Below are 72,089 nucleotides of genomic sequence, written 5' to 3'. Positions count from 1 at the left end.
TCTATGGCGGTGCTAAACAAACGACCCTAGACAATATCCCGCTACCAAAGGGGGGAGGAGATCGTGTTAAAGCCCCGCGCGCGGTGTGACCCCTGAGCACGACGGTACAATCCTTGTGCACGATGGTACGACCCTTGAGCACGACGGTACAATCCTTGTGCACGACGGTACAATCCTTGTGCACTAGGGTATGACCCTTGAGCACGACGGGTACGACCCCTGAGCACGACGGTATGACCCTTGAGCACGACGGGTTCGACCCTTGAGCACGACGGGTACGACCCTTGACCACGACGGTACGACCCTTGAGCACTACGGTGCGACCCTGGCTTTTGACCTGACCTAGAGTGTACTATTTGTTCTTAAGGGAACAAGGATCGTACCGTCGTGCACAAGGGTCATACGTAATGTCGTTCACAAGGATCGTACCGTCGTGCACAAGGGTCATACGTAATGTCGTGCACAAGCAGTTACAAATGTATGATCATTATTGACCTTCGACATTCTTGATTAGTCAGCATCAATGTTAGACTATCTGTCAACAGTTTACTGTTGTGGTTACTACACACACACACACACACACACACACACACACACACACACACACACATACACACACACACACACACACACACACAGAGTCTCGAACACCAAGCGTGCTCAAGAACTCCCATATAATGTGTTAAAAGTATTTGTCATATAATCTGAATATACACATGAGGATAATTACATTTAAATGAGGTGTTAAAAATGATTATCATCTCATCTGAATATACATATTAGTATAATTACACTTAAATGGGATTCCTTAGAAATTCCTTAAAAATTCAACATGCCAAAAATTACCTTTAATCACCTTCTTGAAAAAATACACAGTATCAGTATTTCAGATACTGAGATTAAAACTGAATATATTATACTGTAATGATATAACATAAGACATTATGAAATCGCCAGAGGAAAAAAATGAATTCCTATCAATTTCAAATCTTATTCACTGAAGAATTTAACGAGAAAATCGTCACATGATGATGAATAACTTATGATTTCATATTGCTATGGACACTGCCCGAAATGAATGACTTCTTCCCCCATCTCGTTAAGGAGTTTATGTACTCACAAGTTTAATGGCTAAAAAAAGGAAAAAAAGGAAATCCAGAGCGGCCCCCCCCCCCCTTCCCACCCCCTTTTTTTTTTTTTTTAAATCAAGCTTTTACTTTCCCTCGTTTACAACCAGATGTTTCCATCAAAATTTACAGCCGTTACCAATTATGGCATTTACGAACTCCAACTTCCTGTAAATATACATATATATATATATATATATATATATATATATATATATATATATATATATATATATATATATATATATATTTTCTTTTTTTTTTTTTTTCATACTATTCGCTATTTCCCGCGATAGCGAGGTAGCGTTAAGAACAGAGGACTGGGCCTTTGAGGGAATATCCTCACCTGGACCTCTTCTCTGTTCCTTCTTTTGGAAAATTAAAAAAAGAAAAAAAGTATATATATTACACTTCTCTCATGTAAATCAAAAGCCTTTCATGTAAATCTCCTCAAGCCCCTTACATAAATCACAAGCAACTATTACAAATCATAAACCACTAATATATATTCTAAAACATTCATATAAATTCTGGTGACTTACAAATATATATCCCAAAGCCCTCATACAGTTTCATGATCTCTCATAGAAATCACGAAGCACTCATGTATATATATATATATATATATATATATATATATATATATATATATATACATATATATACATTCCCAGTCTCTCATATAAATCGCAGGTCAGACAGACAGCCATTCAGAGCATCAGGGGTTTAATTAGACAAAGAGGCAGCACCGCCCTGATTGGTCCAATTGATTGTGACGTATATCGCGCTCAATCGCACGTTAAATTGCGTGTGATGAACAGGCATTTAGAAGGCAAACAATGTGTCGTTTTTATGCATTGTGGATGAAAGCAGTGCATTCACTGATTTCAGATCCAATCACTGTTTCACAATGGTTTTCAATAAACGCGAATGACAAAGGAAAAAAAAAAGAAGAAAAAAAAATATGAGGACCAAATCTATTTTTTTGTGTGTGTGTCTATCGTTTTTTTTTTTTGGGGTTAATCTATTCATTTGTTGAGAGGCGTTCATGTGAGGGATGAATAGATAGATACCTCTTGATCGGGTTATAATCCTTATTGATCGTCCAGTCTCCCATGATCCAGACACACAACAGACTTTTTGGTTGATCCATCTCCATCCACCAAATCACAGCTGGTGTGTGTCGTGTGTTACGATATTCACAATTTCCATACCACGATGTGTGAAAATAAAGACATAGTGATGATAGGGGGAATAATCTCTTTATCGTTCTAGTCAATTAAGGGACATCTTGGTTGTGGAGATTTGCCTAATTAAGGGACATCTTGGTTGTGGAGATTTGCTTAATTAAGGGACATCTTGGTCGTGGAGATTTGCTTAATTAAGAGACATCTTGGTTGTGGAGATTTGCTTAATTAAGAGACATCTTGGTTGTGGAGATTTGCTTAATTAAGGGACATCTTGGTCGTGGAGATTTGCCTAATTAAGGGACATCTTGGTTGTGGAGATTTGCTTAATTAAGGGACATCTTGGTTGTGGAGATTTGCTTAATTAAGGGACATCTTGGTTGTAGAGATTTGCCTAATTAAGGGACATCTTGGTCGTGGAGATTTGCCTAATTAAGGGACATCTTGGTTGTGGAGATTTGCCTAATTAAGGGACTTCTTGGTCGTGGAGATTTGCCTAATTAAGGGACATCTTGGTTGTGGAGATTTGCCTAATTAAGGGACATCTTGGTTGTGGAGATTTGCCTAATTAAGGGACATCTTGGTCGTGGAGATTTGCCTAATGAAGGGACATCTTTGTTGTGGAGATTTGCCTAATTAAGAGACATCTTGGTTGTAGAGATTTGCTTAATTAAGGGACATCTTGGTCGTGGAGATTTGCCTAATTAAGGGACATCTTGGTTGTGGAGATTTGCCTAATTAAGGGACATCTTGGTTGTGGAGATTTGCCTAATTAAGAGACATCTTGGTCGTGGAGATTTGCCTAATTAAGGGACATCTTGGTCGTGGAGATTTGCCTAATTAAGAGACATCTTGGTTGTGGAGATTTGCCTAATTAAGGGACATCTTGGTTGTGGAGATTTGCCTAATTAAGAGACATCTTGGTCGTGGAGATTTGCCTAATTAAGAGACATCTTGGTTGTGGAGATTTGCCTAATTAAGGGACATCTTGGTCGTGGAGATTTGCCTAATTAAGGGACATCTTGGTTGTGGAGATTTGCTTAATTAAGGGACATCTTGGTTGTGGAGATTTGCTTAATTAAGGGACATCTTGGTCGTGGAGATTTGCTTAATTAAGGGACATCTTGGTTGTAGAGATTTGCCTATACTTTTACTCTCTGATAACTTGTATCTCGAAGAATTCTTGTCTTCGTGAGGGTACACACATTCCCTTTCCCTCCCACCCAAGACAGTCTATGCATAATTGCAATCCTCCTCTCCTTGATTATAAGGACTTTACCATCTTTGAGAAGCGTGTGTGTGTGTGTGTGTGTGTGTGTGTGTGTGTGTGTGTGTGTGTGTGCGTGTGTGTGCGTGTGTGTGTGTGTGTGTGTGTGTGTGTGTGTGTGTGTGTGTGCTTGTGTGTGATAAAAGAAAGAGATCATATCCTCATACAAAACAATTTGCATTACGTAAATAAGGAAGTGTCAGATGAGGGAAATACGACAAAAAAGGAAAAAATAATTTGAATTTAAGGAAAGAAAATTATATTTGGTTGAGGAAAAATTATATTTAGTTGAGGAAATGCATCTTAAATTGCCGTATCTAATGTGTCGAAGGAGAGATGATGATGATGATGCCAAGGAACTACAGTAATGAGGCGTTAAGAAATTAATATGATCTCGGATTTGTACAGTAGAACACACACACACACACACACACACACACACACACACACACAAGGATCGAAATAGGGAAATAAGGGAAACCATTCTAATCACTCCACCCAACCCAATCTATGTCAAAGATTAACATCATAAGAAGGAAATAAAAAAAAGAAAGAGATTAATCACAAAATTCCTGAATATTAAACGAACTTCGTCTACGCTGTAGAGAGGGGAAAAGTCTGCTCCATTTTTTATCTAAACGTTTCCAAAATGAAGCTGAAATTAAATTGCAATAGATAATTTGCATACGTCCAGTATCCACCAAACACCTGATCCTAATATCATTATGATGAAGAGTGATGCTACCTGATCACTGTATATGTTCATCTTTTTTTTTCCCCCGATATACAGAGGTATAAGTTTGTTGAGTATTCCTGGTAAATTATATGGGAGGGTATTGATTGAGAGGGTGAAGGCATGTACAGAGCATCAGATTGGGGAAGAGCAGTGTGGTTTCAGAAGTGGGAGAGGATGTGTGGATCAGGTGTTTGCTTTGAAGAATGTATGTGAGAAATACTTAGAAAAGCAAATGGATTTGTATGTAGCATTTATGGATCTGGAGAAGGCATATGATAGAGTTGATAGAGATGCTCTGTGGAAGGTATTAAGAATATATGGTGTGGGAGGCAAGTTGTTAGAAGCAGTGAAAAGTTTTTATCGAGGATGTAAGGCATGTGTACGTGTAGGAAGAGAGGAAAGTGATTGGTTCTCAGTGAATGTAGGTTTGCGGCAGGGGTGTGTGATGTCTCCATGGTTGTTTAATTTGTTTATGGATGGGGTTGTTAGGGAGGTAAATGCAAGAGTCTTGGAAAGAGGGGCAAGTATGAAGTCTGTTGGGGATGAGAGAGCTTGGGAAGTGAGTCAGTTGTTGTTCGCTGATGATACAGCGCTGGTGGCGGATTCATGTGAGAAACTGCAGAAGCTGGTGACGGAGTTTGGTAAAGTGTGTGGAAGAAGAAAGTTAAGAGTAAATGTGAATAAGAGCAAGGTTATTAGGTACAGTAGGGTTGAGGGTCAAGTCAATTGGGAGGTGAGTTTGAATGGAGAAAAACTGGAGGAAGTGAAGTGTTTTAGATATCTGGGAGTGGATCTGGCAGCGGATGGAACCATGGAAGCGGAAGTGGATCATAGGGTGGGGGAGGGGGCGAAAATTTTGGGAGCCTTGAAAAATGTGTGGAAGTCGAGAACATTATCCCGGAAAGCAAAAATGGGTATGTTTGAAGGAATAGTAGTTCCAACAATGTTGTATGGTTGCGAGGCGTGGGCTATGGATAGAGTTGTGCGCAGGAGGATGGATGTGCTGGAAATGAGATGTTTGAGGACAATGTGTGGTGTGAGGTGGTTTGATCGAGTAAGTAACGTAAGGGTGAGAGAGATGTGTGGAAATAAAAAGAGCGTGGTTGAGAGAGCAGAAGAGGGTGTTTTGAAATGGTTTGGGCACATGGAGAGAATGAGTGAGGAAAGATTGACCAAGAGGATATATGTGTCGGAGGTGGAGGGAACGAGGAGAAGAGGGAGACCAAATTGGAGGTGGAAAGATGGAGTGAAGAGGATTTTGTGTGATCGGGGCCTGAACATGCAGGAGGGTGAAAGGAGGGCAAGGAATAGAGTGAATTGGAGCGATGTGGTATACAGGGGTTGACGTGCTGTCAGTGGATTGAATCAAGGCATGTGAAGCGTCCGGGGTAAACCATGGAAAGCTGTGTAGGTATGTATATTTGCGTGTGTGGACGTGTGTATGTACATGTGTATGGGGAGGGTTGGGCCATTTCTTTCGTCTGTTTCCTTGCGCTACCTCGCAAACGCGGGAGACAGCGACAAAGTATAAAAAAAAAAAAAAAAAAAAAAAAAAAATAAGATTTTTTTGTGTCTATATACCAACACTAGTGACTGAGGGACGAATGGTTACTCTTAGGCTTCTGTCAACACACACACACACACACACACACACACACACACACACACACACACACACACACACATATACACATACATGTATGATTACATAATGGCCTCCAATAGCAAGGACTCGAACCCCGCACCATTTGTGTGGTTGCTGGATACTATATTTGTGTTCACACACACACACACACACACACACACACACACACACACATATATATATATATATATCTTTTTCTTTCTTTCAAACTATTCGCCATTTCCCGCATTAGCGAGGTAGCGTTAAGAACAGAGGACCGGGCCTTTGAGGGAATACCCTCACCTGGCCCAATTCTCTGTTCCTTCTTTTGGAAAAAAAAAAAAAAAAAAAAATATATATATATATATATATATATATATATATATAAATATATATATATATATATATATATATATATATATATATATATATATATATATATATATATATATATGTATATATATATATATATATATACATATAAATATCCTTGGGAGAGGAATTCACGTACATTTCCATCATCAACTTCCATTTGTTCTCGTCACTGATCGAAAAACCAGAGTGAATGTCTGGGGCAAGCTCTTGTGAGCTGATAGATCGCTTCAAGATCCTGTAAAGAGGATTAGATACGACTTGAGGAGCTGAAGTGGTGGCCAATAGATCAAGAGGAAAGAAAAAGGCACTTGTGTGGGGGGGGGGGGGGGAAGGGAAGGGATTTTTCCAGAAGGAAGAGGAGGAGGAGGAGGAGGAGGTGGAGGAGGTGGGTGGAAACTTTGACTTTAATACTGATTCGTCAATGAGTTTTATGTTGTAGTTTGTTATGAAAGTTATTTTTTTCACATGGTTTGTGGAGATTGGTTTGTTTTGGTTTGTGTGTGTGTGTGTGTGTGTGTGTGTCTGCCCGTTTCTCCTGCTTCTTATCTGTCTATCCGTCTGTCTGTATACATATACATTTGTCTCTATACACACGAGTGTTTTTCTATGTACGTGAAGTGGATACCACCCAACTCATCGTTCCTTTAGGGAAAAACATACACATTTCTTTCTAAATCTACCACGACTGTAATCCAGTCATAAACATCCTTCATCAAAACCCTGTTCTTTTTTTTGTATTACTTGAATCCTTTTTGACAGTCCTTGTATGAGACATAAACACACCAAAATTGGTTACAGTCATGGAGACAGACGAACTTTACATAACCCCATAATACAGCAACACCCTACATACCAACCCACTATAACTCAACGTTCGTTTAACCTTATGGTATTCTTAACCTCCATATATTCTATAGAAATGTTGGACGTGGTAAAGTAAATATATATATACAGGTTACAAATAAACCTCTGGGTTTCATTTAGCGAAAGAGTTTAGATACAGGGTTTAAACTACGTGATGTTACTGAATCCCCTTCGTGGTTTAACTTGCATTCTACAGCGTGTATTTGAAGGCAAAGGAATACTTTCGCCCCTAAGTCGAGGGCGTGTGTTAGTCAAAAGCGAAATACATAATGAAAACACGAATTTAGGAGCGAGGCACGTACAGCCACGATTGTCCCGGAGTGGTATTCGGCTCCACCAATGTTATCTCTGCCGGAGGGACGCCTCTCGTCGAGTAGGGAGAGAGAGAGAGAGGGAGAGAGAGAGAGAGAGAGAGAGAGAGAGAGAGAGAGAGAGAGAGAGAGAGGGAGTGAGAGAGAGAGAGAGAGAGTCTGTGTGTCTGTGTATGTATGTGTCTGTGTGCCTCTGTGTGTCTGTGTATGTGTGTGGTTTGAGAGAGAGAGAGAGAGAGAGAGAGAGAGAGAGAGAGAGAGAGAGAGAGAGAGAGAGAGAGAGAGAGTCTGTGTGTCTGTTTATGTATGTGTCTGTGTGTCTCTTTGTGTCTGTGTATGTGTGTGGTTTGAGAGAGAGAGAGAGAGAGAGAGAGAGAGAGAGAGAGAGAGAGAGAGAGAGAGAGAGAGAGAGAGTACCTACCTAACTACCTACTTACAAGTCTCTACGACCAATGTGTCAGGCGCTGCATGAAACACTCACCTCACGTCTTGCTTGTTGAATGACTTTGTTTATCTCAGCCGCCATCAGACACTCGATAATTATCAATTCTCAGAGAAACAGGGAGACAGCCAGAGAGACAGAGAGACAGCCAGAGAGACAGAGAGACAGCGAGAGAGACAGGGAGACAGCCAGAGAGACAGGGAGACAGCGAGAGAGACAGGGAGACAGCCAGAGAGACAGGGAGACAGAGCCACACCACAGTCTAAATACATACTCTCTGTCCAATCCAGTCTGGTAGCAGCGGACTGAACAGCGTTGCTTCAGTGTTTCAGGGTTCGTTGCTTCGAGACGACGAATCACTCGACGTAATCCATTACGCGTGCCTAGCTCGGCTCCGAGGCTTCACTATCCCGGAGTGGCGAAGCCTCACACGATGAAGTACCCCCAACTGACGAGAGAAGGGGGCGTGCGTGTGTGTCGGTGTACACTTGTACTATGACGATCATGATCAAAACGAATTTGACATTGAAACGAACGGACTCGAACATTTGAACAAACGAACCTCGAACATCTAAACAATCGAACTTGACATTTAAACGAGACTAAAGTGTTTCAACCACAATATAAACACCCATTCGCATTATACATGATGATTTCAATACTTTGATTTGGCATTTTTGGCTTTAAACATTATGAACTGAATATCTTTTTGATATACATGAAATATATATACATATATATATATATATATATATATATATATATATATATATATATATATATAGATAGATAGATAGATAGATAGATAGATAGATAGATAGATAGATAGATAGATAGATAGATATTTATAATGCAATTAGATCACCACACACTGTCTGGAAGTTGAGGAAGACAGCGGGGCTCAAGTTTACCTGGAGGCCCCAAGCCCTTAATCAGGTCCACCTGAAGCCAATTAGTGACCTGAGACACAACTAGGAAAAGAAGTTTTGTCCTCAGATGGAGATCATGAAGAAGAAGAATACCCTTGGAAGAAATGATTTTTCCCCAGGACACCCTTCCAAGAAAATGGTCAGGGGTGTTGCCCACGATTCCTTTCTTTCCAAGGCTGCGCTACTTCCCGTTGCAGGGAAATGATTAGAAGGAGGTCAGGAGTTCTTCGGGCAAAAAAAAAAAATGTGTTCTACCAGATGATATAGCTAGGCCAAAGGTGGGTTTTTTAGTTGTGGTGTTACCTCGGGTAGGTGGAGTCCGGTAACACACACACACACACACACACACACACACACACACACACACACACACACACACTTATCTTAGTATATATACATACATATATATATATACAGCTGTTCGACCTCTCTCTCTCTCTCTCTCTCTCTCTCTCTCTCTCTCTCTCTCTCTCTCTCTCTCTCTCTCTCTCTCTCTCTCTCAAACCACCACTCACAACATCTAGACTCCTTCTCCTCCCTACTCTATCTCTTTCTTTTTCTCTCTCTCTCTCTCTCTTTAAGCAGACCCCAAGTCTTTACTCTCCTACTTATCTATGTCGTCATCAGTACTTCCACATATCTACGTCCGTCTTATCTACATGGGATATACAAAAGGAGCTTGGTGCACAACACTTCATAAATTGCCTGAAAATAAGATGATAGTTGTCTGGGCTGATGGCAATTTCTTCCTCAACTTTCAGCGTCGAGTGAGTCGATATGGTTCGAAATATGGACGATCACATTCGACGCTCCACTCGACTGGAACTGCGAAGTACCTAAACTAATTACGTTAATTAGGTTTCCCACGGGTTCTGTTCCAGGTAATGAAGTTAGCTTTATCTCTTTTTTTTATTTATTTATTCATTTCGTTGCTGGATGTGAACGAGGGGGGGTGGGGGTGGGGGAAGGGGACGTATGAATCCTTAATTAAAAAAATATATATAAAAGGAAAATTAGATATGAGGTACACACACACACACATCTCTCTCTCTCTCTCTCTCTCTCTCTCTCTCTCTCTCTCTCTCTCTCTCTCTCTCTCTCTCTCTCTCTCTCTCTCTCTCTCTCTCTCATATTCGTCATGTTCAGGTCAACAGAACGTGGACAGACAACAGGTTTACTCTGGACCACAAGCAGATGGATGAGGGATATTGCGTCATACCTCAAGGCATGCGTAAGGATGCGTCGTGACGCCGTGCGTATCCGTCATGCGTGAGAGAGAGAGAGAGAGATAGAGAGGTCTTCGTCATTCGAGATGATGCATGGGCAACGCATCACTGAAGCCATCATACCCTGATGTCCTTCGTTCAGTCACATGTAACACCCACATAACACTATGTAACATCTATGTAAACAGTATAACACCAGTATAATATATAGAGCACATCTGGCGTCAGAATCTCACGGTGTCACAGGGGTGTAGTGGCCGAAATGGTGGCGTTCTTCTAGATCAATAAAGGGCCCAGGGTTCGATACCCAGGCAAGAGCATCGAACGAGGGTTTTCTCCTTCTCATCTTTACTCACTGAAATAAATATTAATGGATTTCTTTATGTAGACGTATGATACGAATTATCACTTCATCATTTTTTATCTTAGAATAACTATTGATTAAGAACTTACAGATAACTTAGTTACCCCAGTATCTACTGACCCAGATAAGATATAGATATGTACCCCAAAGATTTGACCCCTTGACCTCACGCTAAGGTAGGCTGAAGGATCCCCCCAGGTCACTCTCGTTCTAATGGCTTCGCTAGCATGTCATTACTTCATTACCAGCTTAAGTGAATTTCCTATGGACGATGAAGGTACAGACTTTAGAAAAGAAAAAAAAGAAAAAAAAGTCTTTGACGATAAGATTATTTCCAAAACAATATATTTTTTTTGAGGTACCTTAGTACCGTCTTCCCTTTCCCCCCCCCTTTTTTTTTATTTCTTTAAGTAGTGTGATTTTGATAAAGAAAAAGGGATGCTCAATATTTTTTGTCATTGAGGTTATTTTCTCCATTTTCTATTTCTTTATTTTCTTTCTTTCTTTTTTTTTTGGCTTCTACAGAGTCCAGTCCTTTGTGGACTGACTCTTTTCCCAGTGCGTCTGTCTGCTCCCCAAACATGGACGGTTAATATCAATCTGTTTGATATATTTGGATCTGTTATGTCGTAACTCCTGTTCATGTGTGTATGTAGCTGGCATTTTCTTCTGACTTTTTTTTTTTTTTTTCATTTCTTTAGTATAAAGACCGGAAGAAAAACAGTAATGTTATTGTTGAATATTATGCATACGAAACATAGAGCCACAAACACACATGAATGCATATCTAGAGGGGAATGAAAATTTACACACCACACACACACACACACACACACACACACACACACACACACACACACACACACACACACACACACACACACACACACACACACACACACACACACACACATAAATGCGTTTCTAGATGATGAAAAAAAAAAAATAAAAGTCTTTTATAACGAGATTAGAATCACAGTCTAGTGTTCACCTCATATTGTTCTCAGAACTCAATATCATTCTTAACATCATATTACCTTCCTGGAAATCGACCAGATACTCCACATAGCAGTAAGGAAGTAACATTCAAGTTCCTTCTTATGGTTTTTAGTAGTACATATTTAGTACAGGAGCAAAATGATGCTTGGTTTTTCAAGCCAATGTGTTTGTTTTGGTTTGATTTTAAGCCAATGTGTTTGTTTTGTTTTTTCTCCCCATCTGATCCACCCATGTTGACTTGAGTCTGAGGAGGTGGAGAGGAGAGATGCTCTCTCTCTCTCTCTCTCTCTCTCTCTCTCTCTCTCTCTCTCTCTCTCTCTCTCTCTCTCTCTCTCTCTCTCTCTCTCTCTCTCTCTCTCTCTCCTGCGTGAGGGAATAGAGTGACAACCTCGCAGTATCGAGCGATGGGAGTGTAGCCTTAATCCGTTCCACCAGCGCGGACGTTTCTGTAATTCCATGGAAATCCGATAGGAGGGAATGTAGGCTCTGTTTTGGGGGCATTTCCCCGCCACCGACAGAACCCTGTTGTACCAACGGTATTCTGTATGATGAATGACGGCTTCTTCTTCTCCTTCCTCCTCCTTGTTGTACCATCGGTATTCTGTATGATGTATGAAGGCTTCTTCTCCTTCTTCCTCCTCCTCCTCCTCCTCCTCCTCTTCTTCTTCTTCTTCTTCTTCTTCTTCTTCTTCTTCTTCTTCTTCTTCTTCTTCTTCTTCTTCTTCTTCCTCTTCTTCTTCTTCTTCTTCTTCTTCTTCTTCTTCTTCTTCTTCTTCTTCTTCTTCTTCTTCTTCTTCTTCTTCTTCTTCCTCTTCTTCTTCTTCTTCTTCTTCTTCTTCTTCTTCTTCTTCTTCTTCTTCTTCTTCTTCTTCTTCTTCTTCTTCAATAAAAGGCAAGTCCCTTTTCCTCTTTGATATGGATTTACCTTTAGGACGATAGAGAGAGACTATACATCACCTCTCAGGAAGGTAAATTAAAGGAAAATCTTTTTGTTTTGTGTGTGTGTGTGTGTGTGTGTGTGTGTGTGTGTGTGTGTGTGTGTGAGGGTACTCGTTCTTGCGTGATGCCGACGGATGTACTCGTGTTGGGGATCCATAATTAGGTGAATCTTCGTTCACTGAGTCTTCAGGAGGTGTTGATCTCACCAGCTTCTGTTGGGGGAGTCGAGGTGTATCTTAAGCCCGTTAAGTATGTCTTGGGAAGGCATCTCCTGTTGCCTATGGACTATCTATCTATCTATCTATCTATCCCTCTGTCCTGTCTGTCCATCTATCTACCTATCTAATCTGTCTGTTTGTCTACCTATCTATCAGTTTATCCCCTTTCCCATGGACATGCGAAGGATCAAGTGCATAGATGCTCTTCTGTGTAAATCAATCCTAAAGATAGATCTAGGCTTGGGCGGGTCTCCAGCTCCGCCATAAGAAGCTAGCATTGAAAAATAAGGAGGTTGATGGAGATTCCGATTTCCTCTACCTCCACAATCACTAGGGTTGGACTCCCTACCTTGCCTACTAAACCCTCAATCTTGCAACTGATAGGATACTCACAAATCTAATCTTCTTCCCTCCAATCAAGTGTGGCGTCATCATTTTCCCTGCTCATCTGGGTCCAAAATGAAGTTGATTTTGCCAGAAGATAGAAGAGGGGAAAAAATATATATATATATGAGAAGAGGAAAAAAAAGAAAAAAAACGAATCACTTTGGTTATGTGTGATCACCAGTCTCCATAGTCGAATCCCTGAACAAGTCATCATTGTTATGATTACAATGCTCATGTCCCCGCACAGCGGTGAATGTAATTGTACGTTCCAAACAATGATCCTTTCACACCAGTGGAGCCCCAGCTGTTTTTAGGTGATTCTCAAGCAATTCAAGGCCTCGAATTACCGTCCATTGCAATGCCCTTGTTTTCTCCAAGCGAGTTCGCAGTAATGGTAATTTCCCCGATCGCTAATTGCTGGAAATACTGGATATCTATCCCATTGGCAGGTATTGTACGGTGTATAGGATGATATATTATGTTGTAGTACATTATATGGTGTAGATCATATGTAGTGGCTAGCGTTCCTAACCGTGAGGTATTTGCGAGTCGCCCAGGGTCGAGCGCATGGGTTGCGGCAGTTGGTACACAGTCAATCCAGCTGTTCATCCACTCGTAAGTGTTAGTCGATAAAATGGGTACCTAGCTCAGGTATTTATATATACATATATATATATATATATATATATATATATATATATATATATATATATATATATATATATATATATATATATATATATATATATATATATATATATATATATATATATATATACATGCTCAACACCTCAACATCTCATTCTAAATTCATAGTAGATATGTTTGAATATCTAATCTCATGTTTCTATGGTTCTATCCATAGCTATCTCATGTTTCTATGGTTCTATCCATATCTGTCTCATGTTTCTATGGTTCTATCCATAGCAAAGTGTATTTTCTTCCATATCTAATTCTCCATTATGCTTTCATACTTCTTTCTCAATTCCTTCGCTGTCATTTGACATAAGCTTTTTCCCAATGATAATTTTTTTCATTCCTCCCTTCTAATAGATATATTTACGTCCATACGTCATCCTCCTCCACTCCGTTTTCTACTCTCCGTTCCACTGACCCCCTTACTGCGCGTGCTTGTTTCCATATTCCATTCTCTATTCCTCAGTCTCCAGTGGAGGAACTTGGTTCCCTGTTTCATTCCTCATTCCTCCCTCCCTGCTGAAAGGGATTGCCTCTGCATTTCATTCACCACACCTCCGTCCCAAGGGAATACTGCGCTTCACCACTCACTATCAGAATTTGTTAGCCGCGTTTTCTTTTCTCTATCCTGTAAAATCATACCTTGATATTTCGAATCCCCTTCCTGAAATACAGACTCAGTTCTGTCGACCAAGTCTTCTGAACCCCTTGAACTCTATCGAGACTACGAATACAAAGGAACACAAAGGAATAGAAAGGAATTCATAGAGCAACAGATCGCTAGCTCCCTTCGAGGTTTTTTTTGTGTGAGTTATGACTAGAAATGTTTACAATAAGATCTTTCAGATTTTCACTGAATTGGATTTTAAGTTGAATATATAAAGCTGATTGCATATCATTTATATCTTAGGAGCAGATGTGATCTTGTCATTTTGTGTGATATATATATATATATATATATATATATATATATATATATATATATATATATATATATATATATATATATATATATATATATGAGTTCAGGGGGAAATGAAACATGAAAAGCTCCCAAGTGCACTTTCATGTAATCATCACATCATCAGGGTAGAGTATACAGGAAAGATGATGTTCATCACGTTTGATTGCTTAACTTTATCCTGTGATTGACACGCAGGAATCATTCTCGATCAAGTCTGGCCTTCGTGGTAGATTTAGGAGAATCAGCAAAGCATCCTCAAGATTTTACTTTTCCCCATGACTGTCTTTGGATATTTTCCTTTCCTTACAGGACGGTCTGAATATCCTCCCGATTTTTCCTAAGAGTCTTCAAGAGAATATTCAATTCCCTTGTAAGGAATAGTTTTCCTCTGGAGTCTGGGATCAATTTGATGGGTGGCAGCATGGTCTCGTGTGTCGCCTTGGAAATCACAGGGCGGCGGTTCGAAGCTCGAAGGTGGCAGGTTATTGGAGGCCAACCGTAAATTCTCTTATAAGTGTTATGCTTCAATGTGGAACTTATCACACACTTATTTGGAGATTTGGCCCGACATTTGCTTTGGTCTTGACTGTATTTCCTTGAAATTTTATAGCTGTGACCTCCCATTTTCTATGTTCTTGGGGTGACTTTAGCCAAATTTTTCTTTTAATCGTTCCCAGAATATTTGAATTTTGTTATATTCGAGGTTTTTTTTCCGCCATCTTTTCATGAAAAATTTTATTGTTTGATGAATAGTAATTATTATTTTCTTATCTGCTGATTTTCTTTAAGTTTTACATTTTCGTCTCAAAATACAATCATTGCATAAGAATCTATCTAACTTTCCAAGCTCACACCCGTATCTAACTTTAATAGCAAAAATGGATGAGAAAAAAAGATCTGTATTGTGAAAGTAAAATTCCTTTCTATGAGAATTCCCTTCGTTTTCATCAGTCACGAAAATTGCCTACGATTCGTTTTCATGGCCCAGTAGTAGCGGCTATGCAATGCCAACCAAGCAAGCCATCAGTATAACTTTTACTTACAAATGTTAACTATACAATTGATAAAGCTTTTTCTTTTACCGTTCCCAATCAATAATGGAAACTTGTGTGTTTAGATTATAGTCCAATTTTACGTTGGGAGCAAATTTTTTTTCCATGATTGGAATAAACATTCATAGTTTAGTGAACAGTCAATTTATGAGATGGACAGATTGATGCCGGATACCAGTTGGATGATAGTGTCAAAAGGTAATCGTTCAAAGCTTCAGCTAAGACGTTTTCGTGCTCATTTTTGTAGTTTTGTCTCTTTCCAAAGATCATTTGCCAAGAATCTCGGTCTGCGCACACACACAAGCACACACACACACACACACACACACATGCACTGAGGGCATATATGATGCTAAAATCTCCACGAACCAGGCAAGATTTATGTTAACCAATATCAACATTTTTAACCCACGCAAATAAAAGAAAACCTCAGACTCGTCATTCCTCCTGGAAGTGAACTAACAACACCTCCACTGACTCTCGTTGGATGAGGCGGAGGCATCCTCCTCCTCCCTGCTTCCTTGTGAGGCAGGGGGTTTGCCCTCCTCGCTTCACATACTCCAAACGGATGAGGGAGGATGGGTGGGAAGGCGGCCTCAGACAAGTGCCTCCGTGGAGTGCCTGGAGAATGACGAATGGCCAATAGTATTCAGACCCCAAAACACAATGCGGGAGAGGGGGTTAATAGATGGATCACTTTTTTTTCTTTTTTTTCATCACTTTCCTTCAGAGGAGGCTCCGCTGGGGGGTTGGGGGTTTGTGGTGGAGGACGGGGTTTGGGGAGGGTGTCGAGTGTGCAACGCACCCAGAACACACTCAGTGTAAGTCCGTTTGGTTGCTAACCACAAAAGGAGGGGGGGGGAAGGGGGGGGGCCACCGTACTAGAAAGACCGGGTCTTCGACCGTGGCAAACCTTTCCACACATCACAGTGAAGAACGCACTCTTATGCCTATCTGTTGTGGTGCTGTGATGGTGGAGGGGGGGAGCAACGCACTCGACTGGTATCTCTCTACACACCCAGAACCCCAGCCACAACACAAGTCTCACTCGAAAGAAACACTTCACACTGGATAACTTTAGGGAAACCAAGTTTCCCTCATTTTCATCAGTGTCCTCTATGGGGACAACTGAAGACCTAGTGGTCTTGCCTTCACACACGTACGAAAATGATTCCCTATTCTCGTCTTTCACCTTCGAAATCTTCCTCACGTCTGTGAGATACGTGTCTTCCCCCCCTGGGAACGCGTCACGTACAACACTAACACATCTCGCGCAATATGCCTCTCACAGTGGGCCAAATTTCCCCCCACTCACCTGGGAGTTTTGACCCTACCTTAAAAATACGATATTCCTTTTCATGAATATTTCTCATAAGAGACTAATACTTCCTATAGGATATTTCTCACACTCACACACTACGAGTACTTCTCATAGGATATATGTCTCACAGATTCAATCCTGATGGGATATTATCCCCACACTCATAGATGTTTTGAGTGAACTGTTTTCAAGAAATAGACACGTGAGATGGAGTTCCTTCAGTGCCCCACTTCATAAACACCTCACCTATATTGGATAAACATGATAGGGTTTGACACCTTCTGTGTAGATTTGACTAAATACCTAAAAGCCTTTAGATACAAGTGTTTCTCTCTTCATCTGCATGCAAAACATATGGACGTCCCTAAAAACCTTAAATACAAGCGTTTCTTTAAAGTACTGAAATGTATGGACTGTCAACAACTTTTGAAACAGGTCCTTTATAACGAGCATATCCCCTCATTTCGTATGTACATTTGGCTGTGTTGTTTCTATGAAAAAAGAATGCTTTACATACAAGAGATTCCCTTTAAAACAGTCGACCGTTGTCCTCTCTTCAGAGAGAGAGAGAGAGAGAAGAGAAGAGAGAGAGAGAGAGAGAGAGAGAGAGAGAGAGAGAGAGAGAGAGAGCACTCCAGTAGGGGTGAGTCTGGAAAATCGATTTCCGATGTCTCTCTCTCTCTCTCTCTCTCTCTCTCTCTCTCTCTCTCTCTCTCTCTCTCTCTCTCTCTCTCTCTCTCTCTCTCTCTGACGCTTGGCAACAACAGTTTCAACTCCATGACGGACGGAATCCATTCAGGTCTGTGGACATGAGGATTAATCTCTCTCTCTCTCTCTCTCTCTCTCTCTCTCTCTCTCTCTCTCTCTCTCTCTCTCTCTCTCTCTCTCTCTCTCTCTCTCTGGGAAGGGCCTAGTGGCGGCGACGCGGTTGAACCAGCACTTCATCGGTTCTCGATTTCCCCTCCTTGGTCTTTGGTTTCTGCTGTCATATTTTTTTTTCCTCCTTGTTTCTCTTTCTATATATTTGCCTCAACCGAGCGTGTGTTCCTGGCATTCAGTCCACAAATATTCACTTTCTCCCTCTCAAAAATCAGGAGAAATATGACTATAATCAAGATCATAAAGCAAATGTTTTTCTTTTCGTCTTTTTGGAAGAAAAATCACAAAAAAGCAAGGTATTTTTCACGCCTTAGAACATATCCCTTTGAAATTGAAATAGAAATTATTAACTTCAGCTTGTGAATATCTTGATATCTTAATAACTCAAGATATTCTACATCAACTCATAAAGCCGACAGATAAGGGATGAAATGAGGATAATCATAACAAAATATATTCATTTTAGAATTGTTCCAAAGCTTAATTCCAGGTCATAATGTTTTCAAAACAATTTGTCTACCCCAGAATCATACTGAGCACGAAAATTTTGACCTGGTCGTCAATCTTAAAACAATTCTTTTGTTCTAAGTCCAATTATCCCGACCAAACTTGGATGAAAGGGAATTAAAACAAGAGATGTTTTAGGCATATGATTTCTATCTTAGGTACATAGCTATGGTTTGGGTATATGGTTTATTCATTTTACAATAAAGAGCATAAACAATACAGTATAACTAATCTTTATGTATTAATTGCATAAATGCCAGGCTTGATGTAAAAAGGAATACGTCACGCATTTATCAAGGTCCATAAATCATGTATCTATCTTTATCAGTCTCTGAATCAGAAAAGTCACAAATGTGATATTATGATAATTAAGTCAAGATCTCCGAATAAGATACAGAAATTACAGGCTTAAAAACACACTACTCCAATTACTGAATACAGTAGCTTGTGAAATTTCAGTATTAATTTTCACACCCACCGTTCAACTCATTCAAGACTCTTTAATAACTTCATGAGTAAAAATTACATGAACATGATTGGTAAACCTTCGCTGTAGCTTTGATAACGTGATCCTCAGAAGGTCGGGATGGCCGTGAGGAAGATAGCGAAGCTGTGCTTCAGTTAGATCTATAATGCTGTGAGTCGGAGTGACGAAGCTCCCACATAGAAACTGTCCTGGTTTACAACATTCACATACACTTAAAGAATCCGGTACTTCGATGCTTATCACGGAGGAGTGAGAAGGTTAAGTAGGCACGGGGGAAAGATGGCTTTTACCGTGTCATCATAGAATTCAGGTTGTGAACTGAGAAGATTAGCAAAGTATTTACTCTATCTGATGTCAGATGATCGTTCTCTAATATTCAGCCCAGGTAAATGACCCGAGGGACAATGGACATGGCATCTTGAAAAACTTTTACGCAAGCAGAAGAACAGATACACAAAGCTTAGATCTTGATTATTTTCTGTTCAAACTTGAGTTCTTGAGTTGTTTCGAAAGAATGTGTAGAACGTCATCATTATCAAGTGAAGAATGACCTTTGACACTTATCAGCAAGTCACTTAAGTGTGGTATGTCCAAAAATCGGGAGGTAACCAGATTGGCTTTTTGAGAAAAGGGAAAAGCAATTGAGTAATGTACTTTTTCAACGGTATCTTGTTTTTCTTAGGTATTCCAGATAGTTTACAAACTGGGTTCTGAATCATTCCTTTGGGAAAAGTTGGTAATTGGGATGAGGGATATGATATCCAGGCGTTTTGTTGGACCAAGGAACAACTAGAGGCATTAAATGAAGATACTCTTACGTCGACTTGTATAAGAAAGTCTTGCAAAGGGGAAGGCTTCTTTGGGTCTCTTTCCATATGATATCCAGGCGCTTTGTTGGTACGTGGGACGACTGGTGGTGGCATTAAATGAAGGATGTCTCGCGTCGAATTGTTCAAGAAAGTCTCGCGAAGGAGCAGGCTTCTCGATCCACGTTTAGAGAAAATAAGCATTCGGGAAAAGCTTTCTTAAAGCGGTGCGAAATAATGTGTGATTCGAATGGAGACGCTGAGCAAGGACTTTAACGTCGTTTAGTTGTTGTACTTCAAGATGTAAGCCAGGAAGTCTGACGTCTTCCAATCTCAAATCACGGTGGCTGCCCTCCAGTCTATTGGTGAAGGAAAATAGAACACATAAGAAAATTACATCGGTTATACTTGACGTTCTTCAACTCCTTTGGTAGACTATACAATATAGCATCGACATCAGATGGAGTCTGATCCCTTACCTTCATTCCAAAGTCACTTCGATCTATCTGACTTACCTGAATATGGGATTTGGACTCTCTGGTGTTTTGCGGAGGAGAGAACTTTATTTGTGAGTCTCATCATCTTCTGTGTTGGTTGATGGGCAGTCACTATCGCTGACGCTTCGTTTGGTTGTGTCAGCGCTGATCTTAGGAAAGAGGGCTTTCATCGTATACTGGTACAGCTGTGGATGCGAATACAGGAGCTGGGCTAATATCTTGATGTGTTGGATGTTAGACGACTGTTTCTCAATTTTCAGCCCAGGTACCTGCACGGTTTCTAGAGAAACATTGGCTCCGCCATCTTGAAGTATTTTTAAGCAGTAAAAGAGCAGATACAGAAGACTTAGATCTTGATATTTTCCGTTTATATTTGGTTTCTTGAGCTGCTTGAAAAGACTGTATAGAACATCATCCAAATCAATTGACGTCTGACCTTTGACTCTTATAAGTAGGTCACTTAGGTCTGGCATGTTGAAGACTGAGAGTTGACCACTTTGCCTTTTTTGAGTTGGGAAAAGCAAATATGTAATTAAGTTTTTCCAAGATGCTTTGGTCTTGGTAGGTACGTCGTATACTTCATTAGCTGGAAGGACATTAACGAGTTGTTTCCAATTGTCCTTTGCGTAGTCGGGGAAAATCAGACTTTTCAGCAAAGAAACTGTTATATCGAGTGGTTTTGAGCTGACCTGTGGAGGAAGGGGAGCTACGATTGGAATTTTAATGTTTGATAACCCTGGCTCTTCGATGTCCGTTTGGACGAAGTTCACCCCGGGGAAAATGGCTTTTAAACTACTGCGATAAAACTCGGGATCTGAATGAAAACGCTTCGCCAGGATTTTGATCTGTTGGATGTTAAGGGGTTGAATCTCCAGATCTTCTACACCAGGTAGGTATATGTCCTTCAGTCTCAAGTCTTGCACGCCTTCGTCGAGCAGTTTGATAAACTGGAAGAGGACACACAAAAAGAGGAGGTTTGGATATCTCCTCCTCGAATTCGGGTTTCGCACCTCCAAGCTTAGCTTCCGCACTATATAGTCGATGTCATACGAAGCCCGACCTGTGGTGTCCCTGAGGAGGTGGCTCAAGTCTGGTGTATCCAAGTCAGTGATCTTCGTCTCGGAGAGGCGAATGTATGGCATCATGGCCTTTAGGGTGTATTTATACAGGGTTGGATTCGAGAAGAGGAGCCTTGCTAAGGATCTCAACTCCTTTATCGTCGAGCGCTTCCTATCGATCTTCAAGCCGTGGAAGTTTATCTTCTTCAACGTTAGTCTTTTGTCACCTTCTTCAAGGATTCGGATGAAGGAGAAGAGGATGTATAGACGACCTAACTTTTTGAACCTTTCGGACGTTCTCTTCGTCTCTCTGAGCTGTTTCAAGAGGCCGTCCAGTATCACGTCTATGTCAACGGAGTACTCGTCCGTGATGTCAATGTCAGAGAAAATTTCTTCAGGTAGAGTTTCTTCAGTTGTAGTTCTTTCCGTTGTAGTTCTTTTGGGTGCTTCTGAAACAGGTAAAAATCAGTATTAGGACAATTTTAGAGAACAGAAAGCGCCACTGGGCAACGCTTGTTTACCAATGGCGTCTTAGCTACGTCTCTTCCTTCTATATCAACTGACTGCTCTACTATGTCTTCTATTTCATTCTTGTATTTCCCCTGAAGATGTGATCACTACACGAAAGTGCACTTGGGAACTTATTGTGTTTTACTTTCCTAGTGGTTATATATATATATATATATATATATATATATATATATATATATATATATATATATATATATATATATATGTGTGTGTGTGTGTGTGTGTGTGTGTGTGTGTGTGTGTGTGTGTGTGTGTGTGTGTGTGTGTGTGTGTGTGTGTGTGTGTGTGTGTGATATCGAGACACAAGTCCAAACATAAGCTCCCTGTAATAATAAAGTTAGCATTGAGGTTTAATCTTACGTTTTACAGGGACGTGAACAATCTTCACAGGTGCGGGCTTCGGTTGGTGGTGGACGTGTTTGACTATAACCTTCGGCTCTTGCTTGTGTGCTCCTCCAGACAGGAGATTTTTGATCATCTGGGCCTTTTTGGCTAACAGTCCAGCCAATCTGGCAAAGGACAGTGGTTAGAGATACGGGAAATCATGCGGGAGAATTGTAGGGTCATATATAAACTCTTTATATATATATATATATATATATATATATATATATATATATATATATATATATATATATATATATATATATCACTCATTGGTACTATTCTATCCCTTAAAATCTATCCTTTCTTTGAAAGCGAGGCTGGCTTCCCTCGCCTTACAACCCTCTGGAGTCACTCCAGTGTATTTGAGACGCCCTTTGAGGAACACCTCCAGCAGGAGTAGACACCTTCACCACCACGACCGACCTCTGCCCGGCCCCTTTCTGTTGAGTGGGGGAGAGAGAGAGAGAGAGAGAGAGAGAGAGAGAGAGAGAGAGAGAGAGAGAGAGAGAGAGAGAGAGAGAGAGAGAGAGAGAGAGAGAGAGAGAGAGAGAGAGAGAGAGAGAGAGAGAGAGAGTCACTCTGGAAATGAACTCGGCATAACCGTTCCCTTATCCACGCCTTTGTGGTGATCACAAGCAACAAGAAGATTGGTCATCCTTAATCACCATCGCTCTCTGACTCTCTTTAGTGGCTGGTTTTTTTTTGTTTGTTTGTTGTTTTTTTGGTCGCAACACCTCATGAGGTGAGGCTGTCGACCTGACCTCCTCCTCCTCCTCCTCCTCCACTGTCGACCTGACCGCTTCCTCCACTGTCGACCTGACCTCTTCCTCTACTGTTGACCTGACCTCTTCCTCCACTGTCGACCTGACCTCTTCCTCTACTGTCGACCTGACCTCTTCCTCCACTGTCGACCTGACCTCCTCCACTGTCGACCTGACCTCTTCCTCCACTGTCAACCTGACCACCTCCTCCTCCTCCACTGTCGACCTGACCTCTTCCTCCGCTGTCGACCTGACCTTCCTCCACTGTCAACCTGACCACCTCCTCCTCCTCCACTGTCGCAGACACTCACCCGAGTAGAAAGAAGCCGTGGATGTGCGCCACTACCATCAGCAGCAACAGCGCCTTCGTCATCAACCAAAGACCGACCATGGCTGACTCACTGTGGAATGGAGACGAAAGGAATCATTATCATAACCAAGTAATTACTCTTTCCTTTAGGTTGAGCCAGTGCTACAACAGTTGTAAGGTACGGTTATAGGACGAAAGGAATCATTATCATAACCAAGTAATTACTCTTTCCTTTAGGTTGACCCAGTCCTACAACAGTTGTAAGGTACGGTTATAGGACGAAAGGAATCATTATCGTAACCAAGTAATTACTCTTTCCTTTAGGTTGAGCCAGTGCTACAACAGTTGTAAGGTACGGTTATAGGACGAAAGGAATCATTATCATAACCAAGTAATTACTCTTTCCTTTAGGTTGACCCAGTGCCACAACAGTTGTAAGGTACGGTGTTATGAAAACGATTTGGAATCTATGAATCAGAAACTGTGGTATGGATCTATGAACGACTCATGCATAAGGTGTTAGTGGTAGGATGTTGTGTTTGTTGTAGGAAGTTGTGTTTCCATGATTCCATGTTCAGAAATCTCTCAGAAGGCCATGCAATGTACCTGCAGGATCTCGGTATATGTGATGTTGCAAGAGTAAGCACAGGAAATATCCATAGATATCGTGAATTCAAAACAGGACTTCAAAATCCATGTTTTGAGACACTGAAGATTACTGTGGTCAAACACTCATTTTCTCTGTGTAAAACAATGATTATATTTCCGCTGGCTACGTATCAAATGTTGCTAGCTAATTCTCAACAGGAGTAGAGAATAACATTATTTGATTGGATTCAAATTCAATCTCCCTTCGTGTGGAGTACCATCATTCCCTTCTCATATAGCATTAGCATTCCCCTTTTGGAACCATCACATGTGTTGACAGCAGCGAGTGAATGAAAATATCAAAGCCAGGCTTGTAGGGAGCATGTTCCTTCCCTGGAACGCGCCCCGTTCCATGTTCCTACTGTCCAAAACATTAACCTCGCATTCCATCCCATCAAGCTTGGTTTCGCCTGATTCATAGTCGTTCCATCGTTCCTAGTGTTCTTACTACAAACGCCGCCCGCGAGGCGTAGTATGATTATTGAAAAGGAAAAAAAAATGACAGTCAAATCAATAATGATATATTAGTGATGTAATAAAAATGATATAGAGATAGTCATAAAGCAATGAAGGGTGATGAAGCGATGAATAGTTTAAATGCTTGAGAAGGCAATCGATAGTAATAAAGCCATAGATAGTTACACATACTAATAACGAATGGTAATAAAGTAATCAATTGTCCTAGATACTAATAAAGCAATAGATAGTAATAAAACAATGAATAGTTATAAATGCTAATAAAGGAAAGAATAGTAATATGAGACGGTAACAATATCATCAGAAATAAGAGCAAAATCAAACCCATACTAGTCATACGAAATCCCACAAGTCCTTCGTCTATCTCGACATTGCCGAAAGTTTTGTAGTTTACCCTCAGTCATGACCAGAACGTATCCTACCGCAGGAACACGAGCTGTTCAGTCATAACATATGAATAGAGTGATGATGGCATGCCTTTCGGTTGTTAACAACCTTTGTTACAGCACGTGGTGGGCTGGATAATGAGGAATGCTAAGGATAAACTTCCCCCCCGGGGGCAAGGCAAGGCGAGGAAAGCTTTGATTCCTCAAGTTTTGTTGAATCAAGCTGAGTTGAAAGCTTTTGAGATGCGATTTTCACAGCCATGTCTACTGAGAGTTGGGTAAGAAAGACTTGCCAAAGTTGTGTCTGTAGGTCCGGTTTTGTGAACTTACAAGGTCATGTCTGTGGATCTGGTGATATGAACTTAAAAGGGTCATGTGTACTGGTCTGGTGTTCTGAACTTAAAAGGGTCATGTCTATGGGTCTGGTGTTCTGAACTTAAAAGGGTCATGTCCGTGGGTATGGTGTTCCGAACTTAAAAGGGTCATGTCTATGGGTCTGGTGTTCTGAACTTAAAAGGGTCATGTCTATGGGTCTGCTGTTCTGAACTCCGAACTTAAAAGGGTCATGTCTGTGTGTCTGGTGCTCTGAACTTAAAAGGGTCATTTGTGGGTCTGGTGTTCTGAACTTACAAGGGTCATGTCTGTGTCTGGTGTTGTGAAAGTACAGGAGGGGGTCATGTCTGTAAGTCTGGTCATGTCAGTGGGTCTGGCGGTTAAAGATTTATATAATCATGTCTGTGTATCATGTATTACCTCATACGTTACATATTGACTAGTATGAACAAAGCTAAGTATAAGAGTGACATCAACTTGCACCAACATGGCTACTGAATGCTACAAAATCTAACAGGATTTTGTACAGTAATATCCTCAAGAATACACTGTGGCTGAGGCTGAACTTGCCTCCGACTCTTGGGAACAAGTCATGGGGAACATACATCCCTGTAGCTCAATTCCTGATCGTGTATGTACATCTATCTCGCTTTATAGTATGTAGAGTCTCAGCGACGCATTTACAGCACTGTTATCCCAAGCGTTTTCGTCGCTACAGTGAGTAGAATTTGGTTTTATAGTCAAAAAAAAAAGAGTAAGAAGTTCGTTTATCTCTCTCTCTCTCTCTCTCTCTCTCTCTCTCTCTCTCTCTCTCTCTCTCTCTCTCTCTCTCTCTCTCTCTCTCTCTCTCTCTCTCTCTCTCTCTCTCTCTCTCTCTCTCAAATATCACTCCCGAAGTCTTTTCTACTTTGTGTTCGACCGCTACATGACGGTGTCTGTGTCTATCCGCCATTCTGCACCGCTTTAAAACTTCTCCGGAGTTGTGGATGGACTTTTTTTTTCTATTTTCTAATCGGGTTAGCAGCAGATTGTTCAGTTAACCATACGCAAGAGAGGATTCGATGTTCAATGGATCGTTTTCATTGACGACCATTGATTCCGTTCATCCTGTGCACTTTCCAGATCCAGAGAGAGAGAGAGAGAGAGAGAGAGAGAGAGAGAGAGAGAGAGAGAGAGAGAGAGAGAGAGAGAGAGAGCATGAACCTTCAAGATTCACTCACCTGTCTCGACTCGTCGTCAGGTCAAGCGCTCCAGAGATCCACTCACTGTCCAACCTTCTTTGCTCTGGCGGCTTCAGTAGTGGCGCTGAATACTGGCTCTCGCTGTCCTTTTGGACCAGCGAATCTGCGTTCGACTCATTAAAAAGAAAAAAAATAGTTTACACTTCCTGGCGATTCATGCATATGTTTCTCATGACCTGGGCAAAAACAGTAGGTTCAGTTATGGCTTGGAATATGACGGCTCACGACGGGTCTTCACGCAACATGACCCTTAGGGAAAATGAACTCGAATCAACAAAGCCATTAAACAAAGCTGCTTTGTGGGTTTTAGGGACTGTAGGGTACAGTGACCCTATCAGTTATCCGTCTAGATTTATTTGATGATCTGGTAAATCGTAGTGGCTTTAAGGTCTAGTTGGGTCTTAAGGCCTTTCTACTTACCAATTGCCAATTATCATTCAAGACGTCAGTGTCAACATGAAATCATCGAAAGTTCTGTGGACCCCTGAGGTGTTAAAGATAATTCCTAGACCACATACACTCTCACTATACATGTGACCCTTCGATCATTCATTAGTTGATGGTGTGGTATGGTATAAAGTCGTCAACATCTATATCCATCAACAGAAGAAATCTTTTACACATTTTTCTTTTAGGATCAATTCTAAATCCACATACTATCTCTTTTTATAAACTCAAAAACTGTTTTTGCTATTCCACATACTCTTTATTATTTATAAACTCAAAAATCATTTTTGTTGTACATTGATTGCATGTCCTTGTATATGCAAATTTCTGGATACCTTTATCATTTTTCAAATGTATGTAAGAAAAGAATATACATTACTTTTAACAGAAGCTGCAGTATATCTCCAGATACTTTCAGTATACGTGCAATGTAGCCATTGATTAATATCGTGGAATATGGAGTATATCCAGTGACAACACATATCCAATGATACATATGGTAGTGTGTGCAGTATATCTTATGATACATAGGGTATATCAATATATCAGTGATTTTCATGATGTAGTATTTATGACAGCATATGCACCATGTCCAATATCTTTTTTTTAGCACATGTTTTCATATTTTTGTTTATACACTGGAGACACCAGTGACTGATAGAAGTCCACATCAGTGCCAGGTCATGGTTAATTGGGAAAAGACATGAGAGGTAAAGAGAGGGGTAAAGAGTTCCAAAGCTTCGAGGTGTAGGGAAAGAAAAACTTCTCAAATCGGCCCACCCATGAGTGATCATGTGACACAGCAGCTTGTCGAGTATGCCGAAGTCTAGTGCTAAGGCAAAGCTCTACCCAGCACAGAATAACCAAGAATGAGACGTGTGTTCCGTGTTGTCAAATGTCGTGTGTGAAATAGAGACTGAAAACTTACGTACTAAGAGCCAGCTATCCACTTGTAGAGGTGAGGCAGAAAGAAAAGACAGCTACCTGATTGGTTGGTTGTTTGGGCCTGTCAACTGCCAGGGTCATTAGGGCCGTCAGCGTAAGTTTACTACATCCACCGACCGCAAAAAAAAAAAACTTTGACACCTTCTTCAGGTGTCAAAATTAATTCTAAGACCATCACATATACTCTCACTATACATGTAGTCCATCAGCTACTTGGGCCTATGAAGAAGCGACGTTTCACGACTGTTTTAAAGTGATGGGGTTACTGCACACTTCTCTATAACCCCCTTCCACACCCGGGTGCATAAAACTGGCAATGTGCTCTCCTTGTTTGGCGGCTGCTTACCACTTACCAGAGAGAGAGAGAGAGAGAGAGAGAGAGAGAGAGAGAGAGAGAGAGAGAGAGAGAGAGAGAGAGAGAGAGAGAGAGAGATGAAAAAGGCAGTGCGAACGGCATGTGTATCATTTTCTAGAGTTAGAGTCTGTGGCCCTGATATTGTCCTTTGCCATAAATTCGAAGATTCTGTTCTTTGTCCTTTTTTAGTCGTTAATAACAATCATTCGCCCAAATACTCTTATAAAGTAATGAAAATTAGTAAAGACTTCTGTATTTCAAAAACATTTTATTCATCCTACAGTGATATGTCAAATCCTTATATAATGAACATGGCATTGAAATGAAATCAAATATTTATATAATCATATACACAGATGCCAGGATTAACTTATACAAAGATCAGTCAGATTTTCAGGTTCACATAATTTTTATATATCATTTCATCTCCATTAGGTCACTGAATTCGATTTCTTAGCATCTAAAAATTACATATGCCAAATTATTATATTCTCTTTCACTTTTGAGAATTTCTTCTATGTAACATAACATGATTTTAGTCAGGACTTTACATGATAAGAGTTTAAAGACAGTCTTTTTTTTTCTGAACTGCATGTGTGTAGAACATCATTACGTTTCAAGCCATTTTTACAAAAGAAAAAGATGTTTCTTGTCTTATACAGAAGAAATAATTGTTTAAAAGGCACACAAGTCATCAGTGAACTCATACAAATAAGAAATTCTGCCACACTTTAAAATACATGAGGTTTGAAATATACACACTTCTGCATACCTTGTACAGTGCCAAGAGAACTTTAATTAATTCATTTCTGACCAGCCACTCTCTTTACATGTAGTATGTCACTTAACACATCATTCAAAACCCTTTTTCATAAATATGATTAATGAATTTGAATCAATGTCTTTTGCAAATCATCTTAATCAATGCACAGTGTGAGTCGACTTTCATTTTGCAAAAGCACACAAGATGCTGTCTTTTGACTACTCCACGTCGACCAATGAATGAGCTTTTTCACCCATCCAAGATGGCTGCTTCATGTTTATCAATAAACGGCCACAGCTGTTGTCGACCCCCACGGATGAAGATGGAAGCCGCCACTGGTGACAAGGAGGAAGACTTACGTACGCAATTTCAGTCCGCATCTGTTTTTATGAGGCCGACTCTTCCGTCTCACTTGGGTTCACTGGGAGTTTTATGTCCTTGAGAGCGGGTTTTGATCTAATGTTTAGAGGGTTGTTCTCTGATATTCCGTCCAAGTCGGTTTAGCTTCTCGAAAGAATTTGGATCGCCATCTTAAAGACCATTTCATTTTTGTGATAATGGAAAGAAAAAGAAAAATTACAGAAGACTTACATTCGGTGAATTTATGTACGAACCCTGACTTTTGGAAATGCTCTGAAATTCCATCCATATATCGGGCTACTGATGTTTGTAGTATAAACTTTGGTCATTCTAGCTTCCCCATGCTCGACCCAGAGATTTGAAAATTCGGAAAGATGATGGCTTTGCAAGTGTAGTAGTGGCATCTGGGATTCGAAGGGAGGAGCTTGGCAAAAGTTGTAATCTATGTTAAGAGACTGTGACTCAGCATGTAAATTAAGATTTTTTTTTTTTAACTTTAAACACTTTCAAATTTCTGACACCTTCTTTAAGACTTAGCATCAAATAGAAAAGGATGTGTGAAAGACTTTGATTTCGATATTCATTTTTTGTAGAGTTGGGAAAGGTGGTTGAACTTTGTTTTCTTAGCTACTTTGGATGACTGTTTAATGTAACATTTATGTTAGGCGGAGCCTGACTTAAACTTTGTTATTCCAAGATGACTTATAAGTGGTGTACTTGAAGCTGGAACATCGACATCAGGACTTTTTTATGGAAGAAAAAAAAAGAGGAGCTTTAAAGTAGTTTTTTAATAAGTCTTTATCTGACCCAGGTATTAGTAGGTGAAAGTCTAGTGCTTTTGATACTGCGATGCTGCTCATCTGAAGGAGTGTTAAGCATTCGGAAAAATGGCTTTGACTGTGTAAGTGTATAGGTCAGGGTGTGCAAGGAGCTCCTTTGCAAGTACTTTGATCTCCCGGAAATTACGATGCTGTTTCTGAAAATGCAATCCAGGAATATCCAAAGTTTCTAGAGAGACATTTGGTATGCCATCTTGGTAACCCTTAATGCAATAAAAGAGCAGATATAGGAAGTTTAAATCTGGATATCTTACGTCCGGACTAGGTTTCCTGATCTGATTTGAAAGACTGTCTAATATATTATCCATTCTAAATGAATGCTGGCCTTTAAAGTTCCTTAAGAGGTAACTTAGGTTTGGAAAATCAACATTATGTCCCTTAAAAGAAGGGAATATCACATTCATAAATCTCTTTCTCAATGATATTCTAGTTGAATCAGACATATCGAGTAGATGCCCACTTGGTTTCCCAATGTTTACTTTGGGAATATTGATATCTGGCAAAGGAGGCGCCACAACACCCACTGGACTCATATTCCCCTGTGGAATTTAAGGTACTGAAATGGATGGTGATTCTGGCGTTTTGAAGATACTTGGAGGGAGGTGAACTTTGGGGAAGATGGATTTTACAGTATAATAATATAGTTCAGGTCTTAAAGAGAGATCCTTTGCAAGTCTTCTAATTTGTATAATGTTAGAAGACTCTTCATCAATGCTTAGCCCAGGGAGATTAAGAGTTTTGATGGGAACATTTGGATTGCCTTCAACGTAACCCTTAATGCAATAAAAGAGCAGATATAAAAAGTTTAAATCTGGATTTTTCATGACTGAACTTGGACTCTTGATCTGTTCAGAAAGACTGTGTAATATATTATCAATTTTAAACGCAAATTGATCTTTGACATTCATTAACATGTTACTTAGATCTGGCAAATCTAAAACTGGTAAACCTACATTCTGTGCCTTTATGTAAGGGAATATCACATTTATAATTCTCTTTTTCAGTGGCATTATGGTTGAATCGGGTATGCTGAATAGTTGAGCAAGCGCTGTTCCAGTGGGTACTGGGGGAATACTGATATCTGGCGGAGGAGGCGCTACAATATCCACTGGGTTCATATTCACTTGTGGAATTTGAAGTGCTGGATTCTGTACTGAAATGGATGAAGATTCTGGCTCTTCGAGGGTAATTGGAGGGAGGTGAACTTTTGGGAAAATAGATTTTATGGCATAATAATACAGTTCGGGTCTTAAAGAGAGATCCTTTGCAAGTTCTTTAATTTGTATAATGTTAGAAGACTGTTCATTAATATCCAGTCCAGGGAGATGAAGAGTTTCTAGGGGGACATTTGGATTACCTTTTTGGAAACCTTTAACGTAATATAGGAGCAGATATAGAAGGTTTAGATCTGGGTATTTTGAGACCGAACTGGGGATTTTCAGTTGTTCTGAAAGACTCTTTAATATATTATCTGTTCTAAACGCAAATTGATCTTTGATATTCATTAACAAGTGACTAAGGTCTGGCATTTCTAAAACTGAGAAATCCACATTCTGTTTCTTTATATGAGGGAATATCATGTTTATAATTCTCTTTTTCAGTGGTGTTGTGGTTGAATCAGGTAAGTTGAATAGTTGGTCAATTGGTTTAACAGTGTTTACTGGGGGAATATTGATATCTGGCATAGGAGGCGCCACAACACCCACTGGGTTCATATTCACTTGTGGAATTTGAGGTACTGAAATGGATGGTGGTTCTGGCGTTTTGAAGATACTTGGAGGGAGGTGAACTTTGGGGAAGATGGATTTTACAGTATAATAATATAGTTCAGGTCTTAAAGAGAGATCCTTTGCAAGTCTTCTAATTTGTATAATGTTAGAAGACTCTTCATCAATGCTTAGCCCAGAGAGATGAAGAGTTTTGATGGGAACATTTGGATTGCCTTCAACGTAACCCTTAATGCAATAAAAGAGCAGATATAAAAAGTTTAAATCTGGATTTTTCATGACTGAACTTGGACTCTTGATCTGTTCAGAAAGACTGTGTAATATATTATCAATTTTAAACGCAAATTGATCTTTGACATTCATTAACATGTTACTTAGATCTGGCAAATCTAAAACTGGTAAACCTACATTCTGTGCCTTTATGTAAGGGAATATCACATTTATAATTCTCTTTTTCAGTGGCATTATGGTTGAATCGGGTATGTTGAATAGTTGAGCAAGCGCTGTTCCAGTGGGTACTGGTGGAATATTGATATCTGGTGGAGGAGGCGCTACAATATCCACTGGGTTCATATTCACTTGTGGAATTTGAGGTACTGAAATGGATGGTGATTCTGGCGCTTTGATAATACTTGGAGGGAGGTGAACTTTGGGGAAGATGGATTTTATAGTATAATAATATAGTTCAGGTCTTAAAGAGAGATCCTTTGCAAGTTCTTTGATTTGTATAATGTTAGAAGACTGTTCATTGAGATCCAGTCCATGGAGATGAAGAGTTTCTAGGGGGACATTTGGATTGCCTTTTTGGAAACCTTTAACGTAATATAGGAGCAGATATAGAAGGTTTAGGTCTGGGTATTTTGAGACCGAACTGGGGATCTTGAGTTGTTCTGAAAGACTGCGTAATATATTATCTATTCTAAACGCAAATTGATCTTTGATATTCATTAACATGTTACTTAGATCTGGGAAATCTAAAACTGGGAAATCTACATTCTGTGCCTTTATGTAAGGGAATATCACATTTATAATTCTCTTTTTCAGTGGCATTATGGTTGAATCGGGTATGTTGAATAGTTGAGCAAGCGCTGTTCCAGTGAGTACTGGGGGAATATTGATATCTGGTGGAGGAGGCGCTACAATATCCACTGGGTTCATATTCACTTGTGGAATTTGAGGTACTGAAATGGATGGTGATTCTGGCGCTTTGATAATACTTGGAGGGAGGTGAACTTTGGGGAAGATGGATTTTATAGTATAATAATATAGTTCAGGTCTTAAAGAGAGATCCTTTGCAAGTTCTTTGATTTGTATAATGTTAGAAGACTGTTCATTGAGATCCAGTCCAGGGAGATGAAGAGTTTCTAGGGGGACATTTGGATTGCCTTTTTGGAAACCTTTAATGTAATATAGGAGCAGATATAGAAGGTTTAGGTCTGGGTATTTTGAGACCGAACTGGGGATCTTCAGTTGTTCTGAAAGACTGCGTAATATATTATCTATTCTAAACGCAAATTGATCTTTGATATTCATTAACATGTTACTTAGATCTGGCAAATCTAAAACTGGGAAATCTACATTATGTGCCTTTATGTAAGGGAATATCACATTTATGATTCTCTTTTTCAGTGGCATTATGGTTGAATCGGGTATGTTGAATAGTTGAGCAAGCGCTGTTCCAGTGAGTACTGGGGGAATATTGATATCTGGTGGAGGAGGCGCTACAATATCCACTGGGTTCATATTCACTTGTGGAATTTGAGGTACTGAAATGGATGGTGGTTCTGGCGTTTTGAAGATACTTGGAGGGAGGTGAACTTTAGGGAAGATAGATTTTATAGTATAATAATATAGTTCGGGTCTTAAAGAGAGATCCTTTGCAAGTTCTTTAATTTGTATAATGTTAGAAGACTGTTCATTGAGATCCAGTCCAGGGAGATGAAGAGTTTCTAGGGGGACATTTGGATTGCCTTTTTGGAAACCTTTAACGTAATATAGGAGCAGATATAGAAGGTTTAGGTCTGGGTATTTTGAGACCGAACTGGGGATCTTCAGTTGTTCTGAAAGACTGTGTAATATATTATCTATTCTAAACGCAAATTGATCTTTGATATTCATTAACATGTTACTTAGATCTGGCAAATCTAAAACTGGGAAATCTACATTATGTGCCTTTATGTAAGGGAATATCACATTTATGATTCTCTTTTTCAATGGTGTTATGGTTGAATCGGGTATGTTGAATAGCTGAGCAAGCTCTGGCCCTGTATTTACTGGAGGAATATTGATATCTGGCAAGTTAGGTGCCATGATATCCACGGGGTCCATCTTTATATCTGGAAGAGGAGGGAACGTGATGGAGGGGAATTCGGGAGGCTGGACGTGGGGAAATATGGCTTTCAATGTGTAAAGATACAGGTTAGGGTGTGCATAGAGGTGTTTCGCTAGTCCTTCGATCTCCCTGATGTTAATAGACTGCTCATTGATGTCCAGACCAGGGAGACTGAGTGACTGTAAGGAGGGGTTTGCGACGCCACCTCTAAGACTTTTCATGTAATAAAAGAACAGATATAAAAATCTTAGATCCGGATATCCTGCCGGACTTGGTCGCTCTATCTGTCTGGATAAACTGGATAATATGTTGTCCGTCTTAAACGAAGACTGGCCTTTGATTTTCATCAACAAGGTACTCAGATCTGGCAAACCTGAGACAGAAAGATCAACATTGTATTGTTGTACAGAAGGGAAAAGCACTTTAGTAATTCTGTTTTTTAGGGATAGTTTGGCCGAGTCTGGAATCAAGAATATTTTCTCAGGTGGTAGTCTGAAGTTGGGAGACTCCAACGCTTCGAAACTGATCTTTGGGAGATGAATATTCGGGAATATGGCCCTCAAGATGTAGCGATATGATATCGGATCTGAATAGAAGCATTTTGCAAGGTATTTGAGCTGTTCTTTGTTAGTAATCTCTCGCTCAATATCTAAACCAGGAATGTTAAAGTTTACCACCTTCAAGTCTCGATCGCCTTGTTCGAGACTTTTCATGAAAGAGAACAGAAGATATATGTGACTTAGACTTCGATGTAATTTGGCCGGAACCGGTTTTCGTAGTTGGTCTGATAGGCTCCTCAAAATTTCATCTGTTTTAGGTGAATACTGACTTTTGATCGTGACTCCGAGGAGATTCAGGTCTGCCACATCTGGAACAGGAAGATGGACATTAGATCCTATGAGAACTCTTTGTTCTTTGTATGACTAACATGGTATGGGCAGAGCATTCCTCCAATCAGAGGCCATCTCTTGTAAAGAGAAAAAAAAGAAGGAAGAAGAGGAGAGAGAGAGAGAGAGAGAGAGAGAGAGAGAGAGAGAGAGAGAGAGAGAGAGAGAGAGAGAGAGAGAGAGAGAGAGAGAGAGAGAGAGAGAGAGAGAGTTCTACAACCTTGCTATTCGAGGAGGAGGGAAAGAGGCGTCATAACGGTCAATCCTCGTGGGTGTGTGTGTGTGTGTGTGTGTGTGTCCGGCCTCCACACAGAAACTAGAGGAAGCAGCAACCACGCGCTTGCCGAGGGTTCCTCCACGCGTTGGTATACGCAGGCACGCATTATGCGGACGCCTCACGAGATTCAAAACCTGCAGGAGAGGCAAGGGGAGGGGAGGGCTGGAAAATCGCGTGGCGGACAAAGAGGATGGAATGCTTCAGAGCGATGTCTTGCGTGAATGAGAGAAGAGGCTTTGAATTCCACCATCGCTTGTTGGATGGTTTTTAGGATTTGTTAAACCCATCTATAACAGCAGTAGTCCAAAGGAGGGTGATTAGAACCCCTGTAGTTATGGAAATAACGTCTCATTTATAAAAAAAAAAAAAAAAAAAACAATTACGGCGCCTTTACAGCATCTTTAGCTTCTGAAAGGCAGACTGGTGTGAAGGGTGGGGGTGGCGGATATGGTTGGGTAATTCGGTAGTTAGACGAGTGAAACGGGGTGCGTTTTCAAAATGAACCGGCGGAGAAAACGAGTGCTAGAAATGAATATATATGGAAAAATTGAGTCTTATCTCTGTTGAATTTAACCAGGTTAATGGAGACGATACATATAGAATTGCACTTATACCCAGATTTTCATTAAAATCTAAACTAGTGTAAAATCTGAGCCAAATTTTACCCTAGGCTATAGCCTTGGATTTTTCTTGAATTTTTTGAAAAAATAGATTTTCCTCAAAATTTCAAAAATAGATGCTTTTACCTCTTCTGAATAAGAATTTGTGGTGAAAACCTTAAGATTCCTGCAATTAGTCTAATTAGTCGAGTAATTAGCATGTTAATATAATTATGATTAATATTAAGTATGTAATTAATGCAGTCTTTTGACTCGATTTCCTTAATCACCATATAGAATTACACTTATACCCAGATTTTCATTAAAATCTGAACAAATTGAAAATCTGAGCCAAATCTGAGCCTTGGATTTTTCTTGAATTTTTTGAAAAAATAGATTTTCCTCAAAATTTCAACATAGATGCTTTTACCTCTTCTGAATAAGAATCTATTTTGAAAACCTTAAAATTCCTGCAATTAGTCTAATTAGTAGAGTAATTAGCATGTTAATATAATTATGATTAATATTAAGTATGTAATTAAGCGCTTAACTTTACGAAATGCAGTCTTTTGACTCGATATCCTTAATCACCATATAGAATTGCACTTATACCCAGATTCTCATTAAAATCTGAACAAGTTGAAAATCTGAGCCAAATATTATCCTAAGCTATAGCCTCGAATTTTTCTTGATTTTTTTTAAAAAAATAGATTTTCCTCAAAGTTTCGGCATAGATGCTTTTACATCTGCTGAATAAGAATCTGTGGTCAAAACCTTAAATTTTGCGTAATTAGTCGAGTGATTAGGATATTAATATAATTATTATTAAGGTTAAAAATGCAATTAAGTGCTTAACTTTACGAAACGCATTCTTTTAACTCGATATCCTTAATCACCATATAGAATTGCACTTATACCCAGATTTTCATTAAAATCTGCACAAGTTGAAGAAATAGATTTTGCTCAAAATTTCAACATAGATGCTTTTACCTCTTCTGATTAAGAATCTGTGGTCAAAACCTTTAGATTCCTGTAATTAGTCTACTTAGTCGAGTAATTAGCATGTTAATATAATTATAATTAATATTAAGTATGTAATTACGCGCTTAATTTTACGAAAGGCAGTCTTTTGATTCGATATCCTTAATCACCATATACAATTGCGCTTATAACCAGATTTTCATTAAAATCTGAACAAGTTGAAAATCTGAGCCATATATTATCCTTAAATTTTTCTTGATTTTTTTGAAAAAAAGATTTTCCTCAAAGTTTCACCGTAAATGGTTTTACATCTGCTGAATAAGAATCTGTGGTCAAAACCTTAAAATTTGTGTAATTAGTCGAGTAATTAGGATATTAATATAATTATAATTAAGGTTAAGTATGTAATTAAGCGCTTCATTTTACGAAATGCATTCTTTTGATTCGATATCCTTAATCACCATATAGAATTGCACTTATACCCAGATTTTCATTAAAATCTACACAAGTTGAAAATCTGAGCCAAATATTATCCCAGGCTATAGCCTTGGATTTTTCTTGATTTTTTTGAAAAAATAGATTTTCCTCAAAATTTGAACATTGATTCTTTTACCTATGCTGAATAAGAATCTGTGGTCAAAACCTTAAGATTCCTGTAATTACTGTAATTAGTCGAGTAATTAGGATATTAATATAATTATTAAGGTTATGTATGCAATTAAGCGCTTAACTTTACGAAATGCAGTCTTTTCACTCGATAACCTTAATCACCATATAGAATTACACTTATACCCAGATTTTCATTAAAATCTGCACAAGTTGAAAATCTGAGCCAAATATTATCCAAGGCTATATTTTCTTGAATTTTTTGAAAAAATAGATTTTCCTCAAAGTTTCAACATAGATGCTTTTACCTCTGCTGAATAAGAATCTGTGGTCAAAACCTTAAATTTTGCGTAATTAGTCGAGTGATTAGGATATTAATATAATTATTATTAAGGTTAAATATGCAATTTAGTGCTTAACTTTACGAAACGCATTCTTTTAACTCGATATCCTTAATCACCATATAGAATTGCACTTATACCCAGATTTTCATTAAAATCTGCACAAGTTGAAAATCTGAGCCAAATATTATCCAAGCCTTGGGTTTAATATTTGGATAATATCCTTAGCCTTGGATTTTCTTCTCGTTTTTTTGAAAAATAGATTTTACTTCAAAATTTGAACTATGATGCTTTTACTCTTCTGATTAAGAATCTGTGGTCATAAACCATTTAGATTCCTGTAAATTAGGTCTAATTAGTCGAGGTAATTAGCATGTTAATATATTATAATTATATATAAAGTATGTAATTTACGCGCTTAATTTTACGAAATGCAGTCTTTTGACTCGATATCCTTAATCACCATATACAATTGCACTTATACCCAGATTTTCATTACAATCTGAACAAGTTGAAAATCTGAGCCATATATTATCCAAGGCTAATTTTTCTTGATTTTTTTGAAAAAAATAGATTTTCCTCAAAGTTTCACCGTAAATGCTTTTACATCTGCTGAATAAGAATCTGTGGTCAAAACCTTAAAATTTGTGTAATTAGTCGAGTAATTAGGATATTAATATAATTATAATTAAGGTTAAGTATGTAATTAAGCGCTTCATTTACGAAATGCATTCTTTTGATTCGATATCCTTAATCACCATATAGAATTGCACTTATACCCAGATTTTCATTAAAATCTACAGAAGTTGAAAATCTGAGCCAAATATTATCCCAGGCTATAGCCTTGGATTTTTCTTGATTTTTTTGAAAGAATAGATTTTCCTCAAAATTTGAACATTGATTCTTTTACCTATGTTGATAAGAATCTGTGGTCAAAACCTTAAGATTCCTGTAATTAGTCGAGTAATTAGCATGTTAATATAATTATAATTAATATTAAATATGTAATTACGCGCCTAATTTTGCGAAATGCAGTCTTTTAACTCGATATCCTTAACCACCATATAGAATTGCACTTATACCCAGATTTTCATTAAAATCTGAACAAGTTGAAAATCTGAGCCAAATATTATCCAAGGCCTGGGATTTTCTTGATTTTTTTGAAAAAATAGATTTTCCTCAAAATTTCAACATAAATGCTTTTACCTCTGCTGAATAAGAATCTGTGGTCAAAACCTTAAAATTTCTGTAATTAGTCGAGTAATTAGGATATTAATATATTATATTAAGGTTAAGTATGTAATAAGCGCTTAATTTTACGAAATGCAGTCTTTTATTTCGATATCCTTAATCACCATATAGAATTCCACTTATACCCAGCATTTTCATTAAAATCTGAACAAGTTGAAAATCTGAGCCAAATATTATCCAATGCCTTGGATTTTTCTTGAATTTTTTGAAAAAATAGATTTTCCTCAAAGTTTCAGCATGGATGCTTTTACATATGCTGAATAAGAATCTGTGGTCAAATACTTAATATTTGTGTAATTATTGAGTAATTAGGATATTAATATAATTATATTAAGGTTAAGTATGTAATTAAGGCTTATTTACAAATTATCTTCACGATTCCTTAATCACCTACAAATGCTATACCCAATTTCTTAAACTGAACAATGAAATCGCCAAGTTTTCCTCAATTACTGATGCTTACTTCTGAATAAGTATTGCAAACTTAATTTGTAATTATCGACATGATATTTATTAATTATAATTAAGTTAATATAATAAGTCTTAACTTACAACAGTCTTTCCACTCGATCTTATACATATAGATTTCATTATACCATTTCTTAAACTGACAAGTAAATTGAGCCAAATTATCAGGAACCTGATTTCTCTTGTTTTTGAAAATAGATTCTAAAATTCACAAGTCTTACTCTTTATAAGAATCTGTGTCAAAACCTATATTACTATTTATCTAATTAGTCGGAATACATGTTAAAATAATATATTAATATAACTACCGTAATTTACGAATCATCTTGACCATATCCTTATACCATATAAAATTGCACTTACCATATTCATTAAAATCTACACAATGAATTCCAATATTATCAGCCATAGCCTGTTTTTCTGATTTTTGAAAAATATTTTCTCAAAATTTAAACTTGATGATTCACCTTAATAAAATCTGTGTCAACTTGATTCCTGTAATTCTATCATCATATTGCATTAAAATATAATAATTAATTAATACCCTATTTTACAAGCACTTTGATTCGATTCTTAATCACATAACAATTGCGTAAACATTCATTACATTACAATTTAAAATCTGAGCCTATATTTATCCTTAAATTTTTTTGATTTTTTTAAAAATAGATTTCCTCAAGTTTCGCAAGATCTTTTACATCTGCTGAATAAAATCTGTGTCAAAAATAAATTTTGGGTAATTATGTCGAGTGATAGGATATTAATATAATTATTATAAGTTTTAATATGCATTAATGCTTAACTTTACGAAACCATTCTTTTAAATCGATATCCTTAATCACCTATAGAATGCACTTATACCAGATTTTCATTAAATCTGCAAATTGAAAATTGAGCCAAATATTATCCAAGCTATAGCCTTGGATTTTTCTTGATTTTTTTGAAAAAATAGATTTTGCTCAAAATTTCAACATAGATGCTTTTACCTCTTCTGATTAAGAATCTGTGGTCAAAACCTTTAGATTCCTGTAATTAGTCTACTTAGTCGAGTAATTAGCATGTTAATATAATTATAATTAATATTAAGTATGTAATTACGCGCTTAATTTTACGAAATGCAGTCTTTTGATTCGATATCCTTAATAACCATATACAGTTGCGTTTATAACCAGATTTTCATTAAAATCTGAACAAGTTGAAAATCTGAGCCATATATTATCCTTAAATTTTTCTTGATTTTTTTGAAAAAATAGATTTTCCTCAAAGTTTCACCGTAAATGGTTTTTACATCTGCTGAATAAGAATCTGTGGTCAAAACCTTAAAATTTGTGTAATTAGTCGAGTAATTAGGATATTAATATAATTATAATTAAGGTTAAGTATGTAATTAAGCGCTTCATTTTACGAAATGCATTCTTTTGATTCGATATCCTTAATCACCATATAGAATTGCACTTATACCCAGATTTTCATTAAAATCTACACAAGTTTAAAATCTGAGCCAAATATTATCCAAGGCTATAGCCTTGGATTTTTCTTGATTTTTTTGAAAAAATAGATTTTCCTCAAAATTTGAACATTGATTCTTTTACCTATGCTGAATAAGAATCTGTGGTCAAAACCTTAAGATTCCTGTAATTACTCTAATTAGTCGAGTAATTAGCATACTGATATGATTATAACTAATATTATCTAATTACGCGCTTAATTTAAGAAATAAATGTTTTTGACTCGATATCCATAATCACCATAAAGAATTGAACTTATATCCAGATTTTCATTAAAATCTGTAGAAGTTGAAAATCTGAGCCAAATATTATCCTAGGCTATAGCCGGGGGTTTGTCTTGATTTTTTTGAAATAATAGATTTAACTCAAAATTTCAGCATATATGCTTTTACATCTGCTGAATAAAAATCTGTGGTCAAAACCTTAACATTTGTGTAATTAGTCGAGTAATTAGGATATTAATATAATTATTAAGGTTATGTATGCAATTAAGCGCTTAACTTTACGAAATGCAGTCTTTTGACTCGATATCCTTAATCACCATATAGAATTACACTTATACCCAGATTTTCATTAAAATCTGCACAAGTTGAAAATCTGAGCCAAATATTATCCAAGGCTATATTTTCTTGAATTTTTTGAAAAATAGATTTTCCTCAAAGTTTCAACATAGATGCTTTTACCTCTGCTGAATAAGAATCTCTGGTCAAAACCTTAAAATTTGTGTAATTACTCGAATAATTAGGGTATTAATATAGTTGTAATTAAGGTTAAGTATTAATTAAAAGCTTAATTTTACGAAATGCATTCTTTTGACTCGATATCCTTAATCACCATATAGAATTGCACTCATACCCAGATTTTCATTAAAATCTGAACAAATTGAAAATCTGAGCCAAATATTGGAATTTTCTTGATTTTTTTGAAAAAATAGATTTTCCTCAAAATTTCAACATAGATGCTTTTACCTCTGCTGAATATGAATATGTGGTCAAAACCTTAAAATTTCTGTAATTAGTCGAGTAATTAGGATATTAATATAATAATAATTAAGGTTAAGTATGTAATTATGCGCTTAATTTTACGAAATGCAGTCTTTTGATCCGATATCGTTAATCATCATATAGAATTCCACTTATACCCACATTTTCATTAAAATCTGAACAAGTTGAAAATCTAAGCCAAATATTATCCTAGGCTATATATAGCCTTGGATTTTTCTTGATTTTTTTGAAAAAATAGATTTTCCTCAAAGTTTCAGCATAGATGCTTTTACATATGCTGAATAAGAATCTGTGGTCAAAACCTTAAAATTTGTGTAATTAGTCGAGTAATTAGGATATTAATGTAATTATAATTAAGGTTAAGTATGTAATTAAGCGCTTCATTTTACGAAATGCATTCTTTTGATTCGATATCCTTAATCACCATATAGAATTGCACTTATACCCAGATTTTCATTAAAATCTACACAAGTTGAAAATCTGAGCCAAATATTATCCCAGGCTATAGCCTTGGATTTTTCTTGATTTTTTTGAAAAAATAGATTTTCCTCAAAATTTGAACATTGATTCTTTTACCTATGCTGAATAAGAATCTGTGGTCAAAACCTTAAGATTCCTGTAATTACTCTAATTAGTCGAGTAATTAGGATATTAATATAATTATTAAGGTTATGTATGCAATTAAGCGCTTAACTTTACGAAATGCAGTCTTTTCACTCGATAACCTTAATCACCATATAGAATTACACTTATACCCAGATTTTCATTAAAATCTGCACAAGTTGAAAATCTGAGCCAAATATTATCCAAGGCTATATTTTCTTGAATTTTTTGAAAAAATAGATTTTCCTCAAAGTTTCAACATAGATGCTTTTACCTCTGCTGAATAAGAATCTGTGGTCAAAACCTTAAATTTTGCGTAATTAGTCGAGTGATTAGGATATTAATATAATTATTATTAAGGTTAAATATGCAACTTAGTGCTTAACTTTACGAAACTCATTCTTTTAACTCGATATCCTTAATCACCATATAGAATTGCACTTATACCCAGATTTTCATTAAAATCAGCACAAGTTGAAAATCTGAGCCAAATATTATCCAAGCCTTGGATAATATTTGGATAATATCCTTAGCCTTGGATTTTTCTTGATTTTTTTGAAAAAATAGATTTTCCTCAAAATTTGAACTTTGATGCTTTTACCTCTTCTGATTAAGAATCTGTGGTCAAAACCTTTAGATTCCTGTAATTAGTCTAATTAGTCGAGTAATTAGCATGTTAATATATTATAATTAATATTAAGTATGTAATTACGCGCTTAATTTTACGAAATGCAGTCTTTTGATTCCATATCCTTAATCACCATATACAATTGCGCTTATAACCAGATTTTCATTACAATCTGAACAAGTTGAAAATCTGAGCCATATATTATCCTTAAATTTTTCTTGATTTTTTTGAAAAAATAGATTTTCCTCAAAGTGTCACCGTAAATGGTTTTACATCTGCTGAATAAGAATCTGTGGTCAAAACCTTAAAATTTGTGTAATTAGTCGAGTAATTAGGATATTAATATAATTATAATTAAGGTTAAGTATGTAATTAAGCGCTTCATTTTACGAAATGCATTCTTTTGATTCGATATCCTTAATCACCATATAGAATTGCACTTATACCCAGATTTTCATTAAAATCTACACAAGTTGAAAATCTGAGCCAAATATTATCCCAGGCTATAGCCTTGGATTTTTCTTGATTTTTTTGAAAAAATAGATTTTCCTCAAAATTTGAACATTGATTCTTTTACCTATGCTGAATAAGAATCTGTGGTCAAAACCTTAAGATTCCTGTAATTACTCTAATTAGTCGAGTAATTAGGATATTAATATAATTATTAAGGTTATGTATGCAATTAAGCGCTTAACTTTACGAAATGCAGTCTTTTCACTCGATAACCTTAATCACCATATAGAATTACACTTATACCCAGATTTTCATTAAAATCTGCACAAGTTGAAAATCTGAGCCAAATATTATCCAAGGCTATATTTTCTTGAATTTTTTGAAAAAATAGATTTTCCTCAAAGTTTCAACATAGATGCTTTTACCTCTGCTGAATAAGAATCTGTGGTCAAAACCTTAAATTTTGCGTAATTAGTCGAGTGATTAGGATATTAATATAATTATTATTAAGGTTAAATATGCAATTTAGTGCTTAACTTTACGAAACTCATTCTTTTAACTCGATATCCTTAATCACCATATAGAATTGCACTTATACCCAGATTTTCATTAAAATCTGCACAAGTTGAAAATCTGAGCCAAATATTATCCAAGCCTTGGATAATATTTGGATAATATCCTTAGCCTTGGATTTTTCTTGATTTTTTTGAAAAAATAGATTTTCCTCAAAATTTGAACTTTGATGCTTTTACCTCTTCTGATTAAGAATCTGTGGTCAAAACCTTTAGATTCCTGTAATTAGTCTAATTAGTCGAGTAATTAGCATGTTAATATATTGTAATTAATATTAAGTATGTAATTACGCGCTTAATTTTACGAAATGCAGTCTTTTGATTCCATATCCTTAATCACCATATACAATTGCGCTTATAACCAGATTTTCATTACAATCTGAACAAGTTGAAAATCTGAGCCATATATTATCCTTAAATTTTTCTTGATTTTTTTGAAAAAATAGATTTTCCTCAAAGTGTCACCGTAAATGGTTTTACATCTGCTGAATAAGAATCTGTGGTCAAAACCTTAAAATTTGTGTAATTAGTCGAGTAATTAGGATATTAATATAATTATAATTAAGGTTAAGTATGTAATTAAGCGCTTCATTTTACGAAATGCATTCTTTTGATTCGATATCCTTAATCACCATATAGAATTGCACTTATACCCAGATTTTCATTAAAATCTACACAAGTTGAAAATCTGAGCCAAATATTATCCCAGGCTATAGCCTTGGATTTTTCTTGATTTTTTTGAAAAAATAGATTTTCCTCAAAATTTGAACATTGATTCTTTTACCTATGTTGAATAAGAATCTGTGGTCAAAACCTTAAGATTCCTGTAATTACTCTAATTAGTCGAGTAATTAGCATACTGATATAATTATAACAAATATTATCTAATTACGCGCTTAATTTTACGAAATGAAGGTTTTTGACTCGATATCCATAATCACCATATAGAATTGAACTTATATCCAGATTTTCATTAAAATCTGCAGAAGTTGAAAATCTGAGCCAAATATTATCCTATGCTATAGCCGGGGGCTTGTCTTGATTTTTTTGAAAAAATAGATTTAACTCAAAATTTCAGCATAGATGCTTTTACATCTGCTGAATAAAAATCTGTGGTCAAAACCTTAACATTTGTGTAATTAGTCGAGTAATTAGGATATTAATATAATTATTATGGTTATGTATGCAATTAAGCGCTTAACTTTACGAAATGCAGTCTTTTCACTCGATAACCTTAATCACCATATAGAATTACACTTATACCCAGATTTTCATTAAAATCTGCACAAGTTGAAAATCTGAGCCAAATATTATCCAAGGCTATATTTTCTTGAATTTTTTGAAAAAATAGATTTTCCTCAAAGTTTCAACATAGATGCTTTTACCTCTGCTGAATAAGAATCTGTGGTCAAAACCTTAAATTTTGCGTAATTAGTCGAGTGATTAGGATATTAATATAATCATTATTAAGGTTAAATATGCAATTTAGTGCTTAACTTTACGAAACTCATTCTTTTAACTCGATATCCTTAATCACCATATAGAATTGCACTTATACCCAGATTTTCATTAAAATCTGCACAAGTTGAAAATCTGAGCCAAATATTATCCAAGGCTATAGCCTGGGATTTTTCTTGATTTTTTTGAAAAAATAGATTTTCCTCAAAGTTTCAACATAGATGCTTTTACCTCTGCTGAATAAGAATCTGTGGTCAAAACCTTAAATTTTGCGTAATTAGTCGAGTGATTAGGATATTAATATAATCATTATTAAGGTTAAATATGCAATTTAGTGCTTAACTTTACGAAACTCATTCTTTTAACTCGATATCCTTAATCACCATATAGAATTGCACTTATACCCAGATTTTCATTAAAATCTGCACAAGTTGAAAATCTGAGCCAAATATTATCCAAGGCTATAGCCTGGGATTTTTCTTGATTTTTTTGAAAAAATAGATTTTCCTCAAAATTTGAACTTTGATGCTTTTACCTCTTCTGATTAAGAATCTGTGGTCAAAACCTTTAGATTCCTGTAATTAGTCTAATTAGTCGAGTAATTAGCATGTTAATATATTATAATTAATATTAAGTATGTAATTACGCGCTTAATTTTACGGAATGCAGTCTTTTGATTTCATATCCTTAATCCCCATATACAATTGCGCTTATCACCAGATTTTCATTACAATCTGAACAAGTTGAAAATCTGAGCCAAATATTAGCCTAGGCCTTGGATATTTCTTGATTTAATTGAAAATATAGATTTTCCTCAAAGTTTCAGCATAGATGCTTTTACATATGCTGAATAAGAATCTGTGGTCAAAACCTTAATATTTGTGTAATTATTGAGTAATTAGGATATCAATATAATTATAATTAAGGTTAAGTATGTGATTAAGTGCTTAACTTTACGAAATGTAGTCTTTCCACTCGATTTTTCTTGAATTTTTTGAAAAAATAGATTTTCCTAAAAGTTTCAACATAAATGCTTTTACCTCTGCTGAATAAGAATCTGTGGTCAAAACCTTAAAATGTGTGTAATTACTCGAGTAATTAGGTTATTAATATAATTGTAATTAAGGTTAAGTATTAATTAAAAGCTTAATTTTACGAAATGCATTCTTTTGACTCGAAATCCTTAATCACCATATAGAATTGCACTTATACCCAGATTTTCATTAAAATCTAAACAAATTAAAAATCTGAGCCAAATATTATCCAAGGCTATAGCCTGGGATTTTTCTTGATTTTTTTGAAAAAATAGATTTTCCTCAAAATTTCAACATAGATGCTTCTACCTCTTATGATTAATAATCTCTGGTCAAAACCTTAAGATTCCTGTAATTAGCCTAATTAGTCGAGTAATTAACATGTTAATATAATTATAATTAATATTAAATATGTAATTACGCGCCTAATTTTACGAAATGCAGTCTTTTGACTCGATATCCTTAATCACCATATAGAATTGCACTTATACCCAGATTTTCATTAAAATCTGCTGAATAAGAATCTGTGGTCAAAACCTTAAAATTTCTGTAATTAGTCGAGTAATTAGGATATTAATATATTAATGATTAAGGTTAAGTATGTAATTAAGCGCTTAATTTTACGAAATGCAGTTTTTTTTTCCGATATCCTTAATCACCATATAGACTTCCACTTATACCCACATTTTCATTAAAATCTGAACAAGTTGAAAATCTGAGCCAAATATTATCCAAGGCCTTGGATTTTTCTTGATTTTTTTGAAAAAATAGATTTTCCTCAAAGTTTCAGCATGGATGCTTTTACATATGCTGAATAAGAATCTGTGGTCAAATACTTAATATTTGTGTAATTATTGAGTAATTAGGATATCAATATAATTATAATTAAGGTTAAGTATGTAATTAAGTGCTTAACTTTACGAAATGTAGTCTTTCCACTCGATTTCCTTAATCACCATACAGAATTGCACTTATACCCAGATTTTCATTAAAATCTGAACAAATTGAAAATCTGAGCCAAATAGATTTTCCTCAAAGTTTCAACATAGATGCTTTTACCTCTTCTGAATAAGAATATGTGGTCAAAACCTTAAATTTGTGTAATTAGTCGAGCAATTAGGATATTTATATAATTATAATTAAGGTTAAGTATGTAATTAAGTGCTTAACTTTACGAAATGCAGTCTTTCCACTCGATTTCCTTAATCACCATATAGAATTTCACTTATACCCAGTTTTTCATTAAAATCTGAACAAGTTGAAAATCTGAGCCAAATATTATCCAAGGCTATAGCCTTGGATTTCTCTTGATTTTTTTGAAAAAATAGATTTTCCTCAAAATTTCAACATAGATGCTTTTACCTCTTCTGATTAAGAATCTGTGATCAAAACCTTAATATTACTATAGTTAGTCTAATTAGTCGAGTAATTAGCATGTTAATAAAATTATAATTAATATTAAGTATGTAACTACGCGCTTAATTTTACGAAATGCAGTCTTTTGACTCGATATCCTTAATCACCATATAAAATTGCACTTATATCCATATTTTCATTAAAATCTACACAAGTTGAAAATCTGAGCCAAATATTATCCAAGGCTATAGCCTTGGATTTTTCTTGATTTTTTTGAAAAAATAGATTTTCCTCAAAATTTGAACTTTGATGATTTTACCTATGCTGAATAAGAATCTGTGGTCAAAACCTTTAGATTCCTGTAATTAGTCTAATCAGTCCAGTAATTAGCATGTTAATATAATTATAATTAATATTAAGTATGTAATTACGCGCTTAATTTTACGAAATGCAGTCTTTTGATTCGATATCCTTAATCACCATATACAATTGCGCTTATAACCAGATTTTCATTACAATCTGAACAAGTTGAAAATCTGAGCCATATATTATCCTTAAATTTTTCTTGATTTTTTTGAAAAAATAGATTTTCCTCAAAGTTTCAGCATAGATGCTTTTACATCTGCTGAATAAGAATCTGTGGTCAAAACCTTAAATTTTGCGTAATTAGTCGAGTGATTAGGATATTAATATAATTATTATTAAGGTTAAATATGCAATTAAGTGCTTAACTTTACGAAACGCATTCTTTTAACTCGATATCCTTAATCACCATATAGAATTGCACTTATACCCAGATTTTCATTAAAATCTGCACAAGTTGAAAATCTGAGCCAAATATTATCCAAGGCTATAGCCTTGGATTTTTCTTGATTTTTTTGAAAAAATAGATTTTGCTCAAAATTTCAACATAGATGCTTTTACCTCTTCTGATTAAGAATCTGTGGTCAAAACCTTTAGATTCCTGTAATTAGTCTACTTAGTCGAGTAATTAGCATGTTAATATAATTATAATTAATATTAAGTATGTAATTACGCGCTTAATTTTACGAAATGCAGTCTTTTGATTCGATATCCTTAATAACCATATACAATTGCGTTTATAACCAGATTTTCATTAAAATCTGAACAAGTTGAAAATCTGAGCCATATATTATCCTTAAATTTTTCTTGATTTTTTTGAAAAAAAAGATTTTCCTCAAAGTTTCACCGTAAATGGTTTTACATCTGCTGAATAAGAATCTGTGGTCAAAACCTTAAAATTTGTGTAATTAGTCGAGTAATTAGGATATTAATATAATTATAATTAAGGTTAAGTATGTAATTAAGCGCTTCATTTTACGAAATGCATTCTTTTGATTCGATATCCTTAATCACCATATAGAATTGCACTTATACCCAGATTTTCATTAAAATCTACACAAGTTGAAAATCTGAGCCAAATATTATCCAAGGCTATAGCCTTGGATTTTTCTTGATTTTTTTGAAAAAATAGATTTTCCTCAAAATTTGAACATTGATTCTTTTACCTATGCTGAATAAGAATCTGTGGTCAAAACCTTAAGATTCCTGTAATTACTCTAATTAGTCGAGTAATTAGCATACTGATATAATTATAACTAATATTATCTAATTACGCGCTTAATTTTAAGAAATAAATGTTTTTGACTCGATATCCATAATCACCATAAAGAATTGAACTTATATCCAGATTTTCATTAAAATCTGTAGAAGTTGAAAATCTGAGTTTGTCTTGATTTTTTTGAAATAATAGATTTAACTCAAAATTTCAGCATATATGCTTTTACATCTGCTGAATAAAAATCTGTGGTCAAAACCTTAACATTTGTGTAATTAGTCGAGTAATTAGGATATTAATATAATTATTAAGGTTATGTATGCAATTAAGCGCTTAACTTTACGAAATGCAGTCTTTTGACTCGATATCCTTAATCACCATATAGAATTACACTTATACCCAGATTTTCATTAAAATCTGCACAAGTTGAAAATCTGAGCCAAATATTATCCAAGGCTATATTTTCTTTAATTTTTTGAAAAAATAGATTTTCCTCAAAGTTTCAACATAGATGCTTTTACCTCTGCTGAATAAGAATCTCTGGTCAAAACCTTAAAATTTGTGTAATTATTGAGTAATTAGGATATTAATATAATTATAATAAAGGTTAAGTATGTAATTAAGTGCTTAACTTTACGAAATGTAGTCTTTCCACTCGATTTCCTTAATCACCATATAGAATTGCACTTATACCCAGATTTTCATTAAAATCTGAAAAAGTTGAAAATCTGAGCCAAATATTATCCTAGGCTATAGCCTGGGATTTTTCTTGATTTTTTTGAAAAAATAGATTTTCCTCAAAGTTTCAGCATAGATGCTTTTACATATGATGAATAGGAATCTGTGGTCAAAACCTTAATATTTGTGTAATTATTGAGTAATTAGGACATTAATATAATTATAATTAAGGTTAAGTATGTAATTAAGTGCTTAACTTTACGAAATGTAGTCTTTCCACTCGATTTCCTTAATCACCATATAGAATTGCACTTATACCAATATTTTCATTAAAATCTGAACAAGTTGAAAATCTGAGCCAAATATTATCCTGGGATTTTTTTTGATTTTTTTGAAAAAATAGATTTTCCTCAAATTTTCAACTTAGATGCTTTTACCTCTGCTGAATAAGAATCTGTGGTCAAAACCTTAAAATTTCTGTAATTAGGCGAGTAATTAGGATATCAATATAACAATAATTAAGGTTAAGTATGTAATTAAGCGTTTAATTTTACGAAATGCAGTCTTTTGATCCGATATCCTTAATCACCATATAGAATTGCACTTATACCCAGATTTTCATTAAAATCTGAACAAGTTGAAAATCTGAGCCAAATATTATCCTAGGCTATAGCCTTGGATTTTTCTTGATTTTTTTGAAAAAAATAGATTTTCCTCAAAGTTTCAGCATAGATGCTTTTGCATATGCTGAATAAGAATCTGTGTTTAAATACTTAATATTTGTGTAATTATTGAGTAATTAGGATATTAATATAATCCTAATTAAGGTTAAGTATGTAATGATTTGGTAAACAGAGAAGAGGTAGTAAAAGCTTTGCGGAAGATGAAAGCCGGCAAGGCAGCAGGTTTGGATGGTATTGCAGTGGAATTTATAAAAAAAGGGGGTGACTGTATTGTTGACTGGTTGGTAAGGTTATTTAATGTATGTATGACTCATGGTGAGGTGCCTGAGGATTGGCGGAATGCGTGCATAGTGCCATTGTACAAAGGCAAAGGGGATAAGAGTGAGTGCTCAAATTACAGAGGTATAAGTTTGTTGAGTATTCCTGGTAAATTATATGGGAGGGTATTGATTGAGAGGGTGAAGGCATGTACAGAGCATCAGATTGGGGAAGAGCAGTGTGGTTTCAGAAGTGGTAGAGGATGTGTGGATCAGGTGTTTGCTTTGAAGAATGTATGTGAGAAATACTTAGAAAAGCAAATGGATTTGTATGTAGCATTTATGGATCTGGAGAAGGCATATGATAGAGTTGATAGAGATGCTCTGTGGAAGGTATTAAGAATATATGGTGTGGGAGGCAAGTTGTTAGAAGCAGTGAAAAGTTTTTATCGAGGATGTAAGGCATGTGTACGTGTAGGAAGAGAGGAAAGTGATTGGTTCTCAGTGAATGTAGGTTTGCGGCAGGGGTGTGTGATGTCTCCATGGTTGTTTAATTTGTTTATGGATGGGGTTGTTAGGGAGGTAAATGCAAGAGTCTTGGAAAGAGGGGCAAGTATGAAGTCTGTTGGGGATGAGAGAGCTTGGGATGTGAGTCAGTTGTTGTTCGCTGATGATACAGCGCTGGTGGCGGATTCATGTGAGAAACTGCAGAAGCTGGTGACGGAGTTTGGTAAAGTGTGTGGAAGAAGAAAGTTAAGAGTAAATGTGAATAAGAGCAAGGTTATTAGGTACAGTAGGGTTGAGGGTCAAGTCAATTGGGAGGTGAGTTTGAATGGAGAAAAACTGGAGGAAGTGAAGTGTTTTAGATATCTGGGAGTGGATCTGTCAGCGGATGGAACCATGGAAGCGGAAGTGGATCATAGGGTGGGGGAGGGGGCAAAAATTTTGGGAGCCTTGAAAAATGTGTGGAAGTCGAGAACATTATCCCGGAAAGCAAAAATGGGTATGTTTGAAGGAATAGTGGTTCCAACAATGTTGTATGGTTGCGAGGCGTGGGCTATGGATAGAGTTGTGCGCAGGAGGATGGATGTGCTGGAAATGAGATGTTTGAGGACAATGTGTGGTGTGAGGTGGTTTGATCGAGTAAGTAACGTAAGGGTAAGAGAGATGTGTGGAAATAAAAAGAGCGTAGTTGAGAGAGCAGAAGAGGGTGTTTTGAAGTGGTTTGGGCACATGGAGAGAATGAGTGAGGAAAGATTGACCAAGAGGATATATGTGTCGGAGGTGGAGGGAACGAGGAGAAGAGGGAGACCAAATTGGAGGTGGAAAGATGGAGTGAAAAGGATTTTGTGTGATCGGGGCCTGAACATGCAGGAGGGTGAAAGGAGGGCAAGGAATAGAGTGAATTGGAGCGATGTGGTATACAGGGGTTGACGTGCTGTCAGTGGATTGAATCAAGGCATGTGAAGCGTCCGGGGTAAACCATGGAAAGCTGTGTAGGTATGTATATTTGCGTGTGTGGACGTATGTATGTACATGTGTATGGGGGGGGTTGGGCCATTTCTTTCGTCTGTTTCCTTGCGCTACCTCGCAAACGCGGGAGACAGCGACGAGGTATAAAAAAGAAAAAAAAAAAAAAATGTAATTAAGTGCTTAACTTTACGAAATGTAGTCTTTCCACTCGATTTCCTTAATCACCATACAGAATTGCATTTATACCCAGATTTTCATTAAAATCTGAACAAATTGAAAATCTGAGCAAAATATTATCCAAGGCTTTTTCTTGATTTTTTTGAAAAAATAGATTTTCCTAAAAATTTCAACATAAATGCTTTTACCTCTTCTGAATAAGAATATGTGGTCAAAACCTTAAAATTTGTGTAATTATTCGAGCAATTAGAATATTAATATAATTATAATTAAGGTTAAGTATGTAATTAAGTGCTTAACTTTACGAAATGCAGTCTTTCCACTCGATTTCCTTAATCACCATATAGAATTTCACTTATACCCAGTTTTTCATTAAAATCTGAACAAGTTGAAAATCTGAGCCAAATATTATCCAAGGCTATAGCCTGGGATTTTTCTTGATTTTTTTGAAAAAATAGATTTTCTTCAAAATTTCAACATAGATGCTTTTACCTCTGCTGAATAAGAATCTGTGGTCAAAACCTTAATATTACTGTAATTAGTCTAATTAGTCGAGAAATTAGCATGTCAATATAATTATAATTAATATTAAGTATGTAATTACGCGATTAATTTTACGAAATGCAGTCTTTTGACTCGATATCCTTAATCACCATATAGAATTGCACTTATATCCAGATTTTCATTAAAATCTACATAAGTTGAAAATCTGAGCCAAATTTGTTTGAAAAAATAGATTTTCCTCAAAATTTGAACTTTGATGATTTTACCTATGCTGAATAAGAATCTGTGGTCAAAACCTTTAGATTCCTGTAATTAGTCTAATTAGTCCAGTAATTAGCATGTTAATATAATTATAATTAATATTAAGTATGTAATTACGCGCTTAATTTTACGAAATGCAGTCTTTTGATTCGATATCCTTAATCACCATATACAATTGCGCTTATAACCAGATTTTCATTACAATCTGAACAAGTTGAAAATCTGAGCCATATATTATCCTTAAATTTTTCTTGATTTTTTTGAAAAAATAGATTTTCCTCAAAGTTTCAGCATAGATGCTTTTACATCTGCTGAATAAGAATCTGTGGTCAAAACCTTAAATTTTGCGTAATTAGTCGAGTGATTAGGATATTAATATAATTATTATTAAGGTTAAATATGCAATTAAGTGCTTAACTTTACGAAACGCATTCTTTTAACTCGATATCCTTAATCACCATATAGAATTGCACTTATACCCAGATTTTCATTAAAATCTGCACAAGTTGAAAATCTGAGCCAAATATTATCCAAGGCTATAGCCTTGGATTTTTCTTGATTTTTTTGAAAAAATAGATTTTGCTCAAAATTTCAACATAGATGCTTTTACCTCTTCTGATTAAGAATCTGTGGTCAAAACCTTTAGATTCCTGTAATTAGTCTACTTAGTCGAGTAATTAGCATGTTAATATAATTATAATTAATATTAAGTATGTAATTACGCGCTTAATTTTACGAAATGCAGTCTTTTGATTCGATATCCTTAATAACCATATACAATTGCGTTTATAACCAGATTTTCATTAAAATCTGAACAAGTTGAAAATCTGAGCCATATATTATCCTTAAATTTTTCTTGATTTTTTTGAAAAAAAAGATTTTCCTCAAAGTTTCACCGTAAATGGTTTTACATCTGCTGAATAAGAATCTGTGGTCAAAACCTTAAAATTTGTGTAATTAGTCGAGTAATTAGGATATTAATATAATTATAATTAAGGTTAAGTATGTAATTAAGCGCTTCATTTTACGAAATGCATTCTTTTGATTCGATATCCTTAATCACCATATAGAATTGCACTTATACCCAGATTTTCATTAAAATCTACACAAGTTTAAAATCTGAGCCAAATATTATCCAAGGCTATAGCCTTGGATTTTTCTTGATTTTTTTGAAAAAATAGATTTTCCTCAAAATTTGAACATTGATTCTTTTACCTATGCTGAATAAGAATCTGTGGTCAAAACCTTAAGATTCCTGTAATTACTCTAATTAGTCGAGTAATTAGCATACTGATATAATTATAACTAATATTATCTAATTACGCGCTTAATTTTAAGAAATAAATGTTTTTGACTCGATATCCATAATCACCATAAAGAATTGAACTTATATCCAGATTTTCATTAAAATCTGTAGAAGTTGAAAATCTGAGCCAAATATTATCCAATGCTATAGCCGGGGAAACGTTTGTCTTGATTTTTTTGAAATAATAGATTTAACTCAAAATTTCAGCATATATGCTTTTACATCTGCTGAATAAAAATCTGTGGTCAAAACCTTAACATTTGTGTAATTAGTCGAGTAATTAGGATATTAATATAATTATTAAGGTTATGTATGCAATTAAGCGCTTAACTTTACGAAATGCAGTCTTTTGACTCGATATCCTTAATCACCATATAGAATTACACTTATACCCAGATTTTCATTAAAATCTGCACAAGTTGAAAATCTGAGCCAAATATTATCCAAGGCTATATTTTCTTGAATTTTTTGAAAAATAGATTTTCCTCAAAGTTTCAACATAGATGCTTTTACCTCTGCTGAATAAGAATCTCTGGTCAAAACCTTAAAATTTGTGTAATTATTGAGTAATTAGGATATTAATATAATTATAATAAAGGTTAAGTATGTAATTAAGTGCTTAACTTTACGAAATGTAGTCTTTCCACTCGATTTCCTTAATCACCATATAGAATTGCACTTATACCCAGATTTTCATTAAAATCTGAAAAAGTTGAAAATCTGAGCCAAATATTATCCTAGGCTATAGCCTGGGATTTTTCTTGATTTTTTTGAAAAAATAGATTTTCCTCAAAGTTTCAGCATAGATGCTTTTACATATGATGAATAGGAATCTGTGGTCAAAACCTTAATATTTGTGTAATTATTGAGTAATTAGGACATTAATATAATTATAATTAAGGTTAAGTATGTAATTAAGTGCTTAACTTTACGAAATGTAGTCTTTCCACTCGATTTCCTTAATCACCATATAGAATTGCACTTATACCAATATTTTCATTAAAATCTGAACAAGTTGAAAATCTGAGCCAAATATTATCCTGGGATTTTTTTTGATTTTTTTGAAAAAATAGATTTTCCTCAAATTTTCAACTTAGATGCTTTTACCTCTGCTGAATAAGAATCTGTGGTCAAAACCTTAAAATTTCTGTAATTAGTCGAGTAATTAGGATATCAATGTAACAATAATTAAGGTTAAGTATGTAATTAAGCGTTTAATTTTACGAAATGCAGTCTTTTGATCCGATATCCTTAATCACCATATAGAATTGCACTTATACCCAGATTTTCATTAAAATCTACACAAGTTGAAAATCTGAGCCAAATATTATCCTAGGCTATAGCCTTGGATTTTTCTTGATTTTTTTGAAAAAATAGATTTTCCTCAAAATTTGAACATTGATGCTTTTACCTCTGCTGAATAAGAATCTGTGGTCAAAACCTTAAGATTCCTGTATTTACTCTAATTAGTCGAGTAATTAGCATACTGATATTATTATAACTAATATTATCTAATTACGCGCTTAATTTTACGAAATGAAGGTTTTTTGACTCGATATCCATAATCACCATATAGAATTGAACTTATATCCAGATTTTCATTAAAATCTGTAGAAGTTGAAAATCTGAGCCAAATATTATCCAATGGGGTTTGTCTTGATTTTTTTGAAAAAATAGATTTAACTCAAAATTTCAGCATAGATGCTTTTGCATCTGCTGAATAAAAATCTGTGGTCAAAACCTTAAAATTTGTGTAATTAGTCGAGTAATTAGGATATTAATATAATTATTAAGGTTAAGTATGTAATTAAGTGCTTAACTTTACGAAATGCAGTCTTTCCACTCGATTTCCTTAATCACCATATAGAATTTCACTTATACCCAGTTTTTCATTAAAATCTGAACAAGTTGAAAATCTGAGCCAAATATTATCCAAGGCTATAGCCTGGGATTTTTCTTGATTTTTTTGAAAAAAATAGATTTTCTTCAAAATTTCAACATAGATGCTTTTACCTCTGCTGAATAACAATCTGTGGTCAAAACCTTAATATTACTGTAATTAGTCTAATTAGTCGAGAAATTAGCATGTCAATATAATTATAATTAATATTAAGTATGTAATTACGCGATTAATTTTACGAAATGCAGTCTTTTGACTCGATATCCTTAATCACCATATAGAATTGCACTTATATCCAGATTTTCATTAAAATCTACATAAGTTGAAAATCTGAGCCAAATTTGTTTGAAAAAATAGATTTTCCTCAAATTTTCTTGATTTTTTTGAAAAAATAGATTTTCCTCAAAGTTTCAGCATAGATGCTTTTACATATGCTGAATAAGAATCTGTGGTCAAAACCTTAATATTTGTGTAATTATTGAGTAATTAGGATATTAATATTATTATAATTAAGGTTAAGTATGTAATTAAGCGCTTAATTTTACGAAATGCAGTCTTTTGATTCGATATCCTTAATCACCATATAGAATTGCACTTATACCCAGATTTTCATTAAAATCTGAACAAGTTGAAAATCTGAGCCAAATATTATCCCAGCCTTGGATTTTTCTTGATTTTTTTGAAAAAATAGATTTTCCTCAAAATTTCAACATAAATGCTTTTACCTCTGCTGAATAAGAATCTGTGGTCAAAACCTTAAGATTCCTGTAATTACTCTAATTAGTCGAGTAATTATCATGTTAATATAATTATAATCAATATTATATAATTACGCGCTTAATTTTACGAAATGCAGTCTTTTGACTCGATATCCTTAATCACCATATAGAACTGCACTTATATCCAGATTTTCATTAAAATCTGTAGAAGTTGAAAATCTGAGCCAAATATTATCCAATGCTATACCCTGACGATACACCAATACGAATTCGAATTAAGAGAGATATGTTCGTTTTGATCGTTTTTTTTTTTTCATTTTCTTATTCACCTCATCACCGTAGCATCTTAATCGATATGTAGACTTAAGACCGACGCATTTGGCAAATTATTCACATGGATCACGAAGAGTAACGGTTCCAAGATCAAACCCTGCGGCACAGCGTGTTTAACCCCAACGAATTTGTCATAATCCCACTCGAAACTTATTCGAACTTGTGTCTCGTGCTCCGTTCCTTCTGAAATCATTATTCTATGTATTGAAGAAATTCCTTTATACCTGGGGATCCTGCATGTCTAACTACAAAAGTCAATAGGATACGACAGTTAAGGACAGGTTTCCCGTTACAACGCAAGGGTGGGCCGTTTTGACAACTGTTTCTTCTCTTCCAACTCGAAGCTTTGGAACTCTCCACCCTCTCATATCTTCCCCAATATCTATGACCAGACACATAAAAAAAAGACAGGTTTTTTTTATGCATTTCCTCCAAAATTCGTAAATACTTCCCCTCGTCTCTTCTTTTCCTCCTTCATAACACAGTCTATAGTTAGGTCCATGACTGAAGCCACCAACCCATAGACAAAAAGATACAACCAGTGACGAGATATCCCGCTCCATTATAGAACCCACCAATGATAACATAGTCTCTTTATGATAACGAATAACGTGGAAGTTTACTTACTTATTGAAGGGATAGTGTTGGCGAGTGAACTACGCGTCTTTCTTCCATAGTTCTCGACACTTGACACACCGCTGGGTAGACCTCCATTGAGGCCTTGCTCCACACCAGCTGACATATAGCTTCTGGATTCGTAGTCATCTTCGGTATGGTGGGTTTGCCGACTCCTAGTAGAGGGGGAGAGGGGGACATAGGAATAATACAGGTGAAGCATGGGGAAGAAATGTTGGTATATTCAAGCATTGTGATGTCCCACTTTTAAGTGATCCTAGTTGCTCTTTGCTCCCCTATACTGACGATATGCATCAGTGTGTTACATACAACATTCCATACACACTCGTCAATAACATGTTTTGAGAGCACAGCCCAAGCATTCGACCTCGTATTAATCATTGTTTCTTTATGTTAGCTAAGACAGCACATACGTACATATATATATATATATATATATATATATATATATATATATATATATATATATATATATATATATATATATTTTTTTTTTTTTTTTTTTTTTGCTTTGTCGCTGTCTCCCGCGTTTGCGAGGTAGCGCAAGGAAACAGACGAAAGAAAAGGTCCAACCCACCCCCATACACATGTATATACATACGTCCACACACGCAATTATACATACCTACACAGCTTTCCATGGTTTACCCCAGACGCTTCACATGCCCTGATTCAATCCACTGACAGCACAGCAACCCCGGTATACCACATCGATCCAATTCACTCTATTCCTTGCCCTCCTTTCACCCTCCTGCATGTTCAGGCCCCGATCACACAAAATCTTTTTCACACCATCTTTCCACCTCCAATTTGGTCTCCCACTTCTCCTCGTTCCCTCCACCTCCGACACATATATCCTCTTGGTCAATCTTTCCTCACTCATTCTCTCCATGTGCCCAAACCATTTCAAAACACCCTCTTCTGCTCTCTCAACCACGCTCTTTTTATTTCCACACATCTCTCTTACCCTTACGTTACTTACTCGATCAAACCACCTCACACCACACATTGTCCTCAAACATCTCATTTCCAGCACATCCATCCTCCTGCGCACAACTCTATCCATAGCCCACGCCTCGCAACCATACAACATTGTTGGAACCACTATTCCTTCAAACATACCCATTTTTGCTTTCCGAGTTAATGTTCTCGACTTCCACACATTCTTCAAGGCTCCCAGGAATTTCACCCCCTCCCCCACCCTATGATCCACTTCCGCTTCCATGGTTCCATCCGCTGCCAGATCCACTCCCAGATATCTAAAACACTTTACTTCCTCCAGTTTTTCTCCATTCAAACTTACCTCCCAATTGACTTGACCCTCAACCCTACTGTACCTAATAACCTTGCTCTTATTCACATTTACTCTTAACTTTCTTCTCTCACACACTTTACCAAACTCAGTCACCAGCTTATGCAGTTTCTCACATGAATCAGCCACCAGCGCTGTATCATCAGCGAACAACAACTGACTCACTTCCCAAGCTCTCTCATCCCCAACAGACTTCATACTTGCCCCTCTTTCCAAAACTCTTGCATTCACCTCCCTAACAACCCCATCCATAAACAAATTAAACAACCATGGAGACATCACACACCCCTGCCGCAAACCTACATTCACTGAGAACCAATATATATATATGTATATATATATATATATATATATATATATATATATATATATATATATATATATATATATATATATATATATATATATATATATATATATATATACAGAACCAGCCTGAGTCAGGCAACCATTATATCGACCAACCCCTCAGGGTGGATGAACAGTTGGGTGAACTGTGGACCGATTACCGCAACAAGGATTCGAACGTAAGCGCTCGACCCTGGGCGGCCCGTGAATGCACCTTAACGACGTATCGCTTGCCGTCCGTAGTGCAGACAGTCAGGGAACTACACTGACTTCAAGTAGAACGGTGGAATTAGTCTCCTCATTCCCCTCCAACCTGGCATGAGACAACACTGTGGCTTCCGAATGTCTGCATTTTCGAGAGTGATTGCATCTGCAATTACTGCAGCACTCAGCTCGGCAAGTGACACTGAAATGTCTGGGGGAAAAAAGGGGGGGGGGGGGTGGAAGAAAAAAGATTACACTGCTATGATGGTAAGAATGTGAGTTTGTTACCGATGTTGAAAGTCAAGGGGCGGATAAAGGAATTGGGAAGAGGAGGAGGGGCAAAAATTCCTCGTTCTGTACAGCTTGGACGAATTTGTTTTAGCTGTGGGCGTAATGATTTTGCACGCTGTCGCGTCAGTGAAACAGAGGCATTAATGGGTGAATTGGTCTGCTTCCCCAGTAGAGCAGAGATATTACTTTATGGAACAATTTGAAACTCCTTTGCGAGTTGAAATTACGACTTTTTTTAGGGACAAAATTTAAAGAGGATTCCAGAATGAGTTTGGCTGGAAATGTCACAGCCAACCCGACCGTTGCAGAGTTTTGGTCCTCTGAGTTGACAGCATTATGTATCCAGGGTTTTTTTTTTTTTTTTGCGCGCGCGCGTCTTTGTCCTTCATGGATTCCAGGCTCAGCTCTCGCTGGATACATCTGTCAAAGGATACGTCGACCCCCCCGGCCTTGAAACCCTTTACGAATCCCCTAAATCTTGTAAAACTATTCCATGTGGGATTTCTTGTTCTTTTGTTGTTGTTTTTTAAGGCTCTTTCTCGTTGGGTCTGCTTTGTTTTATTTTCTTGTACCACTTCCCTCTCCCAGCTCTGAGTTTCACCATTACAACTCTCTCTCTCTCTCTCTCTCTCTCTCTCTCTCTCTCTCTCTCTCTCTCTCTCTCTCTCTCTCTCTCTCTCTCTCTCTCTCTTTCTCTCTCTCTCTCTCTCTCTCTCTCTCTCTCTCTCTCTCTCTCTCTCTCTCTCTCTCTCTCTCTCCTGGATGATTATAATTCATGTGCTGCTCAACGAGAAGTTATGTGTTGCAAATACGCCAAAGTTTCTCTCTTTCATGCAGTCATGAATACCAAGAATGCCTTCTTCTTCTTCTTTTTTTTTTTTCATCTTCCATCACCAGTCGACATGAATGAGTCTACATCTATCATTCATGAGCGCAAGAGTACTCATCCTGATTTGGAATTTGAAATACTTTTACGATAAGTATTCTGAACTCGCGCGTGTTTTTCCCCGAATATTCAGATATTCATGCGATTCTTTTTCCCCGAATATTCAGATATTCGTGCGTTTCTTTCCTTCAGCTCCTAAGTCACTTGCGGGAAATCGACGACACTCACCGTAGATCCCTCCCACTCTACCACCGCTCCTCCGCGCTCCCTCCTCCTCCTCCCTCCTCCTCGCGAGGAGGCGCCGTGGCTCTGTGGCCCTCACCACAAACCATTCTCACGACTTACCACCGTTGACTGTGAGTTTGGGTGAACGCTGTCAGCACCATCAGCACCTTCAGCGCCGCCTTCCCCACCACTCGACGACCCATGGCTGCCACACCCTCTACCTGGGGAGGGTCAGTCAGTAAGACAACAGCCAATTAAACAGTTGCCGTAGCAGTTATGTGTGATTACGACAACTACCAAATAACCAACTCTCTCTCATTCCAGTTAATGCAGCAACAGACATGAGGTACATTAGGTGGTAAATGATTGGTAATCGACGATGAAATGCGTGTTTCAAGAGTTAGAACTGTGACAAGGATCTGGAAAGGAGTGAAGTGAAATAATGACACGTTGCTGGAAGGATAGCAAGTGGTATTTCCATGATTCCAGGCAATTCGTCCAAGAATCTGTTAAGAGCCATGTATGAGCAGAGGCTGGGTATCTCCAGTGTTATAGCAGTGGAAGTTAAAATTATTCGTCATGGGAGGATAAATATATCATGAAGTTATAGATTACAAATGAACGTTCTTGGATAGCGACGGCAATTGATGAGGACTGTAAATCTGTTTCCCACGAGAGCGTGGGAGCGTCAAGAAAAAATACAACTTGAATTTATTAAAAACAGACCGCGGGGACCTAATGAGGCTGTTTTGTACGAGTGAAAAACAACAGAAACTTGTGGAATTATAATTTAGGAGAAAAAAAAACATTTTCGTTTTTCAAACAACTCAAGGGTGAGTTGTTTTGATTCCTGCTTCTTTCCTTACACATCGAAGCTTTGGAACCCTTCATCTTCTCATGTCTTTTCCAGTAACTATGACCTGGCATATTTCAAAATGATTAGAATACTTTCCTTTGTCCTTTCTTTTCTTTTTTCCACTTCATGATCCTCTCTATATTTCAATGAAGGCCTAGCTTTGATGTGCACTTTTCTCCGTGACTGGAACCTTCAACATTGAAAAAAAAAACTGCGTGAAGCGAAGCATTTATCGATTATCATTTATCAGTTTCTCTAGCTCAGTGTAAAGCCACAAACGTTCTGTTTCTGTTGTAGATATATTACCCCACTTGGTATCAGCCACGAATTTAGAGATCGTACAGTGAAGCCCACTATCGACATCGTTAATGTATATGAGAAAGAGAACCGGTCCCAAGACAGATCCTTGTGGCACACCACTTGTTACGTCTAACCATTCTGAGGCTAGACCATTAACCACTACTCTTTGTTTACGACCAGCCAGCAAATTTTCTAACCATCGTAATACAACCCCCATCTATAACATGATAGATCACAGCCTTAGAGGAAATATTCCTCTGTTTCATACTTCAGAGAACAATACAAGAGAAAGAAAGAGGGAGGAGATTACCAGCCCCCTTCTTCCACCCCTCTTAGTCAGCTTCGACACGGAGGGTATACTGGACAGTATTCTTCCTCCCCTATCCCCAGGGATTACATAGGGGGAAAAGAATACTACCCACACATTCCCTGTGTATCATAAAAGGCGAGTAAGAGTGGCGGGGGGGCAGAGGTTGGAAGTCCTTCCCTCCTGTATTATTTACCAAGTGATGGAACAGAGGACGGACTCAAAAAAAACGAGGATTTATTCTTGGCTAAAATATGGTGATCTGTTCTAGGCGCTACCTCGTTCACGTGGGATATATATATATATATATATATATATATATATATATATATATATATATATATATATATATATATGGAGGGTTTAGTGTACGTTCTCAATTATCAACAATAGTAGGAAACAATCAATGCCATTGGATTCAAATTAAGATTCCTTTGACAAACGAAATTTATCCTTTGTGCCTCTGTGTTTACCATTCACCTTTGGAACTACCACATGTTGACAGCACCAAGCGACGGGTAACTCCATAGTCCAACTTGTAGGGACATGTACCATCCCCAGGACACGCCAGGTCCCTTGTTACTACACTCCAAAGCACTAAGTAAGTATCCCCTCCCATCAGGCTTGGTGTAATGTAATTTCACTTGATCTGTAGTTCGCAGTGACCATACTATAATTTCCCATGGGGGCTGAACCGTCATCACGGGATGCTTAAACGACCTGATGATTATACCATAACAACATGATTATACTTGAGGAAAACAAGGCTGAATTGAACACTAAATGTACAGGGGTCGTATGTGATGGGGTTCCAGAATGCGCTTATGTTCAAGGTAACTTTCCGAACAACTTGCAGAAAGTCATGAGCCCTAAGGTTTCCAGGTGTCGGATCCACCACTGATACTGTAAGGGACGTTTCCCCCCCTCTTGAAAACATTATCCCATCCATTGTGATTAGATCGGCGATTATCCCATTGTTATTGGTGATGTGGACGATAACCAATCCCCCTCTCCCCGTTTCTCTCAGTGATATTCAAAGTTTGCTCCTCCGAAACTTATACCCTGTTTAGCTTTAAGTATCAGGCAACGCACTGAGCATTATCTCACGCGCTAAGTTTGTGTTAGAGTCTCTCTATGTTCTAAACTTTGTATTCGAATGTACCTCGACCCCCCATCTGATCCTGTTAGTGATGCTAGTATCACTGTAAGCCCCAACTTCTAAACCTCCTTGGCTCCTCATGTCACCCTCTCTTATACAACAGACCTGTACGTGATCGATTTGCCTCAAGCCACCTTGTGTTCTGTGACCTTCAATTCGTGTCTTTTGAACACTGTGTACACTTCGATATGTAAACACAAGATGGATTGAAATATCATTTCACGATAGACGACACAGCACTGCCAATTTCCATCATGACTCCCCTTCCTCAAAATTAGTTTTCGGATAAGCAATGTTACCTTTAGCCCTACGCAATCCAGCGGTGTGATCAGGTTATCAGAGTGTACGTTTTATTATCACATAACAATTTCTGTTATCCAGACTACCAGAAAATGCCATTTCACTACGTTTCTACGAATACAACAGTATTCTTCGGGATACATAGCATTTCCTGGTACATTTCTGCTATCACTGAAAATCTGTATTGATAAGGAAAACATTTCTCAAGCCTGAAATTCTTATTTTGCAAAAACCATCTGATAATCATGTACCAGACTAACATTATAACAGTGACACACAGAGAAAGAAATGTTAGATCTGGTACCGAGGAAACGGAGTTAAGTTAAACGGAGCAATACAGAAAAACAAAACTTCTTTACCTTTCTCATGTTATGATCGGTCTTTGAATTTTGTTCGATACCTTGAAGTTTGGCTTCAGCCTGGTCGTGTTCTGAACCTGCACCAACGAGGTCCTTTGTCTTTGTTCGATACCTTGAAGTTTGGCTTCAGCCTGGTCGTGTTCTGAACGTGCACCAACGAGGTCCTTTGTCTTTGTTCGATACCTTGAAGTTTGGCTTCAACCTGGTCGTGTTCTGAACGTGCACCAACGAGGTCCTCTGTCCAGAGAGATATGATATGGGGGAATTTTGCTGTGACGTGTATGTAAGATTGAAGAAATGTTGCGTGAGTGAGAGAGCGTAGGAGGAGAGGCGGGAGAGAGAGAGGAGGAAAAAAAAAAGAGATAAGGGATTATGGGAGGGTTATAATACAGAAGGCGTGTAAGCCATAATAAGTCACTGACCTGGGCCGTATGTAGGTAGATAAAAACTCTTCCGCCACCGGCAATTAACAGCGACCCGTGACCCCCCTGTAGACGATCTGGTCTGAGATCCTCAGCGGCGTCAGTGAAACTGGCTCTCTTGTTATCTCGGACTTACGAAATAGCATACGACACCGCACTAGAGTTTAGAATCCCAAGTTAAGCATGAATACTCTGTTGATGTGGCTCAGTATAAACATCGGCTAAATAAGTTATGGCTTGACGTATGAAGGCTCACGCCCCTTGACTCAACATGATGCTTAAGGAATAAAGGTTTGTGACAACAAAACCTCTTAAGAATATCTGGCGCCAAGTCTCAATTTGTCGTTCGTCACTTGTCTTTTAAGGGATTGGAATCCAAGTTGCACGCCAGAGGACGTGGAGCGCACTGCTTTATGAGATGATATAGATGTTGGTTGGTGCACGCAAACGGCAAAGGGACTGAGTGCACGCAAATTCCAAGGGGTGTAATGCACGCAAACAGCAAAAGGGGGATTTGTACACACAAAACGACAGGTCGTGTCAGAGAATTTTTCCAAGACGATAAATCTTTCTTAACACGTCCAAAATGGCTCGAAATATCCATGTTGAACGTTTCGGTGATATCAGAATTTATCATTAACTCGTTTTATGGTTCAAATTTGTATATATGTATACATATAATATTTACTGCTAGTTCGCTATCTGGAGTTTATGGAAGGTTATCTTTGGGTTAGTTTGGAATGTGTCTGGGTAACTCTCTCTCTCTCTCTCTCTCTCTCTCTCTCTCTCTCTCTCTCTCTCTCTCTCTCTCTCTCTCTCTCTCTCTCTCTCTCTCTCTCTCTCTCTCTCTCTGGCTACAGAAAGGGGTGGAGGAGGAAAGGCCTTCGTTGTAGATAAGAGTCTCAGAATATCGTAAGAATGGAGTCTTAAGAGGGGGAAGTGGATGATTTCTTTGGATGTCTTTTCCACCAGAAAGTTTATTCAGTCTATCTGGTCTTTCTCCTTCAGTATGGTCGGTTTCCACTCCTTATGAACAGACACATCGGCGAAGGCGGAGTCGATCGCCCACCAACAAGTTTCTTTGCCATTAGCAAGGGAATCTGATTGCCTCTACTGCTGGATATAAACAACGAATGATAAAGGTTTTAAGAGAATCAGATTGAATCAATGATCTCGTTCTCATAATAAACAAGGTGTTTACTTAAGCTAAAACTTATGAATGAAAGGAGTGAGGAAAAAGGAAAAAAAAAAAAAAGAAAGAGAACACACGGCTGTCCTAAACAACGCTCATGTCATTCAAAAGTAGTGAAAGAAGAAAAGAGAAAAAAAAAAAAGGAGGGGTTGTATTTCACTGTGGTAGAAAAATTATAAACGCCGTGAATGCTATTTATTGGGTATGCATATATCGAAATGCGATTTTAAGGTTTCATATTGTGATGTATTTTATAGTCGTAATAGAATAATTCAATGACATGACCACACCTCCTCCCCTTTGACATTATAACAAAAGATTTACAATTAACTTTTTTTTTCCCTGGGAAAGGGAAGGGAAGGGAGGTGGGAGGGTAGTGTTTAATTGAGGGTGATATTGACATCCTTTGCAATTAGAAAAAAGAGAGGGTGGGGGCGAGTTCTTTGGGAACCCATCAAGTCTTTCTTTTCGACGTCGTAAACATGTATGTGTATTTTAACCCAAAGTGATCACATCAGGTTTATGTTCATCAGACTTTAATACATCATCTTTTTGAGAAGTTGGTCTTTACTGGCTCTACATTAACAAGTTCTCTACTACATTATATTAACTTATACAAGTTCTGTGCTACATTATATCAACTTGTACAAGTTGTGAACTTCATCTCCTTTTGGCTCATACTAATCCAAGAGTTTAATATCCTTCTCTTCAAGTCCTGGACACGATTACTTAACTCTCATAAGTCTTAGACTCCACAATACATTTACTATGATAAGTCTTCGAGTTTACTAACCCTCTCTTACAAGTCTTGCTCTTTCACTATAGCACTCTTACAAGTCTTGCTCTTTTACTATAGCACTCTTACAAGTCTTGCTCTTTCACTATAGCACTCTTACAAGTCTTGCTCTTTCACTATAGCACTCTTACAAGTCTTGCTCTTTTACTATCCCACTCCTACAAGTTCTAGTCTTCTCCACCACACTCCACTAAGTCGTGGACTTACCCACCTTATGCTTGTAAGTCTTTATTTACACTTACAAGTCCTACACTTATGAATCTCACGCATACAACTTGATAAACAGGAGGAAGATGTAGCAAAATGGTTATAGAAAAAAAAGGCATTGTTGGTTAGGTGGACAGTCAACACCTTCCTGAATGTGTATGAACAACAAGAGAAAATAACACACGCTCGAGTGAAAGACATACTGTTACTCATGTTGTTTGTTATGTGTGTGGTTTCAGTATCCATGAATTTCCACTCCAGAGAGAGAGAGAGAGAGAGAGAGAGAGAGAGAGAGAGAGAGAGAGAGAGAGAGAGAGAGAGGAGAGAGAGAGAGAGAGAGCACTCCAGTAAGGGGTGACTGTGGGAAAATCGATTTCCGATGCCTCTCTCTCTCTCTCTCTCTCTCTCTCTCTCTCTCTCTCTCTCTCTCTCTCTCTCTCTCTCTCTCTCTCTCTCTCTCTCTCTCTCTCTCTCTCTCTCTCTCTCTCTCTCTCTCTCTCTCTCTCTCTCTCCGGATTATCCTTCAAAATACACAACCCACAGCAGACACATGCACACACACATTGTTTCGCTTTCATTTCCACTCCCACACACCATTGTCAGTGGGTGCCATACTTTCAACCCTGAACTAAACAGAGCAATACAAACGAGTTAGTCGGGTGCAGGATACATGAAACGTCATCACAAGATAAATCAAAAAAGGGAGGGAGGGAAAGAGAGAAAAGAGGGGGAGACTGAATTATTTTTCTCCCAGTTTACAAATAACGATATGTGGGAAGCTTGGCCGCTGCTGCTGCTGCTACTACGTCAGTACGAGCGTAAACAAAAGGTCAAGCTAGCGTTGCACCCCGAGGCTCACATCATGATAGAAATAAAAGCCTTTAGTGTGTGAGGGGGTGTGGTAGTATCAACTCCCTCCTCCTTCCTCCCTCCTCCTCCATCACCCCGTCCCACTCTGTCTCTCTCTCTCTCTCCTCTGAAAGCACATCCTGTAGGAAGTGTGTCCTAATGTCATGTGAGCGACGCGCCCCAGGCCAAACACTAACTCAAACCCATCCTTGTCGTATGGAGGAACGACCCACTTTTCTATAAGGCTGTCCTGTCGTCTTGCCCATTTTGGTGAAGGATAGTGTGACCACGACTTTTTATCTTTTCTTTTTTTTAACACAACAGACGCGATACGTTCTCTCTCTCTCTCTCTCTCTCTCTCTCTCTCTCTCTCTCTCTCTCTCTCTCTCTCTCTCTCTCTCTCTCTCTCTCTCTCTCTCTCTCTCTCTCTCTCTCTCTCTCTCTCTCTCTCTCGCCAGACGTAATCCACCCAACACGTACAAGAAAAAGACTCGTAAGGGAGGGAAGACATCGGGGCTCCAATGACTCGCCCATTGAGACGCAAAAAAAAAGGAAAAAAAAAATAGAGGTGGAGGGGGGGTGTTCAGCTAAGCACCCTGAGAGCGTGCGCGTGTGTGTGTGTGTGTGGGAGAGAGAGATGCAGCTCTTGTGATCCACCAACCCACGTGGACACAACAGTAAGAGAGAAAAATGACAATACCTCAATATCTACGTCATGCTTGGAGTTCCTACCCATTAAGGGAGATTTGAGGTGAGATTATACACGCAATATAAGTCCTTGAAGTCACGAAGTGCAATCGTTGATTTGTCAATAGGTCGAGAAGTATATTGGATTATCTCGATATGGTTCTGCAGTGTTGCAGCGAGTTGTTTGAAATGGCACAATGCAGCGATCGTCTACGTCTAGTTGCCGGGTATACCAGCGATGTCGTGATTGGAGTCATAGTTAAGATAGATACTATCGTGATTAGAGTCATAGTTAAGATAGATACTCCACAAATAGATAAGAATCTTCTCCATAACAACATGAACAATGAAAAGAAAACGCAGTTAGGTTCTACCCGAGGGCTGAGATTTGCCTTCCCATTTTTTCGCATCTTTTTATTGAGGTCAATTGTTGTAATATAATATTGATACTGTTCGCCAGCGGCGTTTTACCGCAAGGTTAACAATATGCGCCTGGGTGCGTTCGTCCATTCGTACGCGTCTGTGTGCGTGCGTTTGCATACGTGCCACCCAGAGGCGCGTGGACGTAAACAATAAACAAATAACAATGAAACTTTTTTTTTATTTAGAAAACATGGAAAATAATATTAGCAAATTTGTCATGCTTGAGAAGGTTCAGGTGAAATGGTTTACACTGGTTCTGTTGGATCATCTAACAGTTCGTCTTGTCCACACCTTCCAAAGTTTTCTTCTTCTTCTTCTTCTTCTTCTTCTTCTTCTTCTTCTTCTTCTTCTTCTTCTTCTTCTTCTTCTTCTTCATCATCATCATCATCATCATCATCTTCTTCTTCTTCTTCTTCTTCTTCTTCTTCTTCTTCTTCTTCTTCTTCTTCTTCTCATCCCGGTCGTCACTCAACACTCCTCATTCGCTTTCTATCCCAACAGAGGACCCTGGAGCAGAGCACGACGGTACGACCCTTGAGCAAAACGGCGTTCCCAACGACCTAATCTTTTAGAACCAGGTCAAGGAGGAGATGACATATCTTAAAGGTCGTACCACAGTGCTCATGGAGCTTAGTAACCAACCGCTCAGCCTCTCTCAAAAAGGACGCGGATGAATAAATAAACAGCAAAACACACAACAGCCACGCTGGCTAGCAAACAAACCGCCAATAGAACAAACACACACACACACACACACAGAGAGAGAGAGAGAGAGAGAGAGAGAGAGAGAGAGAGAGAGAGAGAGAGAGAGAGAGAGAGAGAGAGATAGGTAACTTAACAGCTGAAGTCGTGCGTGCTCAAAACACAAAAAGAGGCGCGACCTCAAACGCATACACATCGCAATATAAACCTCGCTGCCAACCAGCCGTTCTCACACAGAACAAAAACATTCTGGAGCCATCTGACAATCAGTGTGTTTGTGGTCTCCCTTCCTCCTCTCCCCTCTCCCTTGTTTATTGACTTGTGAGAGTGTGAGAGTGAGGTTCGGGGGTCTTGTGAGAGAGGAATGGTAAGTTCTAGCCAGGACCTGTAGGAATATTATGAGAATGTCTAACAAATCGTAAGGATGAATCTCTTTAAATTAAGAACTTGTAAGAATAATCTACAAGTTCAGACCTTGTAAGAGTTAGGTTAGTTAAGCTCAGAACTTGTAAACGTGAGGACTGTAAAACCCAGCACTTATAAGAATACGTTAGATAAGTGCATAAGTGCAATAAGTGCAGTACTTACAAGCATATGATAACGAAGTCAAACACTCTCCAGGGTAAAGCCACACAGCTTAGGTTGGGTTTATGTGGTTAAAGCTATGTAATACGTGTGAGGGTATAAAACCAACACCCACTCCACACACACACACAACAAAATATTAACTCATGCAGAAGAGGCCCCTTCCAACCATGATACTGTGAGACTCCACAGCCTCTAGGGTGATTTTCCTTTCCTCTCTTCCATAACGAAATCATAATAGAATTTCGCAAATGTTTATATATATATATATATATATATATATATATATATATATATATATATATATATATATATATATATATATATATATATATATATATATATATATATATATATATATATACATATATATATATATATATATATATATATATATATATATATATATATATATATATATATATATATATATATATATTAACAGAACTACACAAAGATCATTATAGAAAACCCTCAAATGATTGGACAACTAATCTTCAACAGAAAACGATCAAATTATTTTCTGAAGCTACAGAGGGGATCCAACCCCTCTGCATGAGTGGACCCGATCCCCTTCTGCGAGAGGATCCAATCCTTCGTGATGGAGAGACGTCCAATCCGTTTTAAAGAATAGATTCTGTAAGAGCATCCAATCTCTACTGCTAGAATAAGGGGTGGGGGGTTTCCAATCCTTTCTGCAAGAAGATGTTCCAATCTCACTTACAAGAGGATCCGACGACAATAACGACACTCCAAGAGAGGAGAAGAAAACAAAATCCTGTTAATCACTTATTGTGTAGGGCGTATGACACTGAACATCTAGGCTTGTGTGAATCATCAGCATGGACAATTGCTCGACCAGGTACTACACTAAATATTCCGAAAACTTTGACATTAACTGTCAAGATATATCACTTTAAACGAATATTTCTTTTTTTCTGGAAGCTGTTACCTTGCTAAAAGAATAAAACCCATGACTCACTCTCAGCAAAAGATGTATGTCTATAAACTCAAATTTATCGTCAATGATGTATAGTTGGCTA

At 37.2% G+C, this 72,089-nt stretch overlaps 1 protein-coding gene and 1 long non-coding RNA gene across 3 annotated transcripts; both read right to left on the bottom strand.

The window, feature by feature from the left end:
- Positions 1-18,562: 18,562 nt before the first annotated feature.
- Positions 18,563-26,444, bottom strand: LOC139746698 (uncharacterized). Its single transcript, XM_071658152.1, has 5 exons — positions 26,316-26,444; positions 23,253-23,342; positions 22,154-22,302; positions 20,223-21,711; positions 18,563-20,066 (listed from the first exon to the last, which is right to left on the bottom strand). Exons 2-4 carry the CDS (start codon positions 23,330-23,332, stop codon positions 20,270-20,272), a joined length of 1,671 nt encoding a protein of 556 aa, XP_071514253.1. The 5' UTR covers positions 23,333-23,342; positions 26,316-26,444; the 3' UTR covers positions 18,563-20,066; positions 20,223-20,269.
- Positions 26,445-28,331: 1,887 nt separating this feature from the next.
- On the bottom strand, positions 28,332-65,719 carry LOC139747707 (uncharacterized). Of its 2 annotated transcripts, XR_011712446.1 has the most exons (5): positions 65,606-65,719; positions 65,225-65,420; positions 62,023-62,123; positions 58,628-58,791; positions 28,332-34,972 (listed from the first exon to the last, which is right to left on the bottom strand). It is a non-coding gene; the product is annotated as an uncharacterized lncRNA (long non-coding RNA). The 2 variants fall into 2 exon arrangements; XR_011712445.1 differs by lacking the exon at positions 65,225-65,420.
- Positions 65,720-72,089: the final 6,370 nt, after the last annotated feature.

Source organism: Panulirus ornatus, chromosome 5, assembly GCF_036320965.1.
Source record: "Panulirus ornatus isolate Po-2019 chromosome 5, ASM3632096v1, whole genome shotgun sequence".
Lineage (NCBI taxonomy): Eukaryota > Metazoa > Arthropoda > Malacostraca > Decapoda > Palinuridae > Panulirus > Panulirus ornatus.
This window is presented reverse-complemented; position numbering and strand designations above follow the sequence as displayed.

Bases quoted from the DNA above. Each gene is read 5' to 3' on its own strand.
- LOC139746698 (XM_071658152.1), bottom strand. From the start codon at position 23,332: ATGGTCGGTCTTTGGTTGATGACGAAGGCGCTGTTGCTGCTGATGGTA. The intron at 22,303-23,252 runs GTGAGTGTCTGC...GTCCTTTGCCAG, and splicing joins CACGGCTTCTTTCTACTCGG to ATTGGCTGGACTGTTAGCCA. The intron at 21,712-22,153 runs GTAAGATTAAAC...TACCTGTTTCAG, and splicing joins TGTTCACGTCCCTGTAAAAC to AAGCACCCAAAAGAACTACA.